Below are 69846 nucleotides of genomic sequence, written 5' to 3' on the forward strand. Positions count from 1 at the left end.
GACCGATAATGCGGGTGCTAATGATGAGAGCGATAGAAACCCAACTAACTCGAGCTCCCTCCGATTGACGATATCACCGTTTGCGGCAGCGTTGCACGGTTCGGGATCCGCTCAGATGCTCGCTGATTGGTATCAGCGTCCTCTGCCGGGAGAGGTATCTGGTATCAGCGTCATCTACCGGATACCCTGAGAGCCATCTCCCTCATCAGCGAAATCAGCCGAACCGGACTGCCCGCCAGCTGGCGGCATTTCCACCGCTACCGCCCACTGCTCTCTGCGCCCACACATCTGACAGCAAAACTAGTGATGTTCCGGGGCCGCATGAGCTCAGATAATGTCGCCGAGATTTCTTATAAGACTACCATTCATCATGCATGTAATTGATTATTGATGGCGTCGATTGATTACGTCAACATTCCCACCGATTGACACCAATCCAGAGAAGCAGTCAGCTAAGTTAGATGAATGATTGATGAGCTCTTAGGTCGCCAGCTGTCAGCTCGTTGTGTGGGTGGCAGTTATGACATAAGCAAGAGGATAATGTGGCAGAAGTGGGATGACATCATAGTTGACACGGACCCATCCTAGGAGAGTAGTGGATGAGTTGCTTTAGACAGTTGTTCAGGTGCTATGTATCTGGCGTTTCTTAGCATTCTTACGCTTTGTGAGCGCATGTTTACTGCGCCTAAAAAACCGATTCAACGTCGCTGGTTGATGATGATAATGATGATTCTTGATAATAGGGATTCCAAGAAAATCGAAAATTCACAGTAATCCGTCGGCCGTGGGTGCCATACGCTGGTTGAGTTTTGTCTATTTATTATTTCTTTGAAGCACCCTATGACTTCAATCACAACAGGCGAAAGACTACCTGCGGGGATTCACAATAGACTGTGACAACTGTCGGTGTTTTGAGCGGGGAATGCTACAGCGACGGGCGGCGGCACTTCTATCAGTACATTACATTAAAAATTCGCGTCGTGGCGTATGGCGGCACTTCTGTCAAAGTCAATAACATCAAAAACCATGGCGGCGGACGGTGGTAGTGTTGTCAAAGACGGGTACAGCAACAATGGCTTGTAAGCTCACATTTCCATCAAAGTTAGATCATGTTATTACGTGAACTCACGCCATCGTCACACGTAACTTACAATGAACGGAACTTGAGGAATACCTACAATCCATGCTTTACGCTATCGTGTCACTGTAACAGCGTCTCAGTGCCACCAATAAAGCTTGATTGCCATTCCATGAGTTAATTCAAAGCTGTGTATGAGCACTCAAAGCAAGTGATGGGTATCGATAACGTTTAAAGTCCCCGTATCGCATGACAGCCGTCGAAGATACAACGGCAGGAATGACGGCAAAACAGAAAAGATAAGGAAAGCGGGGAACACCGCGCATTGGGAAGACCCTCGAATTTTCGTCTGTAGACACAGCACGGATACACGATGAAAATTCCCCTTTGTGGTGGTTTATTTGTGCATGTGCATGTCAGCGGCGCTCCTTCGCTCCTCGATAATCGTGTCTTTGCATTGGTATTGAAAAGGTTATACAGGCACAACAAAAAATATAGTTAGGGCTTCTATCCAAGATACCTAAGATTGTATATAGGCAAAAAAAGATTCAAGCACTGATTTTGAATTTGATGTTAACCCACGCCCTGCTGGGGGTCCTGGATTTCCACGCCCTGCTCGGGGGGGGGGGGGGGTGATCATCCCCCCTAACTCGGCTCCTGGGCCACGTAGCGATATGCGATAGGCGGCGTTTGAGAGAGCACCAAAAATAATAAAGAACACACTCCGTCAAATTTTTAGTCAGATCAAAGGTCAGGTCACCAGAGGTCATTAAAAGTAAAATTTCGCCGATTTTTAGACCGAATGTGGATGATTACCCAGAAGCCAACGCATAACTCGGTAACCAGTAGATCTACAGCGCCGCGGCAAAGCGCATTCGATAGCCCTATTAACGTTCTTTCTGAGTATTGTTCTCATATTTGACCTAGCCTCAACGGTTTTACCGGCAGGAGCCAAAAACTGCCAAAAAACGATTTTTTTGGAAACGGCTCTTCTGCAATAACTTTTGGCTCAAGCCTTGCACGAGCTTGCTTTTACCGGCATCGTGTTCCTCTTGTCAAGACGCATTTGATGAACTATAATTTGACCTTGAAAGGTCAACTTGAAAATTTGACCTCAGGCCAGGGTCATGACCTGACCAGAAAGGGTCATGTTGCATATCAGTCGATCCGTATCGCCAAACTGAACACATCCAAGGCGTTTCCATCCCTCTGGCGTGCCTCTATCAAAAGTTATTCGCAAAAAAAACGGTTAGATACCACTTGTGACACGAAAGATGACCTCAGGGGCATAAACAAGGGTCTCGGGTACCATTTTCATGTTCAGTGTGTCAAAGTTACTTGTATTTGAGTGTTTGAGAGCGTTTATAACGGCTTTCGTCCAAAAAAGGCGCCTTTCAATTTTCTCCTATTGACCTTGCTGTGAGATTCCGCGCCGGCCGGGGGGGGGGGGTGTGTCTGAACACCCCCCTTCTAACCTGGCTCCTGAGCCACGTAGCGACACGCGGTAGGCGGCAATCGAAAGAACGTCCAAAATAAGGACGAAAACACTTCAGTCATTTTTTGGGTCAGGTCAAGCGTCAGGTCACCAGAGGTCACCAAAGGTAAAATGTTGACTATTTCAACATTTTGGAAACTGCCGACGGCTATCTCGGGAACCGATAGAGCTACAGCGCCGCGGAAAAGCGCATTCGATAGCCCTTTTACATACCTTTCTTAATATTGCTCTCGGATTTGACATCAGGTCAACGGTTTAGCCTCCATAGGGCAAAAACTTACAAAATAGCCGTTTTTACGAAAAGCGTTTTTTTCGGCAATAACTTTTGGCTCAAAAGAGCCATGACATTACCTGTGCCAGCATCGTGTTCCTCTCGTCGATACGCGTCGAATGAACTATAATTTGACCTTGAAAGGTCAACTTGAAAGTTTGACCTCAGGTCAAGGTCATGACCTGACCGGAAAAGGTCATGTTGCATATCAGTCGATCCGCAACGTCGAGTCGAACACATTTAAGGCGTTTTCAGCGCTCTAGCACGCCTCTATCAGAAGTTATTAGCGAAAAACTGTTAGATTCTGTTCGTGACCTGAGATGACCTCGGGGACATAACGAGGGGTCACAATTGCCATTTTCCGGTTCAGTGTGTCAATCTTACCTACATCTCGATGTTTGAGAGTGTCTAGAATAGCGTTCGTGCAAAACAGACGCTTTTCAATTTTCTCCCATTGACTTATAAATGGAGAGGCCGCAAAATTGACCTGACCTTAGGTCACCGATATCAAAATTCCGAGATGACCATTTTATAGATAATGTTGTTCTTATCAATCGCTGAATGTTTCAAGTCAATCAATCAATCGGTGTAGCTATGACGAGCATTCTTATTTTTTTCTGAGGTGAGGTCACTTGGCGTGACCTGGTGACCTGACCTAGGGCGACCTGGGCCTGAAATGTTCACAACATGTGCGGAAAAGATGCACGAACGGGTGTGCCAGCGCTCCGCGCCGCCGTTTATGAGATATCTGCGAAAAACCGCAGGAGGGGGGGGGGTGGTGTTCAAACAGTTCCTCTGGTTTCCTCAGAAGGTATGCCAATTTTGGAGGCGCGGAGGGGGTTGCATCAACCCCCCCCGGCCCGGCGAGGGTTAACCCGCGCCCAGATGGGGTCTGCCGAGCAACGCGGTCTGATGGGGGGGGGGCCATTTTGGCCCCCCCCCCCTCAGATCTCGAGAACCACGCAACATAGCGACAAGCGGTAAACGGTGTTGGATAGCCCCAACGGGGAACTACCTTGTGACCCAATTTCATTGACCTCGGTCAAACCGATGACGTCACAGGTCAGGTCAAAGGTCGAATTTTCACCGTTTACAGGCATTTCAAGAAATGCGTTGTAAAATCGTGTAAAATGCATTTCATTGAAAATCATCGATGGGGAAATGTTCTTCAAACACATATTTTGCTATTTGAGGTCACTGATACCAGGTCAGGTCACAAAGGTCAGGTCACTGGGGGGTCACAATATGAAAGTGTCGTGTGATACATGTTTTATGGTCCATTTTACATGACAAATGCGATTATGTGGGTCAGACAGCCTTTGGGGCCAGCTTAGGTCACGTTTTGGTCCAGGTCAGGTCAAGGTCAGGTCAAGGTCAGGTCAAATTAGGTCAAATTTCAAAGTTGATATTTTTGCATAAAATGGGTATCGATTCGATGCAGCTCGTCACGGGGAGTTCAACGGTGGCCTCCGTTTCGCGCTACGAGGTCTAGAATTGCTAAAAATTGAGTTCAAAAATTTGACGTCATTAATTTTTAACAGTTTTTCCGCTATAACTTAGCCAAAAAAAAGAGGTATCGATCTAAAATTTGGTATGTATATGGAAGAGCGCAGGGACTATCACATATATTCCGGTTTTTTCGAAATTCGAAAAAAATTGGAAATTTTTTGAGTTTTTCTAAAAACAATCATTTTTTTATTTTTGGGGATCAAAATCCAAAAATTTCGAAAATCCGAGATAGCAGTTTTGTAGCGCCGTCTTTCCTCTACACAACCACATAAAGAACTTTAAAATTGCTTGTTAACTGTAGAATTGGTGAGCGTTTCAAGATGTCATGTTTTTTGCTCATTTTTACTCGAACATGACCTCAGTTTGACCTCAATAACTCCTGACCTGAGGTGACCTGTGACTTGAAATTTTGTGTGAAGGTGTCAAATTGATGCCCGGTAAGGTACCCAAAATTTGGCGGCGCTGCGCGCCGCCGTTTTCTCGCTATTTAAGAAAAACCACAGGGGGGGGGGGCAAAATGGCCCCCCCCCCATCAGGGCGCGGGTTAACCTTTGGGCCCTGGCGGGGCGTTTTTGGTCACATTCTCCAGGTGTGTTGCGTATGTAAGGAAAACCGCGGCGCTGCGCTCCACGAAGCTTGGTCAGCTTATCGAAGTGACATCAATTTTAAATCGTTTACAAAAATGTTGAGCCAGGTCACCTCGGGTAAGGTCACCAGTTCAAATTAACCATGCTATAAAAGTGCCATTCTATCATTCCTATGCCATTCTTACAAGCTATTGCCTGGGAGCTTGAAACGCGGTGTACTGCAGAAGAGCATCAGTACTCACAGCCCGAATTCCTCGGATTTTTATATCTGTGACCTGGGGTCAGGTCAGATTTGTGACCTTAGCATTTTAAAACAATGGGGGCACATTTTTTACATAAATTTAGTCCGAACCTTTTAAATGGAAGCATTCACAAGGACAGAGCCCCCGCTAAGCGGAACTTGTTGTGTTGGCCCTGCCCTCTACCCCTCGATCGCGCAATTCCTGGTCTATGACAGAATCCGGAGTCCGAAATTTAGCATACGCACATAGCCGCGCACGGCCGGTCGCCTCACTAACTTCGCCTTGCAACGGCCTGTCACCAACCGCAACCATACTTGTCAGGAGGCCCATAACCGTCAAGCGCCCGTCGTGCTTCGAACCCGGACTGTTTTAACCGGGACGCATGCTCTCACGGGACGTGAGTCCAACGCTCTACCGCCTGAGCTACGCGACCAGCATATGGCTCCTGCTTTGACCAAACACGTCAAAATTGCAAGATATTCTCAAAATCATGACGTATCTACTCATATGCAATGGAGAGGGTGCATGAAATGACCAGCGGTCACTCGAATGGTCATGTTCGGCCACAGCAGGTCATTACTATTAGCGGCTTTTCCACAAAAGCTTTTCATAGAGACATGGTAGAACGGTGAAAGCACCTGAAATATGTTCATCGCAACAATACAAATCTACTAGTATGCAGCAGCCAGCATGACCTCTTTGGTCAGGTACTTACCTTGATTTGACCGGTCAAGTTTTCAAACAGACTTTTTATGGTCAAAGTATAACTCATTTAACGCGTCTCGACTAGGAAATCGCCAATCAATGACAAATTGTCAAAATCGGGACACTTTGCGGGAGGCTGTTACCTTTGATGGCCTCCACTAGCCTCACCGTTGGATTTAGCGGAAAATTATCTCTTTCCTTCAGATGGAACTTATAGAGAGCTATTGATTGTTTTTCCGCTTCTTTCTGGCTTTCTTAGTTCATCTCTTTATAGATAATCGGGAGTGGGCAAAATGATTTCCCAATATGGCGAAATTGGCTGAGACCCACACCCGGGCACGGGAAAAGTATTATACGTGATAAAGATTACATACCGCGCATCCGTACCTATATCTTTTATCATACACTCTATGCCATGCTAAAAGATACGTTCAGGCAATGTTAAGAATCATCTTGAAACAATAGCGTTCATAGAACTGATATATTATGTGGGAATGCAGGGGGCCATGTCTGGTGGCACAAGTTCCACCACAAAGAGCAAAGCGGAAGAGAAAAAATGCCCGCAAAAACGCCCTCACTGGAAGTGAATTCCTCGACCGAAAAAAAATATTACAATTTTTTTTTTTCATAATCTCAATCCATGTTTGACAGAGAATACACAGCATTCGATGGATCATTGAAGATGAACGCGATGATCTGGAATGCAATTTTCCGTTATCATTTTGGATAAAATAAAACCGAGTCGAGAGAAGTGAACACAATAGCTTGATCCCTTCCTAAAAATGCGATGCTGGAATAAAGGCTTTGAAAAACATTGAAAAAATGCAGCCATCAAATAGGAATAACTGGTGGGACATTCCTCGGTAAGGCAGTTCAAAGTAACATGTTATGAATATTTTGTGACCGATATTTTCAAGCGGCCGTCGTTTTCTAGCACCGCCTACCCTGACCTATGACCATCCCCTTGACAGCTGATTGGTCGAGATCGGTGTGTCGGCCGTGTCCCGGCGGGGGCGGGGCGGGGGCGGGGGCGGGGGCGGTCGGTCGCGATGTCACCGGCGGCTCGTCGACCCACCAGTGTCGGCGACGACTCGAGCAGCGATGGACGCGTCTCGCACGGTGGTGATGTGGCGGCTCGTGCTGTCAGCGTGCTGGGTGACAGGAGCTCTCACAGCGCCTCCTCGGCACACAGCACACCCGGCCTCGGCAGACGTTAGAAGACTGGCACAGGTGAGACCGAGAGTGGCGCCAGAGAACGAGGCAAGCTAGTGTGCTGCAATTACGCTGGTGTTTATGCTGACAAGTGGACAAATACGTACGTGATCAGTGTCACCATGAGGTCGATGGCGAGGCTTTGCGATACATTATGTTGTGACGCTGCTTTCTACATTGGGAAGAATATGTCGGCCTTTACTACAAAAGAAAACTCATTTGAGGATGTCAAAATATGTCTGAACACAAAAACCAACGCTAAGACATATTTTTTTCATATCTCGTCATCTCGTCTCATTTCTTTCAGCTGGCTCATTTAAGTGACTTATCGATCGATTGGACTCTTGGAATTTCAGAAACCCTTCATTCTTTGTGAGAAATATTGAGGCTCTGTGACTGCGGCTGTGCCTCTTCATTGCTCAAACAAAGTCCTAATTTTATAAATTCTTCAATGATGATACGTTTCATTTAATTACCATTTCATGATAAATTTAATCGGCTAATCGGTCACTGTCATCAATAGTAGTTGACGTTGCGATGCGTGCGATGCCGCTCAGCGTTTTCGCTGGACAATACGCATCTGTCAGGTATTATTTTAGCAATCAAGCACATAAGCATGCTCATTCACTACATATTTTATCCTCAGGACCAACCAGCTTATCCTCTTAGTTGTGAACTATTTCCGGTTCCCGGGGCTGACGGTCGCTCCACCAAGGCAGCCTAGGGAGGCCGATTTCAATATGAACATGTCCCTCCAGGGGGACCATTTGAGTGGCCGGATGACCTGTCTCACTGCAGCCGAGAATATCTATTAGACATAATTGTCTAACCTACCGGACGGGCTCAGTCCCAACGGCGAACAAGCCGGTGGTCGAGCCAGATCATTTTTTTTTATACTTTGTTCGTATGTTTCTGAAGTGGTTCAATAAAGGGTTTATCCTAATACATCAAGCCAAGCATTCATTTGTTCGAGGACAGAAAAGGCCTATTGGTTAGGTAGTTAGCGGATTGGTCTAAATTTGGTTGAACGGATACAATTTCTGACATGGGTGGGAACATGTTGATTTCAAATACCTAATCTGATTGTTAAATTGATATATTTTGATGCGTCAGCGCCAGCCGTTTTACGCCTAGCATATTATTGCGTGAAGATTGAAAAAAGCACAGAACGCCAACGTCTTGGTTTTGGACTCTGACTGCACACCTACCACCAACTCATACGAACATCTCCTCGTTTGTGAAGGTAGACCATGGGACAACCCCTACCTTTCAATTGTCAATGGGAGTGATATGTCATGCTTGCATTAAACTTTCCATGACAGTCCTTTTACAGATCCTATTTTGTTCCCATAAATCATCAATGCATTTACGAAGTGCAATTTCGACTAACTTTGCGTCGGACTGAATTCCACTAATTAAAACCCACGAGGGCTTTCCCGACAGCCAAACAGCGGACTCGGTTCAGACAATTTTGATAGATGCATCGGCTCTTGTCACACATGTCGATAAGGACGACACGAGTGAGTCGGTCAGAGTGATTTGTTGTCCTGACATTTTTACGCTTTGTCCAGTTATCAAACCAGCCACAAGGCACGCTTTGCGGTTTGGCGACATGTATTTTATTGCCGTAAATGGATCTACGTGGACTGCCCAGCTGCTTTCGGGGTTTCCGACAAATGGGTTCTTCAAGTGAACAGCGATGGCGGCGGTCGACAGCGGTGCCTGCCCACCGCCAGTCATGTCTAAAGCACTATTACAGCTGTTACAGCTTACAAATTGCTGAAAACTACCTACAGCTAAGAGCGTAAGGACAGCACCGTTTATTAACAAAGCAAGGTAGGAGCTGTATTAAAACAAGGTAATTAATGAAGGGCAAAAATGTGTTGATGAGACTGTATGGCATGAAAAACGGAACACTAACTCCCTTATTGAAGTAAGATACATCGGCACAACAAATTATTCACATAGTGAACATAACACCTATCTTCTAAGATCAAACTTCGCAGCTTTATCCATATACCACTGCTTATTTGTGTTATTCGTGTGACACCCATACCCTATTTTTCCCCAGGCTCTGGGCTTCCCTGAAGAGGTCGAGTTCAGCCACCGGCGGCCGCCGCCGCCTCCGGCGCTCATGGTTGACCTTTATAACAGCGTGGCCGACGGCCGAGGACGGTGGAGGGGGCCGACGCCCTATGACGCCAACGTGGTGCGCAGTCTCAGAGAGGCAGGTGAGGATTGCAAGTTAGATACTGATCACATTTGTACATACCTATATGGTGAGCAGTTTGAGGGAAACAAGTGAGAATGAGATAACTTGGCGTAAACGCTCCGCCAGACGTTTGCTCACCGGTTCACGAGCAAGGGAACGGAAGCAGATGAGTGGAACGTAAGGCCTGCTGCAAGTCGCTGTTTTTAGTGTCATAACTAAATTATTATAATAGTTATTAAAGTTATTATAAATTTCACACACAATGTTAGGAATTGAAACGGGATCGTTCCAAAGAAACTCGTCTCCGGTACGCCAGTTGCAAAATTGTTATTCTTAAAAAATAATCAACGCTGTTCGAATCTGTAAACTGCATATGCCGTGGTATAGAGCTGTGATAGATGTGGACGTTATCTAATGTCGCTCCCATCTATCTGATTCCAGAGCCCATCTCGGCCGACTTTCTGCAGTTCGACGTGGCGCCGTTTCCGGCGGAGGATCTCCTGGAGGCCGAGCTGCACGTGTACGTGTCGCACGTGTCACACGCGGCGCCCGTGCGCCGTGTGCGTGTGTCGGCGGGTGGCGGCCGGACGCTGGACACGGCGCTGCTTCCCGGCGCCGCCGGCTGGGCCGTGCTGCGAGTGCGGCCGGCGGTGACGGGGCAGGGGACGGCGGACAGACGGCCGCTGGCGCTGAGTCTGACTGAGGAGACGGCCGACGGTTGGTGGCAGAGGCTGAACGTGTCGCGGCGCGGCCACCACCACAACCGGCAGCCGCTGCTGGTGCTCTACAGCCGCGACAACCGCACGGCGCACCACCAGACTCTGAACGGTGAGTCAAGTGAGCGGGTACGGCCCAGCACCACCAGACTCTCAACGGTGAGTGACAACCGCACGGCGCACCACCAGACTAAACGGTGAGTAGACAACTGCACGGCCCACCACCAGACTCTCAACGGTGAGTAACAACCGCACGGCGCACCACCAGATCCTGAACGGTGAGTGATAGCCTCGCGGGGCAGCACCAGACCTTGAACGATGAGTGGACAACTGCACGGCGCACCGCCAGACTCTGAACAGTGAGTGATCAGCGGGGAGATTCTTAACGGTGAGTGGACAGTGGGAACATGCCTACAGGTCAGCACCACCAGACTCTGAACGGTGAGTACTAAACGGGCACGGATCTCCGCCACCAAACTATCAACGATGAGTGGACAACCGCACGGCACACCACCAGACTCTGAACGGTAAGTGGTCGGCGGGCACGGATCAACATCACCAGGCTCTCACAAAGACATGAGCCTCAACTTCACCATCAAACAGCAAACGGTCAGCGAGTCACCGGCAATGACTCTCCCTCTATATTGTCATCGGTTAATTGACACGGCGCCACTCCCTTACACCACCGGGCGATGAATGGACAGGCCGAGTGGGCGCCGCGCCTGTCTGGGGAGACCCCGACCTCCCCAAATCGGAGACCTATTGTCCACGGTAGCTGGACAAGCGATGACAAGACACGAAAGGAAAGCCGACAGCGTACAAAGGCCTGACATCTTGGAGAAAATCGCACTTGTTTTCTGTACCACACCTGGTTATACAACATGTATTGCATGTCATGGGCTCGTGTTTTTGACGTGTAGGAGGGTTATGTCTCGCAGTAGTCACGTAGTGTCTACGCTTCTTCGTCTACAACTGCTGATTTGGTTCAGTCGGGACAGCGCATGTCCAGCAGCCAGATACGATCAGTCGTACAATCAACCGATTACCTATCATATGGTATTGGACAGGCACATTCAATTGCAATGCAGCCCTTTGCATGTTCGCCATTCTTGTGTGCTTGCATACATGGGTACTTAGTACAACTACGTTATGCGCTTCCGTCTGTCGTCTCACTTCAGGTCTGTCATCTTTACCGGTACGACTACGTACCGTTCCGTGCCACCCCGTACCGTGTCGTTAGTCCCACTGACTCCTCCCCCTCTCTCCCGACAGAGGAGCTGGTGCGTCACGCCCGCTCTGCATCCACCGGCCGGCGGCGGAGAGACGCCGACCTCACCGAGATCCCCTCCGGCTGTCAGCGCCGCGAGCTCTACATCGACTTCCAGGAGATCGGCTGGTCTTCGTTCGTGGTGGCGCCCAGCGGCTACGACGCCTACCACTGCCTGGGGAGGTGCGAGTTTCCGCTGACGCAGGAGCAGCGGCCCACCAATCACGCTACAGTGCAGAGTCTGGTGGAGCACATGGGCCTGGGAGGCGCCGAGCAGATGGTACAGAGGCCCTCCTGCGTGCCCAGCGCGCTCAGCAGTCTGCACGTGCTCTTCCTGCCTGATGACAACATGGTGGTGCTAAAGAAGTACATGGACATGGTGGCAGAGGAGTGCGGCTGTCAGTGACGGGTCGGGTGGGACGGGGTGGACTGGACGGGGGCCCGGCGCCGGCGGGGTCGCGGGCGAAGCGGAGGCTGGTGAGATTCAGCTCCAGCCCATCGCCGCCGCCGGTGCCAGGAGTGTTTCTATCGAGCAAGCCTGATGTTATGGCTTCTCCAATAGCGGGAGGCGTCCGCGGTCCCCGTAAGCCTCATTCATTCAGCACGGATTGTAGCAATTCCGTGACCCTGCTGGGAGTCTGGGACAGGGCTGCAAGAGCGCCGTTCTTGGGTCGTCTTTGTTGTCACCTGTATGCGTTAGTGATGTGATAGTACGTCTGCCGCCTGGACCACAGTTGTGCCTTTTGAACAGCAGCACGTAACGCGCGGACTTGCTCGGCTGTAAACGCGTCAAACACGTGTTCGTTGAGAGCCTGAGTTGCAGCTATGTACGATGAGGGAAGGGAAGAGGGTAAGTTATATATCGTAACTGTCAGTGTGTCTGTGCATTGTCGGGGCTGCCTGATGCTCCCATCGTGCTATCGAAGCGTCCAGAAAGCTAATGCCGAAATGTCATCTATATCGAGTAATACATGCAAACATTATTTAAGCCCCCGTCTTTCTCTGTGTCATACTTTCGTTAGATCTGTATATTTTGACGCACATTTGCTCTGCTATTTTAAGGGGAAGATGGTTATAACTCCATCCACCCCAACTCCGTTATCAAAGCTCTTTGGGTATATGTCATAGAGGGAAAAGCTACAACCATTCGAAATTGGCTCACAAAGCTATTTATAACACAACCTGCATTGATGTTCAAATCTCATCAGTATTTATTAAAATGTAAATGCTTACAAATGCATACACAGCCAGCCCCTTAAAGGCTACACATTCACGGTTAAAAACAGTCCGAATATTGTCGATGTTCCTGGCAGAGCAGACAATACCACCCAATCAAAATGTAATACTGCGACAGAGCCAACCTTACAAAAAAAAAACCTGACGCACCTATCATTCAGATTTATAACCATTAGCAACGAATACTACAAACGTTGGAAGGCTCAACAGCTTGAAGAGTTCTACGGTTCTGAACTTCGCAGAGTAAGCCAAATACCCGAAAACTACAGGAAAGTGTTCCTAAAGCCAGCAGCAAAACTAGGCTGAACATTTTCTTTTTTCGGGTCCACCATCGGTCGCAATCTCGATCATACCACTCCAAATTCCGCCAACAAATTATACACATATACCCACCTACCCACCCCCGCACCCACCCCCGCACGCACTCACACACACACGCACACACGCACGCACCTGTTCGGTACACTCACCCGGGCGTCTGTTTCCTTCCCCTGGTCGGCCGACGACTGCGTTTGGCGGCCGGAGGCGCCGCGGCGGGGCTCTGCTGCGCCCGTTTCCTCTGCGACAGACAGGTGAGCCAGTCGGGCTGCGGCTCTCGGCGGGGCCGCGAAGGCAGAGGACGGTGCGGCGAGCGACCATCCACCACGAAATTCGGCAGGTCGGCCGTCGGAGATCGGTACTGGTCGGCCGGCCGCCGTCGGCCCGTCTCCGGGGTGAGGCAGGCGGCGCCGCGAGCCGCCGGACTGCCCGAGAACAGAACCTTGGCCGGCGTCTTCCGCGGCGAGCGGCGGGCTGGCGTGTGAGGGGACCGGGACAGACTCCCGGCAGGGTCTGGAGAGGGAGTGACGGCTGCCTTCGAGGGCGACCAGCGCAGCGCCGCAGGGGTCGGGGTCACCACGCGCTCGTCATTCACGTCCCCAAGCACGGAGCGTCTAGGGGAGCCGGCCGTCGAGGAGGCTCCCAGACTCTCTGTCGGTGTGCCCGCTCGGCCACTCTTGGAAGGCGACAGTCTCAGAGAGCGTCGAGTGGGACTCCAGCTCGAGCAGCCGGGACTGGTCCCAGTGGGCGAGACCGCTCCCGCGGTGGAGGTGCCCGCTTTGGAGGGACTCAGCGTCACCGCGAATCTCTTGAACGGACTTTTAACAGGCGTCGACTGACCACTCCTGGACGTACTTCCCGGAGAAAAGCACATCTTGGACGGGCTCAATGCCAGCGACAAATGCCCTCTGCTGCTCGGCCTGTCCTCTGTTCCTTCCTCTTCCACCTGGCGTTTTCTCGGAGAGGTTCTCGTGGCTGTCGGTTCAGGTGTCTCCTTCTGAGCTGACACCCAGCTGGAGAGGACCGACGACCTCGCGGCGGCGGAGGAGGCCTGAGTCCTCCTCCCACCCTGCCGGACCGAGGCGGCGGCGCCGGGCGACCCGTACAACACTCGGAGCGGCGCCGGTCGCCACCGTATGCCCGTCTCGCGGCAGAGGGGGTACAGCGGCAGCGGTGAAGTCGCCCCGGGCGAGGGACCGCAGCTGCCGCACTCGCTACACGCGGGCGGCTCCAGGCGCTCCATGGTGAGGACGGATGTGTCCTCCCTCGTGTCAGTGTCTCCAGGACAGGGGTCGGTGCGCCACAGGCGCAGGTGCTGGTCGTCAGACACTGTCGCCAGCTGAAACCGGGTACAGTGGATGTTATTCGGAGACCGAGAACGAAACTGGGCTTATAGATACACCTGTAGTCCCTAGAACAATACCTGACGCAGTGGAAATTATTCAAACCACACGGTAACAGTGATGAAAGTTAACTACACAAAATCACCACCATTGCCAGCGACTCTATAAAATCATACAAATGCGTATGCATATGACGTCTCACAATTTGAACGCCTTATAAAACTGGCGACAAACCCGACACCAACTGAGCCCGTGACACTGTACAGTCTACACCCCTCTCCCCCGGCCTCACCTACTACCTCCCCTTACTTTCCAGTCGACTCCCTTCTCCCTTTCATTTTATATCCAATGCATCCGTTTTCTCTTCCCTCATGTGTTTTTATTGAAAGATATTCCCTTCCTCTCTCCTCCTTTTAATACGATCAGTCTTTCCTCCTAAGTACTTCCTTGCTCTCTTCTCCTCTTTTCTCATCTACACTCCCTTCCTTTCCTTTCGTTTAATTCCCAACCTCTCCTTTTCCGCTCCTCTTGTTACATTTAATTTCCTTTTCTCTCCGACCACTTCACATCACTGACGTCCCTTCTCTTTACTCTTCAGTTCTTAAACTTTACTTCCATTCCTCTCCGCCCTTCTCCTCTCTTCCCCTCCCCTCCCAGTTCTCACCGTGTTGGAGTCGGAGCTCCAGGCCACGCAGGTGACCTCGTCTGTGTGACCGCCGAGTCTGCCGACGGGCGGCCCCGCTGTCCGCGTGGACCACAGTCGAGCCGAGTGGTCCGAGCCGCCGGCCGCCAGCCAGCCGCCGTTCGGCGACACGGAGCAGCGCACGAAAAACGAGCCGCACTGCGCCCCCGTAAAGGTGCCCGCTGCCGGAGACAGGGGAGCCGTCAGTAAGTTACGGGTTAGTGATGTTTTAGTGAAGATACTAGAAGGCAGGCGTCAGAAGAAGGGTGTCAGCGGTCAGGTGTTCAAGAGATCAGGAGAGCAAAGGGATTTGCCAAAACGCTACTGGTTGCAACGATATCTTCAAAATCAAACGAGGAAAGCCAATGCTTCGGTTTATCAAGAAATAACACATAAACTCCATAAAACAGAAAATAAGGTAGGTAATCCGCTACACATCTGTGTGACTCTCCACTATTAAATGCACACTGAGCACACGCAAATATTAAAGCTTAATTACATACATAAAATGTTATAGCAAGAGCCTGCCACCCAAAAGCAGTGCCAGAACCCAACCGTGCCATCCTCCCCCCCCCCCCCGAAAAAACCTGACCCCTGGACTGTCCCTTGGCCCCTCCGCTCACCGGGGTCAGCCGTCCAGCTGGTCATACTGTATCGCTGGATGACGTCATTGATGCGGCTGACGTACAGCTGGCCCTGCTCTCGGTCGGTTGTCATGGAAACCACGCCGCGGCCGGGCTCAGCTCCATCCAGGCGGTAGACGGGTGGCGACTGACGCTGTGCTATCGAGTAGAGTTTCCGCAGGTCCCATACGCTCACAGCGCTGAGAAAGGAGGGGAGAAAGACGGGGGGAAGGGAGAGAGAGGGGGAGGTCAGATTGAGCCAACAGAGCGGGAAAATATTGCCATTCGATAAAAAAATTGACACATCTAGTAAGCTAGACCTATGACCCTAGTAACCTGACCAACAAAACGACCATAGACGTCCTGAAGAGATGAGGTGTAGTGCCCCTTGCCCACTGATATTTCCTGATGACCTACCGTGCTCAGACCTCAGCTGCAACCCATTCTAGGAATCAGAAAAAAACAAAACAGTAACATGAATTAGCAGCTCCTTCACAGGACCAAGTCATCAGACCCAGAAAGAAAATAAACCTAAGAAACTAGTAACCCACCCAGTGACCTACTTTGCAGCAAGTGTGCCAGTGACCTGCCTGTGACCCGCCCCCAGCAGGACTCTGCCACGTACCTGGCCCCGCTGGCCGCCGACAGGAGGTAAGTGCCGTCCCGGAACGCCAGTGAACTAATAGTGTCGGTAGACTCCGCGGGGCGAGCCGCAGACGCGCCGCGCAAACGAGAGTCTGCAGTGGAACAGCACCGTCAGAGCACTGATGACGGAGACACTGGACAGTAAAGACTGACAATGGATCGTGCAGGCTGAATTCTCACTTCTTACACCTTTAGTGCGTCTTCAAATATCTCATGGCTTCGGGGCAATGGACTGTAGAAAGGATGACAACTTAAGAGTATGACATAAACGTCATAAACACTAGAGACATAATCAGAGGCACAATATGACATAATCACTAGAGAGAGACATGTCATCATTAGAGCAAGAGTTAAGATTATGCTGAACCTGACGCCACACACGGTGACGAGTCAGGGTGCTGAAGGTGCTCACCTGGGTCGAGCCTTTTCGGCCGGATCTCGTGGCTGACCTGTTTGGTGACCCGCACATCCCAGACAACGATAGCACCGTCCCGGCCTCCCGAGGCAAACACACCTGAAACGGCAGAGCAGACGTCAGACTGATAGATACCAAGTCATCGTTCTTTGTATTCAGTGCTTCAGATGGCAAATATCTAATGACTTGTCATAGAAACGAAGTCACCAGCATTCATTCAGATCGATTATTGCCAAAGAGCATGGTATTATTCCTTATCCTGCCATATCCAGCCACAAATTAACTACGACTATCACATCGAGTTTATTATATGTACACTGCTCTACCCACCTACCTCCCCCCCCCTTCCCCCCCCCACCCCGCGCCTCCACTCACAGGGATCCTCCTGCAGGAAGGTGACAGTCTTCACGGTTCGCGAGTGACGTGAGAACACGGCCAGTTGGGTCAGCTGCACCTCTCCAACGTCCCACAGTTTGACGGTGCGGTCTCCGGCGGCGGAGAGCAGGTGTCGACCGTCGTGAGACCAGTCCAGCTCGTAGATGGCGTTAGTGTGCGCCGCCTCGGCTGTAAATGTGACGGAGGGTGGTATGAAAGAGGTTGTGCAGGTGACCGGCGCAGACAACCAATAATACACAAATGAAGTGACCGGCGCAGACAACAAATAATGCACAAACGAAGTATATTTCTTTCTTAGCAGATAATTAGATAAAAGATTATGTACATGATGAAAAAGCAAAGCCGTTAGAACACACCAGTGTAATAATTTGCTAACATTCCAACTAATACTCCCAGTACCTACCAAATTAAATCAGCAATGACTTCTAAAAAAGGAAATTCCATTATATTTCACCCACAAGAGATATTCGTAGCACGAATCTCCCCCTCCCCTTCCCGCCTCGTCCCACTGACCATGGATGACGCGCTGAAGGGCGGTCGGCCGCGAGTCCCACAGTTTAATCGCCCCGTCTTCATCGGCGGAGACGAGCACGTGCCGACTGCCGGGCCGCGGGCAGAAGCGGCAACAGTACGAGTCGGGCTGGCTGGCCATCGGCTCGTCGCCCTCCAGCGTCGAGAACACGTCCTGGGGACGGCAGCGCAGCAGCGCCAGCGGACCCGGCGGCACCGGCATCGTCCTGACGGCAGAAACGAGGAGCAGGCGTGAGGGACGGCACAGACATGACAGGGCAAGGGCCCGCATTGAGCAACACCGCTCGAGTCGGACAGTACGGACACAGAAGACCAAAAGGAGCAGACTGCTTGTAAAGAGCCACATCTTTTACAAGAGACTACAGAGTGCAGACCGTGCAGCCAAAAAGGTGCAGTGTAAATTTACTGGGAGGGGGAGAGGGGTGCTGAATTATGTAGAGTGGGGCAGACTCTTAATGGAACTATGTTGAACTGCTATACTGGAATAGCATTGTGAAAGATTAAGCATGGGAAACACAATGGAGTCAGCCAGGGAAATATTAACCGTTTATGGCAGTTTGGAATTAGGTATCGTAAGTGCAGGCTTCACGTAGGTAGGTAGGTGCCAGACTGGAAAACATCCTTACACTACGCCGGACGCCCGTGAGACCCTCATGCGCTGAAATTCAGCGCAAGCGATTTTGCGCTAAAATTCAGCGAGGGTCGGGCAGCGGAGCAGCACGTGCTCACATCAGCCTTTTCTCGTCACACGGCGCAAAGCACTGCGAGGCACCGCTTGTCCGGGCACTGCTGGCACGCCGCGGAGCGGAGACGGCCGATTCGGTGCACTTACTGGAGCGAGCGGACCCAGTAACCCGCCCTCATCAGGTGCCCCGAAACGGCGGCGTCCTCTCGGTCCTCTCCGGGGATGGGGAGTGGCAGCGGGCTAGCTAAGAGTGGCTTGAATGGTAACTCGGACCAGTTGTCGCGCCATTTGACGCGAGGCCGCACAATGAACCGCCCGGGTCAGCAAGCGGGCGTCCGAGGGCAGGGCGGCCCCTTGTTTCGCCAAGTCGTCAGCGCTCTCATTTCCCTCGATCCCGCAGTGGGCACGAACTTGGGCAGGAACCCACTGCAGGGGATTACTTCACGATGCTCGGTGATGTTCAACAAGGTCACCTATCTCCGCGCCGAGGGCGGAGGCCTCACCGGCCACCGGGACGGCTGCTCCATTGAGTAGACGGTATTAGTGTAGCAGACGTCACACGGAGGTTTTCCAACCAAGGAGAGGCGCCATACCCGGAGGTGCTTCTTTCTAGGAAAACAACAAACCTAACCTAACCTGACCTAACCTAACCTAACCTACAAGTTACAACCTACAACCTACAAACCTACAAACTAAAAACCTACAACCTTCAAACCTACAAACCTACCCTACAACCTACAAACCTACAGCGCCTCTCCTTGGTTGGAAAACCTTCGTGTGACGTCTGCTCTACTAATGCCGAGTCGACTCAGGGCAGCTCGCGAGTCGGAGCACAAGACGACCGGGGCGGGGAACTTCTCGTCCTGAGCCTCTCCAGAGCTGCCGCAGAGCGAATCTGCTGCTAGATTGACCAGCGTGCCAAAAAAATGGTGACTGCCATACACCAAAAAATTGTGACCGCGCCCTGCACCAAAAAAATCAATGGCCACCATGCACTGAATTCAGTGCAAATGAAGTTACACCAAAAGTGCGGCAAAATTTTTGGCGCAATCCTGCGGGCCGCCACTACACCAGACATATTTGGCATAACGTGTATTTTTTCAGTCTGGCATTCCAGCCTTGTTTAAAAGGTTGGTGCAGTTTTTTAACTTGGACTGGTGCGCTCGTTGACCCATGAACAATATTTTGCAGTGTGGTCATTGATGGAATTAGCCACATTTTGTACCCGGGCAAGAGAGTAGCATATAAACAATTTTCAACTAATCCAACCGCTGTATCACGTAAGTAGGTACCTTAGGTTAGATTCAGTTGAACTAAAGCGAGCACTTTGGGATCCTTTTTCAACAACTTCAAGTGTACATGTGATTAAATATTAAGTATTAGCATTAAGTATGCACAAAAAATGTCCACTCCCGTCATAAATGAAATGCCCCATCATCCAGGACGACGGTGAAAACAGGGCGCCTGGGGCGATTTGATCAAGGTTCGTCAAATTTACACGTGACGTTTGGCATATAGAAGGCCCATAAAGCGGGAGAAGTTCCAAATGTCACGTGACTAATATGCCCTCCAGCGCCCTGTTTTCACCGGCGTCCATCATCCACTGGAACTTTTGTGTGTTTAGAGCGCATTCGGCACATTTGACATAAACCGCCAAAATGCTTAACTATTGATAGAGAAATAAGAAATGACATCATAGTTTTTCTGCTAGTCGCCCTAACTTATTGTTCATTTGTGTATTATTGGGGTTGTATTACCCTTATTTCACAAATCAATACGTAAAAACTGCAGGTGAGCTAAATCGGAACATTTAGAAGATATTTTAAGGAAAAAAAGATAACATTTTTGATTTAAAGTTCACAAAACCTATGATGTCATCAAAATAAATCAAATCTTAGAAAGTATTAAACTATTACTTTTGCGTTATGTTTGTCTTCAGTGCTCCAAAATATAGAACTTAGGCGATAAAATTTTTGGATAAAATAACGCTAATTAAGTGCAAATGGAAGCTTATCAGTAACTTTTTATGCGGTCAGCCGTCGCTTCTGAGTTTCGCTGTGTTTGGTATCGACTTTGGTGAGTAAGTCGGTGAGTCGATGGGTGAATTACTTGGTAGCTCAAGCTTGAGCTATACACCAAGGCCCTAATGCCTACATACCCTAAATACCAATACCGCTATGCAGATGCACACAAAATGCACACCATGGGTCCGCGTGATTTGAGATGGTCTGAGTGTAGGCCAGGCCGGAGATTACCACCAGCACATCTGCCCCTCCTGAGGCCTCAGCCTGTTGTTGGGTGCATTACATGTCCAAAATCATTCAAGTGGCATCACTCTAAGCATTATAAGGACAAAGTTTACTTTACTGGAACTTGTGGGTTTAACCTGACTTAATTTTGATTTGATCACCTGTTTCCATTGTCTCCAGCTGATATCTCATCTGCAGCCTCCTTTCACTTTTTAGGGACCAGATCCGCCTGTAGGGCCCTCTGCCTGACGTGATGCCAGACCAGACGCTGAAGGAGCTGGACAGAACCGTGCGCCGGCTGGTGCGCGGCGAGGGTGGTTTCATGCTGGACCAACTCAGCGAGGCCATGGCAGAGATCCTGATAGATGAGACTACACTTGCTGTTTGCTTTGATGTAAGCACCTTCTATTTGTGTGTTTGAGCTAAGTGTGTCAGTGTGATTCCTGAGTGCTCCCCTTGACTGGCGACAAAAATGTATCATGAGGTGCAAATACCTGTGACTTGTGAGTGCAATCTAGCAGCGCAATGTGTCAAGAATGATGTTTGGCATGACCTTTTGAATGTTTTAAACCCATTACGAAGATATACAGAAGCCTTGCAGGTCACTTACTTGTAAAGCTTTACTACCAAAATATAAATTTTGCTATTCCTTACACTTAACAGTTAGAAATTGCAGTGAAAACTTGCTTCTCTCCTTCAAGCTGTGCAGACCCCCCCCCCATCCTGACCCCTCCCCCACCCTATCCAGGTGCACCGGGCGGCCAAGACAGGTGAGATGGAGGCGGAGGGGATGGACGGCAATGAACAGGACGAGTTCCGGCTGCTCGACCCGCCGGCGCCCGGCCTGGACGTGCTCGGACAGCCGGAGCTGATGAAGCGGCCGCCGGACGCCAAGTGCCCCGTCTGCGCGCGCAGCATCGCCTGCACCCGCTTCGCGCCGCACCTGGAGAAGTGCGTCGGACTGGGCCGCAACTCGTCCCGGCTGGCGAGCAAGAGGATCGCCAACAACCAGCGCGAGACCAACTACGGCCTGAGCGAGGACGAGGAGGAGGAGGAGTGGACCGGAGAGAGGAAGAAGAAAAAGAGGGATAAACTGTCGCCGCGCAGGAATAAGGTGAGGGGTGGTGGTGACGCGCCTTGGAGGGGTGCTAGGTTTTCGTTGTTCGATGAATACGTAGGACAATGACTTTTGGTATTGTTTTTGGTCGTGGAATGGCATTTATTTTATTGTAGGCAGCTGGACACTTTTCACTCGTCGGTAATTACATAAAGTACTCAAAAGCCGACGAAATACTGTATTTGCCGACTTTTTCGAAAAGCTTGTCTTTTTCTTAATTGTTCCGATCCTTGCTAGTGTCGTTGCAGTTTTGGGCTTTTTGTACCAAACCAGATCATAAGCTTTGTTGATCTCACCAGCAGAGAATTGTGTCTGTTCACCCAGCTCATGTCTCATTTAACTAACATTTCTCACTGCCTCCCTCTGAGCAGAACCGGAAGAACGGCGGCGGCGACAAGGACTCCGACACCAAGTCGAACCCGTCCAACCCGTCCTCATCGCCGTCGACGCCCGAGCAGGCGATCCAGTTCGAGCAGCTCACCGAGGAGGAGCGTAAGGTGCTCTTCAGTCAGGTGAGTCGCACGGCTACGCTGAGGGGTGTTCAACTTGTGTCGTGGATTCTGCTGGAGATGATCAGAGAAAATTGTTGTGCTGGAGATATTGTGTTGTGCTTGTGCCTTGCTTCGGCGATTTTATGTTGTGCTTTTTTTGTTGGATAATACCAGTTTTCCTTTGCAATTTTTTGCTATTATTTATTTTTATTTTTCAGTGAGACCATTACATAAAAGTGTCACCCCCACTTTCCCGTTTGACCTCCCCATTCTCTGCCACCAGGTATGCGGCGTGATTTCCGAGAGCACCCGCCACATGTGCACCCACTCGGTGCGCTGTCAGAAGCACAGCGACACCCAGCGTCGTACCGTACGCACAGCGCTCTTCGGCGACGGCTGCGAACTCGCCACCCACTCCGGCGAACGGCTGGAGGAGGGCGCCCTCAAGGACAGCCTCAGCAAGCTGTGGGAGAAGGCGTCGCGCGCCTCCTCGCCGGCAGATTCAACCTCCACGGTAGCTTCTGCAGGATCGACTCGCAAGGTTAAGGGAAAGCGCGGGAAGCCGAAGCGAGTCAAGGTGCACGTTTCGCAGCCGAGTAGTGTGTGAGAGGGAGAGGGAGAGAGTAGGGAGAGGAGCTGGTGGAAGGAGTGGTGAGAGGAGGAGCGGCGATGACCGCTGAGATGTGGGAAAGCAGGGTACGTGGTGCGGCTCTGTTGGTCCGGTCGTCGAGAGCACGCCGATTCTCCGCGGTCCTCAAGGACTGAAGACGCGGTGCCGAGATGAAGAGATGTTGGTGCGATCCTGGTGGTTGGGTAGACGGTGTGATACGGTTGCGCTGTGGTACCGTGCTTCAAGGGTCAACCTGGCGCTCTGTTGATGCTCCGCACCAGGACAGGTGCTGGCGAGTGGTGTTGAGCAGGCCGGCTGGTGCCGCGCGACCAGAGGAACGGGTGGTGCTGGTACACCAAGTTAGTGTCCCGGCGAAGTAAGAATCACCGGTGTCCGGCTCTCACTGACTGAGCTTATACCGCGACTCGAGTAGGAGCACTGAGCTGGTGAGTTGGTCTGAGTTTCCGATGAGCCGGTCTCAACACTGGCGGTGCGATGAGCCGGCGCTCGGAGTGCAGAGTTAACGTTGGGTACAGAGATAGTCGTTTGGTGTCCAGAGCTGCAGTCATTGTGTGTGCTGACTGGCTCGGTAGCCACTGAGCCGAGCCGGCTCTTGGTCTACCTAGCGGAGACCTACTTCCCCTTGCCTCGGTCAGCAAAGACGGGGAGGCACCTGGCGGTGTGTTGGGCGCTGAGCTGGAAGGAGGCTCGTCTCCCATCTAGCTCCGATGTGTTAAATGTGATACCATCCTTGCTTAATCTTGTGTTCACACTGACAAGTCTGTCATTTTGAAGTGATTTATTTTCTTGCAGTAGTTAACTGCAGACTGGCAGCAGTGCTGAAGATCAGGAACTCTTCTTTACGCTTAGAGTGCAGATGCATTACCACGTTTCGTTTCCCATGTTTAGCCTATGTAGAGCATGTGGCGCCCTCTTCCCAGATGTGATAGGGGTGGCGCCGGCGGGCTAGCAGAGCCCTTGCGCGGGTCAGTTTTTCGTGATTGGGTCTATCATGAGCCCAGAGAGATCTTGTTACTGGCATGGCTTGTGGCCCCCATAAGTCGGTCATGATAACTTTGACTTGAGTTGGTCGCGGGATGCTGTGAGCTGCGTCTTGTGATCGGAAAGGACCGGTAAATATGCGTCACGTGTGGGTAGAAGTGCAAACCACCGAGATTATCTTACGTAACGCTGAGCTAAGTTTACAGGTAAAGTGTCCTGTGAATACATTTTTTTTTCGTCTTCACTTTGGTTTGTTGCTATTCATGGGTAGCGGTGGCAAACTACGATTGGTCCTTACGAGTACAGCTATTGGCACTGTATGTACACTGGTGTACTTTCCGTCTCGAGGCTGTACTACTGCATTGCTCTTTAGACTCAATGCGTGCCTGAGACTCGCCGAGTTGTTGCTGTTTTTTAGCGTAAAATATTAAACTGAGCATTTCACTGAGCGACAGCCAAGTCCTGCCGCTTAGACGGTCACCCCGGAGAGGATGTAGTTCAAAAGGGAGCCTACCCTCACCGCCGATGGTCATAGGCGGCGGAACGGGGAGGGCACCGTGCCCCCCTTTGATTTTGGCATTTTAACATTAGCCCTATGGGCGTTACATGGAAAGAATGGGACCAAAAGTCGGCAGTACCCCCCCCCCCCCCCCCTTAATTGAAGACGTTCCGCCGCTACTGCCGATGGTCTGATGGCGGTGACCGACGGCTCGGAAAGAGAAGCGCGAGGCCGAGGGGGATGCGTATGGGTTTGTCCTGAGGGAAGTCAGGACAGATGATGCTGGTTACGTTGCGACGTACTCGATGAGGCAGTAGATGTAGGTATGAGGCACTTGCATTGATATTTCCAAATTCAGCTGGTCTTCACCCTTGAATTTCCACAGCAATGCCAGTTACCGGGCACCGACGTAAGACCAGCCCTTGCTGCCATCTAGCGGCTGGTAGCAAAGCTATAAACTCCTGCCACTAGATGTCGCTAGTAATATACGCCTGCGGTTATGCTGTGCCGCATTGCACGATGCTGCGCGGCCAAACTCGCAGTATTGGTGGCGGTCGACCTCGAATCGATATCGAATGCATTGATCAAATGCATTAACGGAGGCGAGTGAAGAGTCCCTCCATGTCAATACTTAGGTACCCGTGCACGTTTTATCAATGCCTATGGTTTGAGGAATTTCCAACGGCACGTGATGCAATGGTGCATCGTACCTAATTCGTAGGCATTTGGATTCAAGGCGTACTTTGTGTCCACATAAAGCTTTTTTTGAACTGCTTTGGTTGTTTTCGTGTTTGATTAGCACTTAAATACCATGATGATAATAGCATTGAGTACCACCTAAAAGTACCATGATAGGTACTTTTATGGGGAACAAATTACTGACAAATATATGTACATAGTCTTCAGCATAAGGCAGTAAGCAGTTCGAATAATAAAAAGCTGGAAATAGAATGGACGGTGGTGGAGACTATTTTGATTATGATTTACTGGCTCTGCTGAGTGCTGACGCCCAAGCACGTTTTGTGGTTTTTCTTTTCATCTGTCTTCCATCCAGCATACAACTGTCCTCAGCCATCTTCTCTGCGTTTTACTGTCTCTGTCTCTCCGAAGCCAGAGGAATGATTTCGTGGTAGCGCATTTCCTGATTGGAAATTTATTCGGCAACGGGGGTGAAATTTATGCTAAGTCCCGCGCACTTTGGTCGTGCGCCAGCGGCGGGCTCGGCCTGCGAACTCGGGTATCTGGTGCGTGGGGCTTTGGAGCGTGGCTGCCGGAATCCGCGCCGATCTATCCGTCATATTCCGGATTGGGAGACTATAAAGGCATACCGTAGCAGTAGGTTCCCAGCATCCCACTATGCGTTTTGGGTATGTTTGATAAATATTGAAGTTTTGTCATGGTATTTTGTAAAGTACCTCAGCTCTACACTTCCTCGATGTGAGCTGTCTATTCGTATTAGCCGTTTTCACGACGGGCTATCCGGCGAATGCACCTGATTTGACCAAATCTGCACCTAATTTCTTTTACAGCAAATATCTTCATTTTATTCCCTGAGATCTCGGAAATTTACCGGCCGATTTTCAAAATTCAAACGGCGTTCGATAGCCCCACCGGGGAACTACCTTGTGACCAAATTTCATTGACCTAGGTCAAACCGATGACGTCACAGGTCAGGTCAAAGGTTAGATTTTCACCGTTTCAAGAAATGTGTTGTGAAATCGAGTAAATTGGTAAGTTATTGAAAACCATCGATGCTACATTGTTCGTCAAACACATACTTCGCTATCTGAGGTCACTGATACCAGGTCAGGTCACAGAGGTCAGGTCACTAGGGGTCACAATATGAAAGTGTCTTGTGATACATGTTTTATGGTCCATTTTACATGACAAATGCGATTATGTGGGTCAAGCAGCCTTTGGGATCAGTTTAGATTATGTTCCGGTGAAGGTCAGGTCAAGGTCAGGTCAAATTAGGTCAAATTTCAAAGTTGATGTTTTTGCACAAAATGGGTATCCATTCGATGCAGCTCGTCATGGGAAGTCCAATGGTGGTCTTTGTTTTGCCCTACGTGGTCTAGAATTGCCAAAAATTGAGTTTGAAAATTTGACGTCATCATTTTTGAACAGTTTTTTCGCTATAACTTGGCCAGAAAAGGAGATATCGATCTGAAATTTGGTATGTAGATAGAAGACGGTAGGTAATATCACGTTTATACCGGTTTTTTCGAAACTCAAAAAACTTTTGGATTTTTGCCTTAAATATAAAAAAATGCATTTTTGATTTTTAGGGGTCAAAATTCATAAATTTCAAAAATCCGAGATAGCAGTTTTGTAGCCCTGTCAATTCTACACCTTTTATGTATTGATCATTTTTCTGTATCTTCAAAGCTGTAGGCCTGACAGCTCTTCTCGCGAAGGTCTTTTTTGGGTCGAAAATGGCAGAACATGACGTCATTCTGACGTCATTTGTGGCCAACCTATCATAGCCTTTGAAAAAAAATTTTGTCACAATGTGTAAAATTGATGTCCGGAGGGGTCCTGAAAATTTGGTGGCGCTATCTTCAGCCGTTTAGGAGATGTCGACGGAAAAGGACAGGGGGGCCGTTTCGGCCCCCCTACGGGGCGCGGGTTAATCGATGATCCTCTCTAATAATATGACAAAGCAGGCATATAAGCAATTAGTGCACCCCTAGCTGATAGCTGCTAAGAGACACACTGAACCTGATTTGACCAAATCTGCACCTAATCTGTACCAGATGTGCACCAAATTTGTACCAGATGGCAGTCGTGAAAACGGCTATTGTCTCCCAGTCTGTCACAGGCAGACCAAGCTACACCCGTGGCGGTCCCACCTTTTTGGCAGCTCCCAGATGCGGCTGAATCGGCTGAATTAGAAATGACTCAGCTCTCCGGCCACCCACCGGCCGAATCAATGTCGGTGGCAGAGGCGGACAATAAAAACGGCCCACCGCCGCGACGTTTTTCCTCCGCCATCTCCGGTGCAACAGGGACAAGTGATTGAAGTCGCTTCAAAGCGCTCCGCCGGCGCCGAGAGTCATTAATCATCCCCGGGGAAGGTCGCCTGACGCCCGCTCTCTTCTTCTCTCGGCGGTATTCGCGAGTTTCTTCAGTTGGCGCCGCTGTTGAGCCCCGGCCCGCCCGAGCAACACAGATGTCTCCGATAATCCTGGCCCGCGGCCGTTTCCCGACAAAGGCATTATGCAAAGTGTCCTGATTTGGTTGGCACGGGGCGCCGCCGGCAGCTCGCCGGCGCTGATTGTGCCAGAATTATAACATTTCCAATCTGCCGAAGCGCCGTCGCTGCCGGGACGATGCATTTCGCACGCTCGAGGCGCGAGGAAGACGAGGCGCGACCCGCATTCGATTGGGGAGCAGAGCGGCACTCCGGCGGGCGGCGGCACGAGATGTGCGCCGGATATGTTCCCGACGCACCGCCACCGCCGCCGGGCGGGTGGTGCTCCAGCCGCCCGTGACAGCGCCTGTCGGGTCGACTGATTCGATCTGTCTGCCTCGAGCCGAGTGGTCGAGAAACTCGGCAACGGTACCGAGCGCCCGAGTCGCAGAATCTCAGAGCAGAGCGGTGTCTTAGTGGTGCATAGTGGTGCAATTCATAGTTGGCTCTAAACGTGCTACCTCATGACTACGTTAGCTAATGGAGCAAATTGTTTTACGTTTATAAATAGCTGAGGTTCACTCATCGAAAGGGTCACACCGAGATGTGACCGTAACCATGGTAACCGCTTGTTTTGGACCTGAGAGGGTTTTGTGCTAAATTGAATCAGTTGCTTGCCTCCCTGCATTGAATAAACACATGAACTAATGAAGTGTTTGACAAATGCTGCTCAGCTATGCAGGGAGGCAAGACGAGCTCAACTAACCAAGGCCAAAACTCATTGTAACGTATCATTTGGCATGATAATTGTGTCTGAATTATCATCGCACCTTTAAACATGCCCGACAGCAAGCTTCAGTGTCCATGGCCTGATTGCCGATACAAGAAGCCCTGTCTAGAAGGACAAGTTGCCATCCAGCTGCTCCAAATGCACCAGGGAGCCGTTCACACGGTCGCCAACCCACCTACCCAGGATCGGAAACCACACGCTAAACTACCCCACCTGGAGGTGAGCGCTGATGGCACCGTCACTGAGGCTGCACTGGGTATTTTCAAGCAACAGCTGGCATCGTACAAGCGACTCGCAGGGATAACATCGGACGATCCAGACATCGTGCTACAATCCCTACCTCCAGTGGCCTACAACCTGATGTTTGCCCGACATGGCAGTAACCTCACCGCTCAAACAGAAAACCAGCTTGTCTCCAATTTAGAAGCGCTCTTGGTCCGGCCAGAGAACAAGTTGGCTCACGTGGTCAAGCTACAGAAAATGAGGCAGGAAAATGGCCAGTCGGTTGCCCATTTCTCAGCCAACGTTCGGGCCGCTGCTAGACAGTGTCAGTTTCAAATAACTTGCGACTGCACCAAACAAGTCAGCTATGAGGAGCACATGGTGCTTTACCAGCTCCTCTCAGGCCTTGAAGACATGGATGTTCAGACAGACCTCCTCGCCCAGTCAGACCTCACTCTGCAAAGAGCTGAAAAATATGCTACTGACCGAGAGATGGCAAAGAGAAGTCAGGCGACAGTTCAAGAAAGTGGAGAAGTCGGTCGAATAAGATCCACATACAAGAAACAAAGATCGCCCCAGACCGACGTCAAATCCTTCGCAGCATCGTGCAAGCACTGCGGTGAGCACGCACACCAGAACAGGCGTCTGGAGTGTCCCGCCTTCAACCACCTCTGCACGTGCGGTCGACGCGGCCACCTCCCCAAGGTTTGCTTCAACAAAGGTAAGCCGCGAAGTGCCCCATCTGAAAAACAGGAGGCCATCTCAGGAGGCAGCCTATACGAGCTGGCCACCAGATACGCCATCGCTCCCGAGCGCGGGTACATTGACGGCATCATGCGGCCACGCGGCAACCGTCTACCCGTCACTGTCTCCGTGGACGTCCCTAACGTGCCAGGGCTCCGGGACAAACACACCACCCCCACCGAGCACGTGACGTCTTGCACGGCAGTGGCCGATACTGGTGCCACAGTCACCTGCGGTGGGCCCGACATTCTCGCCACCCTCGGCGTCCAGCGGCGTGATCTTCTCCCGACAGACATACGCCTGTTCGCGGCCAACAAGTCCCGCCTGCAGGTGTGGGGTGTGCTCCCTGTCACGATCTCTCTGACCTCAGACGACCGCCATCAACAACTCCCGGAGATGCTGTACATTGTGAAAGATCTGTCAGGGATGTACCTCTCCAAGGACATACTGATAACCCTGGGATCCATCCCACCATCCTTCCCCTACCCTTCATCACCTCGTCTCGAAAACACGCCAACTGCAGACGTCCATTCAGTGACGACCTCGAAAACTGACCCTGGTGACACCGAACTGGCCCCCTGCGGCTGCCCTGTTCGCACGGTCGCACCTGACCCACCACCATTTCCTGAAGGGACGTCGGAAGCTGACGTCCCTCAGCTCAGGGAGCGCCTGCTTGCCCACTACGCTTCATCTACTTTTAACACATGCAGCCATCAGCCTCTCCCACTCATGCATGGCCCTCCTCTGGAGTTCGCTCTGAAGCCCAGTGCTGTCCCTAAGGCAGTTTACACTCCATCTGTCGTCCCGCGTCACTGGGAAGAGAAAATAAAGCGTGACTTGGACCGTGATGTCGAAATGGGGGTTCTGGAAAAGGTAGATGTCAATGACCCAGTGACATGGTGTTCTAGGATGGTTGTCACACGCAAACACAATGGCGAACCAAGAAGAACGATTGATCTCCAGACACTGAACGAAGCCAGTCTTCGACAGACCCACCCAACCATGCCCCCGTTCCAGAAGGCCATGTCAATTCCACCCGAGCAGTGGAAGTCGACCACAGACGCCTTCAATGGCTATCATTCCGTGGCGATTCGCGAGTCAGACCGGCACCTCACCACCTTCTTAACTCCCTGGGGTCGATATCGGTACAGAACTACACCACAGGGGTACAAGGCTTCTGGAGACGCCTACACTCATCGTTTTGATAAGATAACCGTCGACGTACAGGACTGTGACAGAGTCATAGACGACAGCATTTTGTACAAACCGACCATCAAAGACATGTTCCAGCACGTCGCGGAATATCTCACTTTATGCGGTCGGAACGGCATCATCCAAAACCCAGACAAGTTTGTATTCTGTCAAAAAACAGTGAACTGGGCTGGGTTCCAGCTGGGACCAGACGGGGTTCGTCCTCTGCCATCCCACGCCGAGGCGATCCGCTCCTTTCCGACCCCCAGCAATACCACGGACATCCGGTCCTTCATGGCACTCGTCAACCAGGTCTCGGCATTCTACGCAACGCAGGCACTCTTGCTGCCTTTCAGAGATCTGCTGAAGAAAGACACGCCGTTCTACTGGGACGAAACACTTGCTCGGCTGTTCGCTGAGACTAAAACGCATATCGCTACAGAAGTTGACAAGGGCATCATGTCCTTCAGCCTAACCAAACCCACCTGTCTTCTCACAGACTGGTCAAAAACAGGGCTCGGCTACCTCATGCTTCAAAAGCACTGCACCTGTTCTGACCTGCGACCTACCTGCTGCCCTTCCGGATGGAAAGTGTGTGGCGTCGGCTCTAGGTTCACGTCCGCTGCGGAAAGCCGGTACTCACCCTCAGAAGGAGAAGCTCTGGCTGTGGTTAACGCACTGGAGAAAACAAAATACTTCACACTCGGGTGCAACAACCTCACAATCGGGACCGACCACAAGCCACTGCTAGGCTTGTTCAAAGACCGCTCCCTAGATGGGATAGACAATCCCCGTCTTCGTCGTCTGAAGGAGAAAACCTTCGGCTGGTCATTCGCCATGTTTCATATTCCCGGTCGGCTACACGGGGGACCAGACGCACTGTCTCGCTATGGTCTCCAATCAGCTCCCACCGATGTACAGCCGGAGGACGAACTCGAGCGCCACCACCTGACTGCCCTACTGGCGGCACCGCTAGGCTCTGATGACGACGCAGACTCGGCACTTCTCATGTCAGTCTCCGCATCCCTGCAGCCGGTCGACATGTCTACTGTCACAGTCGCATCCAAGGAGGACTCCACGATTCGCGCTGTAGTGCATCTGGTGAATACATCGTTTCCCGCGTCTCCTGACGAGCTCGAGCCATCAGTGCGGAAATTCTGGAGCATCCGGCGTGACCTGTCCACATCTGGTCATGTCCTGCTGTACAAGGGTCGGCTCGTTATACCAGCTTCGCTTAGGAGCCGCGTTCTGGCCGCATTACATTCAGCCCATCAGGGAGTAACGGGAATGCGTCTCAGAGCAGAGAGGTCATTCTTCTGGCCTCACATGTCTCAAGACATTGAATCGACCCGTCAATCCTGCTCATCGTGCAACCGACACGCACCATCACAGAGTGAAATGCCTCCCATACCACCGGTGGTCCCCGAGTACCCATTTCAGCACGTCGCTGCCGACTTCTTCAGCTATATGGGGAACAACTACGGCATTGTGGTGGACCGGTTCAGTAACTGGTTTCAAATATGGGAAGGGCATAGCCTCACCCTAGTGAAAGTGTTCACACACCTCTGTCGCGACTTTGGTGTGCCAGAAACCCTTACTACCGACGGTGGTCCGCAGTTCGTATCCGGATCTGTGCAGGAATTCTTGCGACAACACAGCATCCATCACCTCTTGACTTCAGTGGCATTTCCGCACGCCAACTGCCGAGCTGAGGTAGCTGTTAAGACCGCAAAACGGCTTATTCACGACAACGTACAAGGGGACGGTCGCCTGGATTCCGTGCGTCTCACTCGCGCTCTTCTGCAATATCGCAACACTCCAGACAGAGCGTCGGGAATGTCTCCGGCAGAGCTCTTGCTTGGTCGCCAGCTACGGGATTTTCTGCCAGGCGCCGCTCTGACACCACCTCTGCGCACCTTCAACGACTTACGGCGCACGTGGCAAGACGTCGCCCAATGGAGAGAAAAGGCACTGTGCCGTCGAGCCACGGCTGATCATGAGCGCCTTCAGGTGCGCACTTCGGACCTACCTCCTCTGCGCGCTGGCCAAACAGTGCTGGTACAAAACCAAACAGGAAACCATCCGCTCCAGTGGGACCGCCGCGGAGTTATTGTGGAAGTGCTGCCATTCCGTCAGTACAAAGTCATGCTGGACGGCTCACGACAGCTCACTCTCCGCAACCGCAAATTCCTTCGAGCGTTCACTCCAGTCTCCCCTGCCCCCCTGCCGGCATCCCGCACAGCTCCATCGCCACAGACAACACCGCAGCGGATGACCTCGCCAGTGGCTCTGGAGGCATCCGACAGACCTGCTCTGCGAGAGCGCGCTCCACCGACGCCCTCACCATCGTCACAGATGACCACCCCTCCGCTGAGGCGTTCGGCACGAGTGGCCAGGGCAGCGGGTTCGCGTTAGTGTTGTATGATCTAGCCCTCATTAGGGGTGTACGCATGAACATGCCTGCTGTCTGTACTCGCATTTTGTAGTCAGCATCGTATTATGACCCCCGTTGTTTCATGACATATGGCTGTATTTCGATTCATGTACTCATTGGCAGCTACCGCAACATGACACGGACTACCGTCCTCTGGGAGGGGGCATAGCTGAGGTTCACTTATCGAAAGGGTCACACCGAGATGTGACCGTAACCATGGTAACCGCTTGTTTTGGACCTGAGAGGGTTTTGTGCTAAATTGAATCAGTTGCTTGCCTCCCTGCATTGAATAAACACATGACTAATGAAGTGTTTGACAAATGCTGCTCAGCTAATAAATACAGTAAGATCGTCAAAGGTTAATGCAATTTTTAGATGTTTTCATATTAGGAGTATTTGCATGCTGTAGCTGCTATTTTTTATCTTTTATAATCTTATATGTTCCAAAATATTTCATTATCACGTTCACATGCGAATTTTTAGCATTGAGCTCGTTTGCTCTAACATCTTATATTTGACGTTCCGAATCATTTCATTTTATTCCTGCTTCTAAGGATTACACCGGGTGCCATTCTATCACATCGACAAGATCAAAGGCACAGACCATTGAGACGTGGCATTATGTTCCTACACCCCGTTTTATGTGCGCTATCGGTAGTTGTCTGATTGGAATGGCTCAATGCAGGTCTGCGGGATGTCATATTCCATCAGTCGAACACTGACGCATGTGTTCTGCTCCAGTTCTTATGAAAAGAGTCTCTCAGCACACTGCCAGGAGCAGTGGCGGCGAATCGCTCGCTCGAGCTACGTCTGTTCTTTGTTGCGCGAGATGGTATCTTAGTTTACTGCAAAAATAGCTAGCAGGGAAAATGGATGAATGCATTTATCACCCATAAAACGCATTCACAGTCCCCACTGATGAACCATTGCCATAAAATCGGTCTCCGATAAAATAATCAATTGAGTTTTCGTCAAATTTACGAGCCATATACGAAACTTGGCATTGTGCTGCTTAAAATAAAGCATGTTTTACGGTAGTTTTACGCCGGTGGCGGAGACGCCGGCCGGCTGCTCAGTGCTCGCACTGACACCAGGCGGAGGGTGTTTGGCCGTCTGTGCGTGACACTAATGTCCGGTCGGACCGCGCGCAACTGAGGGGGCGGCGCCCACAGACGGCCATCACTGGGAAATGTCACTGGCTAGGAGCGGCGGAATGATTGTTTAGTGATTGAAAATGAAAACTTGTAACGGTGTTTTCGAAATTCAGCAGCTTACATGCACGGGTGCATACCAAAATATAAATACACACCAAAATAGAAATAAATACATACACACAAAAATATAATACATACCAAAATAGTTACCCAATTTATGCGGCTCCATTCTGTGGCATTCGTACCTAACAACTTTGACAATTAATATGAATGTTGTGCTCACATAGTTTGCAGCATAAAGCAATATATTAATGGTATGAAACATTTATCTACATCCCATACCATCAAAAAGGAAGGCCTTTTATTTCCTTTGTCAGCGCTCTGCCGTAGCGAGTGGACGACCACCAAAGGTGCCTGGCCCCGTCCGGGACACGCTGGTCTGTTGGTCACCACTCCACCCCTCACCCCGTGCCCCGCGACGGCTTAGCGGCGGCGGACAATCAGTCTGGCGAGCCCAATTGAATGGCCACACTCGAGCATCGAGGAGGCTCTCGGCCGACCGGCGGGCCTCTTTACGAGCTCGTCTCGCCGCCGTTTGGTTCCAAATCAACGATATGGCGGGATTCCTCCTCGTGGCCAGCTCTCAGTGCGGCCAAATTAAGCCGGTTTTGCCAGATAGAAGGAGACAAGAGCAGGACCAATCGCCAGTTACTGTTATTGGCCGGTGGGATGGCCGCCATTAGTGGCTGGCTGAGCGCAGCGACTGATCCCCGGCCAGTCCGAGGTAAAATAAAAACACGGCCACCGTCAGAATAACCGAACCGCCATCAGACGGAGAAAAACCGCGCCCGGAATTTATCTAACCTTCGGTCTGATTGAACGACCACAAAACTGCTACAAAAAGGACACTAAAATACTAACATAGAAAAGCTGACGATACTAATTTAGCCAACGGTCTCAGAGCAACTGCAGTAGAGTGATTGCCCTTTACAAATTTACAACATATAATACAGTCGCGGCGACGGAGAGCGCTAGCCGATGTTCTGTAGAAGTCACCCGGTGTTACTCGAAAACGTATGTCCTTATTATATACGTCTCCGTATTTTCAGCTGGTAACCTGATTTTTCCAACCTGTCACCGAGACCGCTCCTGAAGCCCAGCGACGTCATCAGGTCGTCCGTCTCCGTAGCGCCGTCCATTGTCACCGCCAAGAAGACAGACGCGGCGCACCACATCAGCGCCGTCCCTGGTGGGCCACCAGTCACCGGTGACGCCAAATGAAGAGCTCTCGCTGTCAGCAGCGCTGTGATTCTGAACACTGGAGTGAGACGCACGTGAAGACGTAAGATGGTGATGGAGGTATGGAGAGTGGTTGGTGAAAGTAGCGAGGAGGCTCTCTTCCTATCTGAGTTCATGAAATAATAAAGTAAAGAAAAAGATACTGGTAAAACAGTTCATCTTTTTGTTTGGGCATTTCGGTCATAAAATTATTGAACTATAAAATAACATAATCGCAAAGCGGGCAGCCTCACACCGTGGTTGCCATAAATAGCATATACATACAGCAGTGGTCGGCAGGTCATTCGGGGTCGTGCCCCCTTTTTGGGCGCCAGGCAGGGCCATTACCCCCACCTACCAGACCCCATTGCTGACACAACCAAGTTAACTGAAATTCCATACCGTCCTGGAACTCTTTGGGTATTTGTGCATTTCCAATGCATCAAATTTAAAACATGACACTTCCTCCACAAAACATTTAATACCTATATCCCAGTAGCGGCGGAACACCTTCAATTAAGGGGGAGGGGGGGGGGGGCACTGCCGACTTTTGGTCCCATTCTTTCCATGCAACGCCCATAGGGCTAATGTTAAAATGCAAAAATCAAAGGGTGCACGGTGCCCCGGTGCCCTCCCCGTTCCGCCGCCTATGCTATATCCCATTTAACCCTTGTACGGGGACCCGCAGTTGCTACTGTACAGCGACCCTGAGTAAATTGTCTCAGCACCCTCACAGTGAACAAAGATAAGCTGTCAGAGGGCACGCACAGAAAACCTCAGCTGCTCTTGTATAGGGACCGGCAGTCGATATCAATGTTATCGGTTGTTACTGGACAGGACAGACGGCTAGAGTTGGGGTTCGTGTACAGTAGCAACTGCGGGTCCCCGTACGTATAGGGGCGGCGGGTGGTTTTCCGTTAAAAGCTCACGTAAAAGGCATTGGATCACGACCAAATTGTACCCTCGAGCCCATCATTTTTTTTTTTTTTTTACCAGCCCGGAATATATCATGACCTGAGACCAGTTTTACCAACAGAAAAATAACCGCCTGCCGGAATTTTTGCCTCAAGACCGCTTCACATACGGAGCGTAAACGCGATGGGCTCGTAAGCGGATAGGGCTTTACCGTTTACGCTCCATATGTTAAACGATCTTTAGGCAAAAATTCCGGCAGGCGGCTATTTTTCTGTTGGTAAAACTGGCCTCTGGACTAATGACCGTTGGCTTATGAGCTTTTTCTGGAGATCATCTTGAGCCATAAAATCTCACTTCAAGAAGTTATAGCGTGTCCCGATTTTCTCGACACTTGTCATTGCCCTCTTGAATGAGACGGAATGACCAAGGACCTTAAAAATGGGCAGCAGCGGCTTCCTATTGTCACGGGTAGCACGTTGGTCTTTTTTATGCACAGCTCCATATCAGAGTCCGAGAGGCCGCGGGGGTCCGATCGACTCCTCCCCCTTACGTTAGCGGCTGTTGAAACGCCAACAGACGGGCGACGGTTAAAAGTTGCAGCTGCTTTTGTACGACTGTACGGAGGGGTGAGATGGTGAGGCGAGCAGGTACGTGAAAATTGGTATCTAATCAATGTGTGCTGTGCCTTTGGCCTGGGCTTATCTTTGAACCCTGGGATGCAACAGTCACGATGGCTCCATCACTGGAGCTACAAACTCTAAAAAGATAGGCTTTCTCAGAATCCCTCATTACCCCCACCGAAAGGGCTCCATTACCCCCAAAGGGGGCATGCCCCACCATTTGCCGACCCCTGACATACAGAATACCACTAGGTTTCACTAAAGTCACTTACCTAGGTATACCACTAGGTAAGTGACTTTATATCGGTTTCTTATCACTTTCGTTGAATATTATTGCGATCATTCTGGGTTTCCGCAAATAATTAGAGCACTGACCACCATCTCTATTCAGCGTTAATCTTTATCGCTCCTTTATCTCCCCCACAGCTAATGCGTCGCCCCGGAGCGCCGTACCATTCACAAATCAAACAAAACCGCGCACGACCTCCTCTGAATAGGGCGGCGGGCGCCCCATGTCCACGGGGGTCAGCCATCCGACAGCCCCACAATCGCCACACCCTCCCCCACAATCCGGAATTAATTCGGAATCGGCGTCTATCGCAGCGTTTGCGGCGCCGTCGGTCGGCGCCTGCTGCCGATTTCCATTTGGATAATGTCGCGTGCCGGGACAGGCCGGGCAGCTTCGGTACAGGGGGCGGTCGGCGACGGACCTTGGCGATATTGTGGCCCGGCCCCGGCGGCACGTGACTGGAGCTCGCCCAGAGGGCACCCGCACACATCGTGTCCCACATTGGGTGCACGATTTGTTAGCAAATAATACCAGACGCCGGCCACAGACACTGACAGCGGGCAAAATGATTCATCGGCGCTTCCCGTCGGCGAGAAATGAAAACGCGGCAAAGCCGAAATACAGACAGACCGGATCTAAGACCGCCGGACCTGATGAATGACGTTTGATAAATGGACAGTCAGAGCAGAAAGTAAATGGAAACAGGGATGAAGCATTAAGTGCTTTGATGATGTGGTGGGAGGTGATGGCATCATTGCGTTTGGTGATAAATGAAACTAAGGTAAATAATGTTCGAAGCCGTACAATGAAAAAGGTACCTACTTCTGAATTATAATTGGAAAACAATGGGAACGTTTTTGGGTTATATTACTTTAAGTTGGCTACACAATGTGTTTCGATATAAATCTTTTTATAGCCATAAAGACAAAGTCACTGTAAATAATTCGCCTAAAATCAGTGACATCAGTGAGTGACATTTACAGTGACTTTGTCTTTAGGTATGGCTTTAAAAAGATTTATATCGAACCACATTGTGTAGCCAACTTAAAGTAATATAACCCAAAAACGTTCCCATTGTTTTCTAATTATAATTCAATTTGTCTATCTATATCAAGTACCTACTTCTCTTTATTGATAAGAGTACTGATAAGAGAGTTACTGATCTTTTTTTAGTTTTAACAAAGTAATGTTAAGAACTGATTTTTGTATTTGCCTACGCAAAAATAATTATTAGCTCTCTCTCATCTATCTCGCCATTACTCTCTTTATCTCTCTCTCTCTCTCTCTCTCTCTCTCTCTCTCTCTCTCTCTCTCTCTCTCTCTCTCTCTCTCTCTCTCCCTCTCTCTCCCTCTCTCTCTCTCTCTCTCTCTCTCTCTCTCTCTCTCTCTCTCTCTCTCTCTCTCTCTCCGTGCCGTTCATCTCACTGCACCCTCCACCTCCGCCGCCTCTGTCGACCTGGGCTGTCTTCGGAAATTTAAGCTCTCGATTGGTACCGGCCATAATTTGTCCTTGCCGGATGGCGGGCGCGCTTGATTTCGACATTTAATGCCGGCTCTGTCGGGATTGCCCACCGGTAAACAAAGGGTCTCGAGCGATAAATTCAACCGATGTCGACCGGTCGAAATCGGCGGCCACCCTGCTGTCGACCCCTTCCCCTCCCCCCCCCTCCTGAGCCGTGCCGTGGCACAAATTACCCGTCCAGATTCCCAAGGCGCGCTCACCAAGAGCGCGGCCAAATCACCGCCCCGCTGCGGCCCGGTGGTAAAGCAGAAACAAATTATCAGCCCGAGACTGAGCGGCGGGGCTTAGAGGGATGCGCGCTGCCGCGCTGGACAGGTTGAGGCAGTTACAATTATGTAACTAAGCATGTGATGCTTACATGTTCATCGATAATCGTAGCCATATACTTATGGTGACTGTTTATCAATCAGTTGACTAGTTCGTGGGCCTGCGAGATCACACATAAACTAGTATCGCGTACCATAAGCCAAACCGAATTCGAGAGGACGTTTTACGTACAATCCAATATCATTTGCCTCTATGGAGGCAGCGAGAACAACCATTTATCATTTTGATATGAAATAAGAGCACTTCTGCAAGCATCCATCCTCCGAGGCATCTGATTCCGACTCCGTATTCGCCTGCGATGCGTCACAAGTGTCACACGGGTCTGGCAGCACTCCAGCGGCGCGCCTCCCTTTATTATCAGATAAAACGTCTCCGGAGCGTGGCACCGCGCCGTATCTGACGCCTTTACGACGCCTGTCAGATGTCAAAGAGCGGCAGACATCAAATCTGAATAACAGGCCACACGAGGCGCGACGCGCTGTAAGCGGAACCGATCCGCCCGTCGGCCTCCCATTACGGGAGTCAGCAGGTGCTCCCCGTAATGCGTAGGGGAGAAACGAATAAAATGATGAGTCTAAGGGGTGGTCTGTATTGGCAGAGATGTTTGATGAGGATTTGGAAGTGCGGCTGGCTTTAGAATGCAGTGTAACAGTCGCATAAACCGAGCCGAGGGGTGGGGGGATGCTTGCATGTAGCCATAGCAGTGAAGCCTAATTTATAGAACAGCAGAGCATGACGACAGAAATGTGTCATAAATAAATATGTTTTATAAAATAAATTCATCATTGATTTCTGACATGCCGAATTGTACACTAAAGTATAATTGGGTTTTCACATGCCTCGATCGGGTCTGTCTGTTCACCGCTGCTACGAAAAGTCGCACTCGCGTCCCTCCGGGCTCCCGACTCGCCGGCCGGCCGGCCGGGCGGGCGCGTGCCTCCGCGTCCGTGCGCCCGTAATTGAAAGCCGTCCGCTCGGCCGCTGGCCGGCGCGCTCCACTGAATGGTAAGGCGCCGCCGCCGAAATGTTTCGAAGGCCTCCTAGATTAGCCGGGCTACTGACGGCCGCGCGGCGCTCCAATCCGCCCTGTCTGTTCGGCCTCTGTCCTGCCTTGGCTCGCGTGCTGCCGCGTTGAACAGAGCGGTTCGATGGGTCACAAATGAAATGGCAGCTCGCCCGCCGTCGACTTTTGGCCGGTCGGCGCCCATAAAACGGGCAGTAATCGCCACTGCGTGCCTCACTGCCGGCCATATTGGTCGGCTTTGGTTACAGGGAGGGACGGTGGGACGGACGGGGCAATCGAAAACAGTCAGAAAGTGGTGATTATTGTGGAAAATATTGATGACAAAACACTGTAGTATATTGCCGGCTGAACATTGAGCTTATATATCGGCCATTCTAAATCGCATTACGCATTTTGGGTCTTTCAAAGCAATAATTAAACAGTTTCAAATAAGCATGGTTATGAAACGTATTTCAAATTATAACTAAACCTTTTTAAGTGTCTTTATGAAACCAGCTTACTCGGAAATGCCCAGGCATGATAAATTTTCCCACAATATTCAGCACACAAATATACAATGTTCCTCATTAGTATCTAATGGATAACTAGTGTTCGAGCCCCAGTCCCACTAATCTCTCAATCGATATAGCCATCCATCCAACCAAACTCAATCCGTTTCCTGGCTCATCCCGTTGCCGCATTATCACAGCGGCGGCATCCGCCGACTGTCTGTCGGAGAAAGCCGAGACCATCCTGTCCGCAAACGGTCAGTCGGACAGCTCGACCCGATCCCCTGCAGCCGGCCGTGGCACGGAAAGCCGAGCAGCAGAGAAATGGGCCGCATTGGCGAACAAATACGGGCCGGAGTCGCTCCGGCGACGGCCGTGAGCCGTTCACGCGACGGCCGCTGAAATAAATGAGCTACCGACAAGATTCAAGAGGGAGGCGGAATGGTAAGGAGGTGTGAAGAAAGGGTATGGATAACAGGATTTGCTAAAGCACACAGGCAGAAATCCTGCAATAGCACACTAAACTTTCTACGTACACAATTTTAATTAAGACCTACGTTGCACAAATTTTCACCTGTTTAAAATCGATCGATATTTTGCAGGGCTGTTACGACCTCACTTATTCTCTTAATAAGTTTCAAACGTTTTTTCAAGCGGTTTAGTTATTTCGTACATCTTCATAAGCAAAGTGAAACATCTTCGCATCGGGAACCCAATTCATCGAGAAGCGTTGAGAAGTTGAGAATTGGAAGTCGGCAGTCCAATTAACTTTTAGAGAGTGCTCAACACCGACACGCCCCTGCCGCTTCGTCGCCCCATAGCGAGCCTCCTGATTAATTCTCCCATCAGCGTGATGGCGCGGGTGGCTGCGGACGCGGCCGGGTATCTGGGTCGGCGTCAGGGCAGCGCTCGCCGCGGCGGGGACGGCCCGTTAGGCGAGACCTCACTTTATCGCCGCCGGGCTCTCGGGCCGGCTATAAAGTCTGGCCGCGTCAGCAGGGCACTGATTAACTGGAGGCGGCCGCGTCAGCCCCCACCCCCTCCCCTCCCCCCCCCCTCGAGCGCTGGTCTAGCGGAGTGGAGGAACGACGGCGTCCTGGGCTTTTAGTGAACCGGGGGAGAGTTTACTACGGCGGGGGACCACTGACCGATTTTCTCATCTGGCTGGGCGGGTTTAATGTGAAGTGTGTCGGCAGAGGAACGTTCCGCTTTATCGTGCGGTTCCCTCAGCGCGTATCTGATGAGGTAAGGCACTTCTTGGCGACCAAAGGTATTTCCAAATAATAAATTGGTGTGTATACGTAATATACTCACCAAATATCAATAGAATGTATAGGTATTACGTTTGATGGAAAGCTTGATAATTGATATAACCACGTTGGCTACATCTGAAGTCTGAACACCAGGTAAGTACGATGCTTCATTTGTCGTTTGCAATTTATTTACTCTTACATTTTACCTAGCACGCATAACTTTTGTACGAAATAACGGCAGAAAACTTGTTTCATTGTAAATCCAGCTACTTTGCAACAACTGTGCCATGTGGCACAACAGCAGTGCATCCTACTTCGATCACAATCCTCATTTGATAATATTTTTGATTAACATAAACCAACTCAGTTCAAAAGGTTTTAGGATTCATTAGGTACAATTCAGTCGTGCAATAGCTACTCGCATGATCACTCAATATGTACACTATTGCCGTTTTGCTCTCGGATGCTTTCCCGACAACGTGCCAAACTAATTCTTTTCCATCCGATTAGTTCCTACCATTCATCAATTTAGCACGCCAATTTTCCTGATGATAGTTTCTGACACTCCTTGTCGATTCCTCCCGATAGAAACATACAAAGAACACCAGCGGAAATGACGGCCCGTCTACCGACGGCACTTAATGGACGCTTCAGTGCACCATTAATCGTCTCCCGTGGAGATCACGACAGCTCTCCTCTCCTACCCTCCCCAAACTGTAGTTCTCCCCTCTAATACCGGTCCAGGCCCCAGTCCTGCCACCATACCCTCACACATTCTGTCAAAGTCTCACTGAAGTGGCAAACCCAACCAACACCAGTTTCGGCATCGGGCCCTCTCTGTCAACTTCGTTTTCCATCATATCCTAGACCAGAATAATAGACGCAGATTTACACCAGTTTCGGCTCCGAGCCTTCCAGCAGTGTCATCTCAGTCCCAGTCCTGGTCCTGCCGACACCTCGTCTAGTAATGTCCTTCCCTCTCGTCGACACTGGCCCTTATCCCCCACCCGACCCCATCCGGACCCGCTCCAGGCCGTCGCTGAGTGATGACCGTGCCCTGATTGGCCAGCGGCGACCCTCTGTGTCGCCGGTCACGCCCCGTGATCCCACGCCGCCGGGTCATTTGTACAGACTCCGCCGGTCGGCGAGCGTCATTGTCTCACATTACGCCGGGAGCGAGACACGGTGCAGGCCTGTCTCGTGGCGCTGAGGCACGCCGCACGACACAGGGAAATCTCCCAGGAATGAGACGTGACACATATTTGTCTCCTGCAGTTGAGAAAGGGCACAGGCTGTCCTACCAATAAGACATAACATAAGCCTGTCCCCCAGCAATGAGTTATGACAAAACGCATCCTTTTAGTACTGATACACCAGTGACCCCGAGCCTCACGTTCATATACTATAACACCATCTTCCCTTCAATACCCCCGAGTGTACCGCCCAGTGAATACTGAACACCCGGGTCCCATTTACATCGCCGCTATCTGCGTCTGTCAGGGCGGCGCCCGACGAGCCGACGTGCTCCGCCAGCCCGGATGAAGACATCCAATTGAGACGAGAGTTTGTGGCGCGGCCGTTCACGGCCCGTTGAGCGCGGACGTAATCCGGTAATACGCAGCCGATCGGGGCTGGTGGCGCGCCTCTCCATTCCGCTGCGCGAGGCATAGGTGCCGCAGACTCTGTCTCTGTCTCTGTCTCTGTGTCTGTCTCTGTGTCTGTCTCTCCCTGTCTCTCTCTGTCTCTCTGTCTCTCTGTCTCTGTCTCTGTCTCTGTCTCTGTCTCTGTCTCCCTCTCTCTCTCTCTCTCTCTCTCTGTCTCTTTCTGTCTGTCTGTCTGTCTGTCTGTCTGTCTCTCTCTCTCTCTCTCTCTCTCTCTCTCTCTCTCTCTCTCTCTCTCTCTCTCTCTCTCTCTCTCTCTCTCTCTCTCTCTCTCTCTCTCTTTCTCTCTCTCACCGTTTTCAATACAAAAAGATACATCAATGAACACCACCCAATTCTAGTTTGCTCACGATTGCGAATTTCACAAGTCAATATTTGCGTTACATTGTTTCCTTTTGATCCATTCATGAGCAATGACGTTTTACATTAGACCAAATATTATAAATATCTACGTTTTACGACGAATAAAATGATCAGACATCAGTAACTTTACTATCACTGATTTCCCCTAAGAAAATTCCCTTTTAAGTCAGCATTTGACGGGAAAATAGGTACATTCAGGCATCTCAATTCCAGGAGACGCAATTTCTCTAGCTATTTGAATTTAGCCCGTCTGTTCGGCCCAGCGGCAATAGAGCGGCGGTTTATCTATATTGCAGCAGAAAGCTCGTATGTTGATCGAAGCCATCAAACCTCCCAGCAGCCCACAGTGTATTGACAATGATATTTGGCCAAGGAGATTGAGGTAGCGAGTTTATTTGATTATGGAAATTCAGCCGCATTTCAAATCGACTGGAAGACCTGCTGAGATCTTGTTCAATAATGTCAACAACTGCCTTTCGAGTCATCTTTTTGAAAGCAGGACTTGTTTATTTTCTATTAAATATTCTGATGGAGATGTCAGGCGGGACGATTGGGAAACATTGTCGGTCAAAAATATCGAGACTGCAATCATTTAAGCTGAGATGCAGGGTTATTTCGAAGGTGTATCTTATATCAGTGTTCGTTGTGCATCATGTGAACAATTGTATAATACCTACCAATGAATGCATTACTATTCAAATCATATAGCTACATAGCGACAATAAATAATAAGTGGGATGAGCGCATTGCAGATAATATTATAAAGATTATAATGGTGTGGAAAGTGACGTCAGCCATAAAACAACTAGCCCTAACACATGAGGCAACTATGTCTACATAGAATAGCAGCTAACTCTTCAACACAATGTCATAAAACTATACTGCCGAAGTTAAAATCTGACAATGTAATTGAATATTTCGGCAGATAACAGACAAGACCACCTTTTTGATTGGATGAGATGTGTACGCTGGATTGGATACCCCTGTGCATAGTTTCATGTCACCAGCACGAACATTCAACATTTACAAACGCATATTGGCCTAGCGAGAAGTCAACAGCACAAATGCTTGCCGCACGCATTTCGAGTTTTCCTCTGATGTTGCGTGACTGTTTTAAATTGGTTCTGAATTGCTCAGAAAATTGCCTGCCGTCACCACTGCTCGCGCTGAAGACGAATATCGAGGCACGTGGTATACCTGAACCGAACCGGGCTTATATTTCGACTTCCGAATTAGAACTGTCATAGACGGACTCTGCTCACATCACTAATAACAAAGGAAGTCAATAAAACTGCTAAGAAACTGGAGCAAAGTCGACTTGCGCAGGCAGTTTTGACAGAGTCGGTATGAGCTCGATGCATTGGTCATTCGATAATGGGTCTGTTTACCTCGCGCTGGAGTCGTCAAACGTCGATTGCCAATGCTATTGCTTCTTGCCAGGTTTGGCGTGTGTGTGACCACCCGCAAAAGACAAACTGGGAGCAAAATATAGCATTTTCAATACATTGATGGTATGTAACACATCGTAATTCATAACATCACCAACATATCATGGGCTTGCAGTGAGCACTGGACATTCGTCCTTCAAATCCCCACTGCACTGGGTTGCCCCGTCACGCCCGACTGCCTCCCCCGATCGGCCGCCTGGGCAGCCGACTGTGCCGCCAAGCACAGCTGCGCTGCGGCACAGCATGCTCGGAGACGTGCAGGCGGCGGCTGCGCCTCAGACGGTGTATACGATGCGTAGGCGATAGCCGGCGATCAAACGTTCTTCAAAGCAATGGAAAATGGATATCTGTCCATTTCCAAAATTATAACACTAAAGTAGTCAGCGTGAACATATTTGCATTAGAATGGCCTTTGCATATAGCCATACAATTTCTACTAACAACTATAATACAAGTGACTAATATCTGTGCGATAGATTCAAAATGACCTAAACGGACCCAACGCGCTCCAGATAATGAGCTCTGATTGACTCCATTATTTGCATGGTATGTCTTGATGAGTTACTGTTCTACAACTATCGTCCCTCCCACGCCTAAATCACGGAGCGATGATACGACCGCGATCATTCGCTGCCATTCACCTGTCACACGAACACAATCCGGCGCGTGGCGTGTCCTATCTATTTCTGCGCTCGGCAACTCAGCCGGGTTTGGGAACACACGTGCCGCTGGCAGCGACACATCCACCGTGGCAGCCAGCAGCTGCTCAATAGTCGTCATTGGTCGCCCGAGCCAGGTATTGAGCGACGGACGGAGTTTTTTGTCGTCGTCCCTGACACGGAGCCGGCTCCGGTGACGTCCAGAAAAGAGGTGCCCGAGTGACATGTCGCTGCCTCGTAGCGCATTATTCGAGTACCGTTGCACGGATGTGACGTAAGTCGATAAGCGCACGGTGTAAAAAGCCGCCGCAATCGCTGTATTCAGGTGGGACGTTCTGTTGTTCCCTGATGTTCCGCTACACGGGCGATTCTATTCACAAACGCTGTAAATACCTCGCAAACAGCGGGAGCCCGTACGTCAGCAGTTGCAGTGATACTGGAGCGATGCGGCTGCGGCTTGTGCAGTCAAATGAACGGCATTCTGCACTGTTGCATAACTTGTCCACTTTCCATTGAAGATGAACTTTATCCTCGACAAATGTAATAGTAAAGTCAGTGTTGGCGAAAATAATTCATTGAAGTATTTTTGATAAAATAATGATACGGAGCCCACGCGTTGCTTTGGATTGCATAAGCCATTATGCATGTCAATAGTTGTTACAATATCCCTAGCACGTTGGCAGACTTTTAAACGATTTGAGCGATTTAAACTTCCTTCATCTCTTCTATTTTTCTCATTCTCCTGTCCGCATTTTGCTGTTCTCTCGGTCGCAGCCTGCGTCTCCTGCCGAAACATTTCTGTCCGCCGGTTTTGTGAGGTCCGCCTTTGATCACCGACGGCATGTGTCGGCAGGTTCCCGGAACGAAACCGGTTCTAATGAGCGCTGCGAGGTCACGGGGAGCGGCAGTCTCGGGTGTCACCAGACGTCACAGGGACATGTGGGATGGGAGAGAGAGAGAGAGAGAACGAGGAAGGGAGGGAGGGAGGGAGGGAGAGGCGTCGCACTGGCGTGTGTCGGTGGAAGAGCGTGCCCATGTTTTGATTAGGCTAGTTTGTGCTCGATTCCGTAGAGAAGCTGTACTCATGCGGAGAAATAAACCTCATTAATGGTTTCAGCGTTACATTTGTTTGCTTTCTGTGTATTTCTTAGCGCTTAGTGACAACCTTAAAGTTTGTTTTATCTTCTTGTACGGATTGACAAAGACGGTGCATCATAAACAAGTTTTTCATTCATTGCGGTTCCTTGCATGCATCAATAATGCATGCATACTAATTGCAATTGATATGCATCATTTTGTTATATAAAATAGTTGGATGCATGCTATATGAATAATCGTGATAATAGTTACTGGCATTATCCTTCAAATCATGGCTCCACTAAAAAAGTGCGGATATTCGATTGAGACCCCACAAGCTCACTGTCACACGCGCTGCATTGTCACCTAACCTCCCGCCGGCACCTGTGTCGGACTCCGCACACAGCTCCGGTGACGTCAGCTCTCAGGTGCGCCCCGCTACCCCCCCCCCCCCTTACCCCTCCTCCCCCCAGGGATCGGTGGCATCTGGTGACGTCACCACACGCGCGCCCTGAGCGCCGTCACCTTACCGGTAATTACAGCCCCGGCCGTGGGCAGCGGCGGCAGCAGGCGAGGTCAGACGCCGCAGCCTGGCAACCGATGACGCATTGACATGGTGCATAGGCGATTCCGAGTAGCTATTAATGCCAGAGAGGTCAAGAAACTCAAGCAGAGGATATATGAGTGATGAGATAGGCGCGTGGAGAGTGGGATGAGTGGTATAAGTTTGTTGGTTAGTCTGTGTAAGACGCATATACATTGACAGGTAATGAATATCATGCCATAAAAGTTGTTGTGAAGAAAGCTTCGATTAGGATTGATATTGGTATATGCAAATGTATATTGCACATTTGAGTCGGTAATTGAATCGGAATTAGAATCATTCAAATTTCATTTCATATGAAATAACTTGAGTGATTTTTTTTCAGTCGTGTCTTCAATTGCCGCCAAGGAGGCAAGCTATGCACACACAAAAAGTTATAGCTATTACGGTCACCGTCTAGAAAGCAGTTATAATCGCACCAGTTTATATATTTCAAGTAGTTGTCACAGTCCCATTAAATACGCATGTCTCCCATTAGCTGCTACTGGTGCATTCGCAATGCTTCATTTTTCACAGTTATGTGCAAAAGAAAAGAAACAACGTTCCCTGAACTTACCTTTTCTTGATGAGTCATTAACATCCCACTTGCTTTGACAACAGACAAAAAAAAATATGTTACCACACATGTCAAAAGCTTCAGGAAGTAACCCATTCTGAGCGCTGAAGCTGCTCAATTCGTGTACCGGAACTGCCTAATAATCTGAAACTTGTCTCCTATCACCGTCCATTGCTCTCCCCGCCCCACCTCCGTGCCCCACTCCCCTCCCCTGCTCCCTTGTCGCGGTGGCCCGCCCACACCCCTCTGCTCCTCAGCGTTGCAGCCGCTCCGGCTGGCACACGTGTGCGTGTCGCCATTTTGTCGGCGGCCCGGCGGCCCGGTGGGCTGACCTTGCAGAGTGTTGACCCCGCGGTCGGCCGACTGCCGCCGAGCCGAGCCCAGCCGAGCCGCGGCCATGTTGATCAGCCCACTGCAGCCTGCAACCGGCAGACAGGTGTCCCCGGGAGGGGAGGGCAACAAAATGGGGGAGGGTGGGGCGCACTGGGGAGTGTCCTGTGTCCATGGGAGTGAATGAGTCACCTCTTTGTTGCATGCAGGAGCAGAAATGGTCTTGCTTTGTGACGGATCTTGCAACGCGGCTTTCAATGCATCAGAAAGCATTAATACAATATATCGGCGAGATTTCCTTCTCATTGACAATGGTTTGTGTCATGATGGATGTCAATTGATCTAATATCAGCAATTAATGTGACATGATCTATCATATTGCACGACAGCCACATGGAAATACGAATGAAGGCTGGTTGTCAACGCCTTCCCGGTAGGCATAATGGACTTTGTATTTATGGAACAGTAACAAATGCATTTTGAACACAACAGGAACAGGTGCATTATCTAGCGTGTGAATTTTCAGCTTTTTCATCAGTCTTTGCAATATTTCTAAGTAGCATAATAATGTCATACATTGTTCTCGCCTTTGAATCGGTTTCTTTTTTCCTAGGGAATCTCAGACAACTCACTTTTTCAACGCAATCAGTTGGGGGTATCCGACGCTGAAAACCGTGAGTGACCAGAGGCTGCAGCTTTGCCAAAGAATGAGGCAGCAATGTAAAATCACTCGACACGTTCTTTGCGTGCTTATAAGCGGACTGCAGACGATTAAAAGTGGGTTTAAAACGTATCATTTTTTTTTCAATTTGCATGTGCTGTTGATTGAAACAGCTCATGCATTTATGGAACACTATTCTAACCTAAAAGCTATTTCTTGCATCTAGGTGTGAAGGACCAAGACGTTTCTGTTGTGAACTCTAAATTGTGTTATGTTCTGGCGATAAAAGTCATAGTTCTCTGAATTTATTATAAGCAAGTGATCAGCAGCAAACCACTTGATTGACAATATAATGACTATACGCCCCAAAAGTCCTTAGAGTACCCCGTTCAATTATAGATTCTTCTATTATCGAATTTTTACGGTGGCCCTAAGAGGAAAGAAAGGCGAAAATGGTGAAAAGGAATATGTGATAATATTGGTTTTATTTGGCTGAAAATTGTATTGTTCATGCAGCTCTGTCCGCCATTTTCCATCGCTCTGATCAGTTCCTGGTACTGCCGAGTGCGTGCGGCCGCTGGCCGCCATTTTGCGCGTGTGGAGCTGTGCAGCGCGTGTGTCATCGCTGGGTGTGCGGCGCGTGGCCTGCGGCGGGGTCAGCGTCCGTCGGCCACGCGCCGCGCTCAGGTGGCCGCCGCTCGTGGCGCCGATAGGGCCCAGAGTCGCCGGCGACGGCGGCCGAGTGACTACCGGGCGCCGGCGGCAGCACGGCCTCAGTCCCGCCGACCAGCCCGAGCTGACAACACGCCTACCGGCCGAGCGGACCGACCGACCGACGGACACACCGGGCCATCGGTCAGCCAGCTGAGTCAGAGAGTCCGAGTCAGAGCCGAGTCAGCCGAGTCATGTCGCTGTCAACGCTGCTAGTGGCGGGCGCAGTGCCATTCGCGGGTCGCGGCGGCGGCCTGCAGGAGCCGCAGTTGGTGCGCGACCAGCTGGTGTCGCAGCTGGGCCGGGAGATCGTCTCCGCCTTCCGGATGGTGTCTGGAGGGTCGCCGGGGTCCTCCGCCGCCAGCAGCCGGCGCTCCTCCACCGGTAGGTGGGGGCAGAACGGGACTCAATGGCACGGATAGTTTGTTATAAAATATAATGTTTTGGTACAGCGCTTCAATACTTCAATACAATTCATACTTTGAATGTGATTTGTCAACATGCAATACCAATTCTTTTGATGTGATATTAGTAGCTTTGAGTGATGCCACGACAGCTTCGTTATACTGACTGATGAAGTGTAACAAGACATGACACTTTTTATCTGGGACAACGCACAGCATGCATATGCACTGACCCATTGGTCGTTATTTAGCTGCATATTCGAATCGGTTTACGATATCATAAATTTTCCTTTCAAGACCAACAGGGGACGGCTATTGCAAACAAAACATCGCCCCTAAATAGCACAATGGTCGGAAAACTTGTGAATATGTTCGAACATAGACTCATATATATCATACGCTGCCCATCGCTAGCTCCCCCCCCCCCCCTCCCCACATACACACGCCACCGCCCAGTCGTGACCCCTCGGCTGACCATGACCTCTCCCTTCTTCACAGACGCCTCGGTACAGGTGGACGACGAGCCCAGCCAGTGCGGCCGTCCCCTGCCCGACATCATCCGCAGCAGCCTCCCCACCGACAGCGCTCCCATGTCGGCCCGACAGTCGGCCGACAGGCCGTGCGGCCGCTGCCGGGGCCGGCCGACAGCCGCCCCGGCCCCCGGCGCGGCCCCCGGCTCCGACCGCGGCCCCGGCGCCGGGCTGGCCCCGCCGGCCGGCCCGGCGCCGGTCCCGGCGGCCGGCGCGGAGGACCAGGCGCGGCCGCGAGCCTACACGGACAGCGCGGCCGTGCGCAGCGTGTGCCACTGTCTGCGGAACAAGGTGCACCAGGTGTCGGAGGAGTTCGAGGCGCTGCTGCTGAAGCGGCTGGCCGAGCTGGAGGGCCGCGAGGACCGCCAGCAGGACGTGCTCCGCCAGACAGGCGCGCTGCTGCGACAGATCGCCGACGACCTGCAGCACAAACTCAGCCAGGTGAGAGCACATTATAATTCTGGACACCATATATAGATATTTAACAGTCTTACTCAGAGCTATAGAGAATAGTTGACATTTCCACTGTTTGGAAAAAATGTCCATTTTCCAAGGACGCTACTGAACCACACTTACGATTTACACCTAGCTATCAAAAGCTAACTTTCAGGGTCGATTCCTTGTCACCCGACATCAAATTAGATGAGCCTTTGAATTTCAGCCGTGTTGAAATTGGGTCGTAGTTGCATAGGCCTGATCATCGGAGCGGAAATCAATGTGACGTTTCCGGCTGCTTAGCATTCCAACGGAGAAACGCGGGCGCCTCCGACATTTCCCTAATTTAGAACGTCTCAACCGGATTATCTGAACTATGATGATGAAATTTGTGGAGTTATGCGAGCGCCGCCTGGGAGCTCAAGCAAATAATTAGACGGAGAGCAGCTCTGTATTGACCAAGGCGCTCCCGGCGCGCTACGCTTTCTATGAAATCAAGGTAACTGTAATTATGAGCATGATCCGCCAAGTTCCTGGTCGGAAACTTGCTCAAAGCTTGTCTACCGGGTGTGTGCCAAGTTAATTTTCATCATCTGTTTTATAAGAAAACTTCTGGAGCGGAAAATGCGATAAAGAAACTTTCCGAGCAGGCGAGTGATACTGGAGTGGACGCTTCCGACCAGCCCCACTCCAAACATGAGTCGTGGTCGGAGAGTTGATAACAGAGAGTAAGAAAAGGGTGGAATATTTCTGAAGCTGATGTTCTAGTCATGTAACTGCTTTCAAATCAATCAATGCCTTTTTGCGCAAACTGCATATTCAAAGCAATAAAACTGAAAGGCATATAACACATCCCGAGCCTTCTAAGTTGCACCAGTTGATGTATGCAGCTAAAAACAAATTACCACAGAAACAAAATATTTTGTGAGATTTCAAGCAGTCTTTTTCAAAATGTAGCTAATGAAGTACCCTCCTGGCGTTTTACTACTTCTTCACGACAATCGTAACATGCAAAGTGCTCACACTATCAGTGACATTTATGGCGTCTGCTACATTTATGGCGCGCACCTGGCGGCGGCGGCGCGTGGCGTAGTGCGGCGTCTGCACGCGCCATTAGCGTCGCTGCTGTCAGCGGCACTTTTTGTCAGCGCCGTCCGCTGATTACGAACAGACAGCGAAATCGATGGCGGAAACCACTGCCTCAGCGCGGCGCGTGCGGCCACCGGTCGTGTGGCGACCGCCGCGAGCCCTCTGACCGAGCTCTGGGTCAGTCGGTGGAATCGATGGTGCTCACTGGTCCGAGCGCACGGTACAATCGATCAGTCCCGGGTGAAAATAGATCAGGTGGCCAGGTTCGAGCAGCTCCGGTGGTGATTGATGGCGCTGTAGGATGATGAATGGATGCTGTACTGGAGTGGAGGCTGACGGGTGGTCTCTGTTGTTTCAGGAGAGGAAGGAGCCGACCGGCGCTGCTGAGGCCCCGGTGGCGGCCGCCCTGGAGCGGCTGACCGGTCAGGTCACCCTGGAGAGCTGCCTGTGGACCGGCATCGCCGTCCACATCTGCGTCACCCTGGCGCAGAAACTGCCGTAAGGTGTCCCCAAGGAGAATCCTGCAGGAGTTGGAACACCCGACACCGGGAGGATACCTGCTGTGCCAACCTACCCTGGCACCTCAGCGGGGATTGCATGTCACTTGAATGACAGCAGTGACAGTCTGACAGCTGGCATTGAGCGAGCTGTCACCTCCTGTCACGAATGACAGTCGCTGTCGCCGGCCTTTGCCGATCGCGGAGGACTGACTGAATGTTCGTCTTGCCAAGACAACTAATGAAACTGCCATCAAGTCTCAAGCTGGTGCCACCTCAACAAATTGAAGTTCTAAGTGGAAGAAAACCACTAAGTATCCACCATCGGCAAGCCGAATTCATCAGCAGTCATCAAGAGAACCAGCAATACGAGACAAAAATCACGGCCACAAACTAAAATGGCCAGATCATGACCAGCTAATCGGACTGCCAAGTCTTTCAGGGTGCGGCGTTTCAGCTGCACTCTCAGAACTTTAAGTGACATTGGTGTTCTCATTGCTAGAGACAGTGAGACGCATAAGTGTACCTTCATTTATGGAGTGTACACTGTGACCTCGCGCATGAGATTTGGGAATGCGGCCTAACATTGAAGTGGCATGTTTTGATACCTGATGTAGCGAGCGGCAGCGTAAAGCTGCGCACATATTTGTAAGCTTGCTCGTAGCTTTTTGAGAGTCGATAAGCGTATTTTTGTGAGTATCGAGCAAATGGATAGGCTTGATGTATCATTACTTCATATTCGCTGGGAATGTCTAGTCTTCACGTAGAATTGTAGATTGTAATAAGAGTCGACGACTGCGGTCGTGTGGTGTGGAAGAAAGGGGCTGGATTTGTAGATTGTCACGTCCTTTAGACATCACATATTTATTATTTATATATTTATTGTTTTGTGTACACATGCAGAGCAGGGTACCGAGAGTCCTTCCATTCCTAGTCATATTTTATTTAATTACAGTCATAAGTGATCTCATTTCGTGTGAATGAAGATTGGTTGTGATGTCATAGTCTGCCAGAGTTTTTGTCTCAGTTACAATTGAAAACAGCAGCAGCAGAGCTCATCATTTTCAAACAGAATGTCTTGACAGACATGTCAAAACACAATGTCTTTCAGTCACCAGTATTAGTCCGCAGGCGTCTATGCTGACTGGTGTGAGACTGGATATCAAAACTGTAGTTTGAGCGGTGTGCCACTGAATGTTGCTGTGATTGCTATCCATAGCGATAAGGCTGACGTCGACCCGCGCTCGGCGGTCACATAATAAGCTCTTCACTCTGCTGTGATACCGTACAATGCGAGACGGAGAGCGTCAGCGTCTAGGGACGTTCCTTTGCGTGTCGTCCCGTAGTTTTCGGACGTAGCGGCGTGTCGCCTCTGTAGCTGCTCGCTCGTTGGGTGTGTGGGTCCTGCGGCAGTGTGTCGCCCCAGGATATGACTGCAGTCTCACGGTGTCTTTCGGTGTAAGCCCGCTCTGCACTGCACTAGGAGGGTGGCCTGTGTGGTAGCTCCCTCTTCCCGTGTACGCGAGTGTGACGACGGCATTCATAAATACAATGTCGCTTTGATGTCACTAGACATGAATGTTTTTCTATGGAGGATCTTAACCGCAAAGAGAGAAGTGACTGTGAGAAGATCTGATCATATCGTTCATGAATCAAAAGAATGAATCTCTAAAAGATTGCTACTGCTAGTAACCACTTTTGCCAGTAGTTTCATTAAAATAAATGTTTATTTTTTACGAATAAGCCAGTCAGTTCTCTACTTTTTTATAATTCGGAAAAAGTCAGGTAATACAAACGTTGAATGACAATAAAATTGTGCGGAAAAAGAACGACACGATAAAGCCGATTTATTATGATGCTAGGTATACGAAGCCACACGGTATACATACATAAACATGATGCTTTAGTCATTCAGAAAAAAATACTACATAAAAGGGATTCAAGGTCTTGTAGGTGTTTAAAATGCTGGCATCAATACATAATTACAATATCACAGCCAACATCTCCTCATAGTATCACTTATTGCAAATCCATCTCTAGGTCCTAGGTTGAGTTCATTTAGCCTTTGGACACGTTTCTGCGTGTACCCGATCAATATCCCTGCAATGTCGCGCGCTGCGCCGGGACTGCAGGGCCTCTCTGACGCAGGAGCGCCGCCCGCCGCGCGGCCGCTCCGTCTAATGTCATTAACAGGACCTCCTTGCGTATGCAGAACGGAGGGACGCGCCGCCTGCAGTGGAGTTCACAGAGGATCCGCGGACGGAAGCCGCGCAAAGTCGGGCCAGAGAGAGAGAGGGAGAGAGAGAGAGAGAGAGAGAGAGAGAGAGAGAGAGAGAGAGAAAGAGAGAGAGAGAGAGAGAGAGAGAGAGAGAGAGAGAGAGAGAGAGAGAGAGAGAGAGAGAGAGAGAGAGAGAGAGAATGGCGGGAAGGGAAACGAATTTCATAGACAAGGCAAAAGGCTGCATGGTGCACATTGATGTAGTGCGTTCAAGCAATATTTATGAATCATTTTGTTATATTAGCAATGGACATTGAACATGAACGAAATTCTAGCTGATAGTTAAAGGGGCTATCCCACCTTCAAAAAAGTACCATTTAGGATTCGGAAATGTTACTCATGATATTGTGACGAATTCTGCAAGTTTTTACGCGTTTTCATTGTATACTTTTTGAGATATTGCGACTTTTATATTTCATCGTGACGTCATTTAGATCGGATCTGTGACGTAATGAAGGATTTACTTCATGTCAATGTGGGGAAAATTTGGCAGCAAATATAGGTATTTGCTCTCAAATATGACGCGGCTCATACAATAACTAGTGTCTCTGATTAGCTTATTCGTAAATCAAGTGAAACTTCACATGCGTGACAGGCGTTCAAAATGCAAATGACGTCATCAAATGGCCGTTAATAGTTAAAGGAAACAGTCCACTTTCCTGAAATCAGTATTTTGCTATTGATTTATGATTTTTTATGCTCAAAATAATCATGAAATAAAATAAAACCTTTTTGTAAAAACAATTATTTTCTTTATTTTAATATAGGGCGAACTATATTCTATGTAAAATAATGTTTGACGCGGAAGCTTATTACGCATTGACCAATCATATTGCGTAGCTCAAACCTACGAATACTGCATTGGCTGTAAGCAGCACGCTGATTGGCTGACGATGACGTGGCTGCATTGCTGTGCAAGGCACGCATTCCTCTACAAGGCACTCTTTTCGGAACGAGAAATGGAATTTCTTCGTCTAGGGTGATCGTTGAGCCGTAAAAGCTCCTGATTTGTGCTAGTCTCAGCTCAAGCTACGAAACTGCTATTCCAGCTCAAAACCCCATGTTAAAAGTGAACTATTTCCTTTAAGAGATAGGGCCTTGGCTAAGGCCCACTTTTCAAATGAAGGGAACGAATTTCTTTAACACCCCGCGAAACTGAGGATATTGCGACCAGGATATATAGTGGTTTCTGAACCTGGCCGCCAACTTGGCTATCTCAACTCAGAACTAATGCAAAGGTGGGACAGTCCCTTTAACTGAGCTCGTGCTCAAGAAGCCTAGTAGGTAATCGCATATAAAGCAAAGAACACAAAATGAATGAAAATAAGAAATGTTTGTTTTGATGTGAGTTAGTTCACGTAGAAACAGTGTCCTTATTCTCGCCTTTTGTCTCGCTTTATCTTACACAGCCAAGTCCAACATGTGAAAACTAAAATATGCGAGAGACTGTTTTAGCCCCGGCCAGAAAGATTTCGTGCCATTCTGCCCGTAATTCTGCAGGGGTAGACAAATAAACCGAACCGACAATCGTTTGAAACTTCCAAGTAGCTACAAATGACCTCCTAAATATCTGGCGAGCACCACCACTTTAACTGTTGCCGGATCGCAGAATCAGGAGTCCAATATCAGTCCTGCATCTGTTGAGACACAAATGCCACTTTATCCCCGGGCCTACACTATTATCTACGGTCATTTGATACGGTTGTATATTTTTAGCGCACTATAAAGAGTCGTCTTGGAGCGTCTCCCTCCTCCGCCATTAGCCGCTGCTGCTGTCCGGCTCTCCCCGATCGGCCGTCCAGGGGTCCGCGAGGGACGCCAGCACGCGATAAATAGGCCGATTCGGGCCGTAGCAGACCGCAATCGGCATCGCGCGCGGTCCCATTCGGCACGGCTCGTTCGCTTTTACGGCAATTGTCGGCGGTTGCGCGCTGACCACCGGGAGTGATTCTCATCTCCGGGGGCCGCTCAGACGCGGCGCAGGCCGTCCCGCGCGCCGCAAACGTCTTCCCCTCTCGGTCGGCCGCGCCGTGAACGTCTCCCCGGCGGGGGGCCGGTGGCGGCGCACCGAATGGCTCGGAAGGGCCGGCCGGTCGAGCCGCGGCCTGGCACCGCCCGCGACGATCCAGTGATTCGTCATTGTCGACAGCGGCTTGGACAATGGTGGCGACCGTATTTATGTCGTCCGGTGATAGCTCCTGGGCTCCCGGGCCGGGCCGAGCGCCGGCAGAGCGAACGTCCGCACCCGGTGGAGTTCTTATCGGCCGGGCCGCTCCCCGGATGTCCGTAGTCCGAGCGAGACGCTTTGTCGAGAAACGCGAAACCCGCGCGGAGACCCTCGCGAAAAAGCTGAGTGAGGTCCGGCTCTGGCCAAATGGTCCGCGGTGACCTTCGGAATACAAAAGGTGTTTTGGGAGACGATACCGACCGGGCGGCGCTGCATTATGGATGAAATGATGACTGACCTTGGCGGCCACTGCTGGTGCAGCGTTTCTCCTCTGCTTTGTAACCGTTTCCAGAACATTTTCCTCCAATGTTCCCTCCTGCCACCGTTTGCCTACGAACGAAGCCGGGTATCTATCAGGTTCCACATCGTCGACCATTGAGATTCAGAACGCACGTCAAAGCATTACTGAAAACGGCATGCTGAAAGCTCTTCCATGTAAATGCTGTCGAAAATGGTCTACAAAGTCGGACATAAACCGCGGCTGGCGGTGTGAAACGGCACGGCTGCCGACGGAGTGACGGACGAACGGTCAATACGGGGCTGTCAGCCGGAGATATGACGGTGACGGAAAGGTATAGGTAAGGTGAGATATATGTATATGGTGGGAGCAACGGAATGGTACGGTGAGCTCCTTATGGTGGCAGTGACGGAATGGCATGTGTGGGATTCGTATAGTGGGAGTGACGGAATGGTGTGGTGGGAGTCGTATAGTGGGAGTAACGGAATGGTAACTGTGAGCTCTTCACGGCGAAATATTCCAAAGTTTGAATAGTCAAGCAGACATGCGCATGGATCCGAGTGATGGATCTATGATCTCAGTGGATCTCAAAGCAAACTGCAGGCTCGGATCTATGATCCCACCGGATCCGGCGTGAAAAATGTATCCTGGATCTATGATCTCTCAGGATCTGATGATAAACCAAGAACATGGATCTATGATCTGAGTGGATCCCACCATGCACAACATTTTAAACCAAGTTTGCAAGTGTTTCTATGTCAATAAGTGCCATAAAACTATGGCTTATGATGTGCTATCACATAAATCACTAAATAAGAACGTTTGTGAGTTGCAACGAGCGATTTTTTTGGGATTTCTGTGTTGACAATAAATAAATGAGGATCTATGATCTCAATGGATCTCAAGCAAAAATATAAGACTCGGATCTATGATCCCTACGGATCTGTCGATAAATTTAAGAACTGGATCTATGATCCCGACGGATCCGAGATCAGGATCCGTGGGAGCAGATCCCAGATCCATTTTTTCGGATCCACGCACATGTCTGTAGTCAAGTACTTAACAGTACACTACAAAATAGGAAGGCTTTTTAGTGAATCTGTAACATAAATAATTGCTGGCCTTACCTGGACTTCTCGGCTGTCAGCTGCAAAGAGAACGAGCTCTAGAATCAGTTAAATCATAATGGATTTGGGTGCAAAATGGAAAAGATCGCCTAACAATGAAAAAAATGATAAATAAACTTTTAGCTCATTGCAAATGTCGAAACATACCGACATTATCGGCTCCATCTGACACGAATCCCTAAAACCCCTGCCAGTCCCCAATGAGCCATATCCGACCATTGAATACATCACATCAGAAACACACACGGCCGAATCCCATGATCCTGTCGGCTGTCACAACATTCGCGGAAAGTCCACACGACTGGCACGTGACTGGCCACGGGTGCCGGGAGCGGGTCAATAGGGCACGCGCTCTGACATTTACATACAAATGAGACACCGCCCACTCGGCGACTCGGCCGGCGCCGTCGACAAAAGAAGCCGAACTAAATGCGAGCCGGCCGCAGCGACAATAGTAAATTGAATCTAAATTGGCCGCCTTTGAGAGCTGCGTCGCAGTCGTCACAGGGCGGCGCTGATCGCCGCAGATAGCGTCCCACTCGGCGCCTCTAATTCCGCCTCAGGCAAATATACAGGAGCTGGTGGGACAAACCCAAACACCGTGCTCCGTCGGCGCCGACGACTGTACAGTCGGCGTCGACAGCTGTGTGGCTGGGTTTTTGCCGGACGTAGGTGGGTCCCGAGCTGACAGGAGACAGCCTGTGACAGTAAGTGTCACCCCAGGTGTCGGTATAGCCCCCAAGCCGACAGCGGTGCTGGCAAAAACGCTGATGAAGGTCGCACGCCATCTAATAACCAGTTCGCCTGGTATTTCTGCGGTTTTTCATGTTGATAGGCGGGGAGATTGCAATACTGTGCTGAAGACGTGATGGGTTCGAAACGTTCAGCGATTGGCAAGAAAGGCTGTAAATTTTTGTAACTTTTTTATATCAAGTTATTTACCTGATGCTAACACGCTGATGCTCCGATATCTCGCTCTGCAAGACGCCCGCCATCATTCCGACGTTATTCTGACATTAAACTGTCACCAACCCAATATCAGCGCAGAGCACCACTCCTCTGACACTCTGCCGACACTCACTGACACTCAGCCGCCGCCGGTGACACTCAGTGTGACACTCGGCCGACCCGGTGACACAGTGTGCGCCGCCAGCGCCCCGGGACGGGTCGTGTTTATTCACTGGAAACGGCGCCCGTTCGTCCCATTTGCCCCCGACTAACAACTTCATTAAATCGCGGCTGATAATTCAGGCGTGCCGAGCGGGGACTCTGCAGCGTCGAATTGACCGGAGTCGGCAGATTCAGAGCTGGGAGTGGCAGACGCATTGGCGGTGCAGGAGTGGAATGAATGCGGAATAGTTAGACAGTAGGATATTAATAATTCGCAATGCATTTTATAAATTTGTTTGAGTGGAAACACGTAGGAGTAACACATCAGCTTTGCAAGCAACATTACTATTCGGCTACTGGCTGTGTCCTAGCGTCAAATGATATTAATTGGCAGGCTGGCTTAAATTACGGCTTCCTCAAAACTTCAAAAGCAACACAAACTTTTTAATAACTAACACCAAACTTTTTTTCTTGTTTCATAACTTTGTATTCATAACTTCAGTGTAAATGTTGACACAACTACAAGTTTGTTCTTCAGTCGTGTGGAGTGACAATGGAACTTGGCAAGTTAGTTTGCAATTTAACCACACGTTTAGGCAAAGCCTCAGCTCTATGTAAATCATTTTCTTTTTTCTCTCCACAATTGCTTAATAATGGGGATTCCTTTTCTGTTGTGCGCTAACCACGTTAAACAATTTGATCGCCTTTTAGTGAACGTTGTATTTCTCCAATCCAGCTCGCCACAAAATGAGCTCCGTGCACGCCGCACATTAATCACGTATGGCGCCCATTAATCGCGCCCCCGATTAGGTCCACCTTGTGACCGTCGGAGCCCCGCAGAAACACAGGGGCCGGTCGATGCAGAGATGTCCTTCACCAGAGCATAAATCATCGCGCCATTATGAAGACAGATTGGACGGAGACGGCGGCGGCGGCGGCGGCGGCGGCGGACCTGGCTTTATTCCGCGGGCGGGGAAGCAAACCAACGCCTCGCCACCCCGCACCTCCACCCTCCCCGCTGCAGGGCTGACGGTAGGGCGCTGACATAAATGGAGAAATGATGCTATGGTAAAAACGGCGGGCTGCCGCCGACCGGTGACGGCGACTCTGCGTGAGGCAGAACCAGCGGCAGAACGGCATTCACCGAAACACAACGCGGCGACAATAGTGCCGTGCGTGCGGTACCGAAACAGTGGGCCGGGAGCGGGGCGGGTGCAACAGCAGCTCGGAGACAATAGACGGGCTGGCGTGTTGAGCACACCGCTCGTTCACTGATAAAACACGCACGGCAATCACGAGATAGCGTGCACTGGCGGTGCACCCACGTCACGCGTAGGAGTTGTATCGCAGTGAGTACCTCGTGATGCTTTTAGGAGCTGTGCGAGAGATTATTCGATATGACTGCACGCACTGCTCACATGGATCCGTTTGTACTACGAGCGAGAAACACATTCAAAGGCGTCTTAGCTTAGACGGTGAAATTTTGCTTTATTGAGGTCTCTTATAAAAAAGAGATCCAGAATCCCTCCCCGTTCTTGCTTTTTTGCATTGGCTTTCAAATGTTTATGTTTTATATCTTCATGATATATGCAATTTTATGTGATACCTATTAATATTGTATGAATATATCCAGGTGACTTATTAGACCAACAGGCTGGTTTGTGTGAAGTCCTTACATTTCTCAGCTGACCACCTAGGTTGGCACTGCTGCTATCCCACCTCCCTGCCCTGACCGCTCTCCTTCTACAGTAGGTACCTACTTTGACCCAGCTGCCAGACCATAGCCAGCGCCACTCGGCAGCTGCGGACCACCAATCCGCACTCAGCGGGCCCGTGCCGCGGCTCCACAGCAGAAATTAGCGCAGCACGAGCGGCAGCTGAGTGGAAATTAGCGCGCGGGCCGGTTCGTCTGTTAGCAGTGCAAACAGCGGCCCACAGACGGCTGCGCCGGCGGCGGGTCGCGCGACAAAAGAACGGAAATTGCCGCCGACGTGGCCGCCGCCTCGGTTGAGATTGAAACGCTGATTCAATGCCGGCTCGAGGCGCTGCAGGAAATGGGAAAATGTTGACCTTTCTCTCCAGCAATGCCTTGGTAATCATTCGCACGTGTTTTGGTGTGCAAGTTGTAGCATCAAGCATGCTTGTTCAGCTGATTAGTAGAGTGGTTTTATGTTAGCACCCGGATTCTCCGAAAGTGTTGGATCATTTCGGTGTGCCAATAGCACCAACTAAAACAGTTGCTGGTTTGACAAAAGCCCGTAGGCAGCCAATACTGCTGTTCGTTTACTGTGAACTGTTCAGCTTTTCCAGGAACGGCACTGTTATCGCAATATGGCCATTTCATTGGGCCTCCCTGAGGGAATGTAATCCCCGCTACCGTGCTGTTGGAAACATGCATGCTATTGGACCACATAAATATTTGGCTGAAACACACTCTGAGCCACATGCACTCAGAGCAGTTCAAGGTTTGAAGTTTTGAGGTAAAGTTACCTCTGTTAGCTACTAATGATTTATGGCATGATGACGTCTGGTAAAAGCCTCATTCTCATTGTACAAGAAAATGATTGGCTATAAAAGTAGATCAATACTGATAATGACCATATTACTTTACAATGTTTTAAGTTAACCCGCGCCCCACTGGGGGGGCTATTTATAGCCCCCCCTCCCGTTTTTCTGCAATAACTTCCAAACCGCTTGACGTATCGACGCCAAACTTTCAGTACCTTAGGCTGCATTAATTTGACACCTTGTGTCAAAATTTGAACTTCGTACCTACTATAGATCGGCCGGAAATGACGTCAGAGTGACGTCATGTTCGGCCGATTTCGACGCAAAACATTGAACCACGGCAATCGCTCCCAAGAGCTCAGTTTTTAAGCTAGATCCAATTTCTTTGCATGAGAGGACTCAGAATAGACGGCGCTATCAAACTGCTATCTCGGATTTTCGAAATTTTGAAAATTTTGAAAATTTTGATATAATATCTAAAATTTATATTTTCACGTTTTTTTCAAAAGTTTTGACTTTTCGAAAAAAAACGGAATACATGTGATAGAACGCATTATTATGACTAACTCTAGCAAGTTTTAGCTAAATATCATCAAAAATGGCGAAGTTTTACGCATTATTGCAAAAAATTCACAATTATTGATTTTTCAAATCAATTTTTCAGCACGTATTTGACATCGTACGCCAATACAAATAGCACCATCGTGTCCCTGAGCTCAAACTGCATCCAATAGACACCTTTTTTGTTGAAAAATTTTAACTTCAAAATTTGACCTTTTTTGACCTGAAAGTGACCTAACATAAGCTAAATTCGACTCAAAATGACTTCGAATGACACAGACGACATCAAATTCGAAATCTCTGACCTAAATGGACCATAAAACATGTGTCACGTGACCGACGCATGATATAATATTTTCGTGACCTGTGATGACCTGACCTTGACCTGAAAATCAAGTACAAGTTTGGTACCCTCAGGGTAATTAGAGCATCTGTTCCCGAGTGTATGATCCAAAAATGAGCCTGATCTGACTTGTAAGACGGCGGCCAGAGCCCAAAACGTGAACAAGCCAAAATGCTAATAATTTTTACTTTGGCCTGACCTGTGACGTCATCGGTGACCTCGAGGTCAATGAAATTAGGTTTCGTTCGACAGTTTTTCCGGGGCTATCAGACACCGTTTGAATTTTGACGATCGGCCCAGTAGTTTCGGAGTTAGGAGGGGGGGGGCTATGAATAGCCCCCCCCCCCCCAGTAGGGCGTGTTATACGCAGACCCCAGTGGGGCGCGGGTTAAGTTCTGCCACTCACAGTCAAAGATGCTCACCATCGTTAAAAATCGCATAGCTCTTAACAACGAGCAATGTTCGCACGGTGCCCTCGATTCTCACCCACCCACCACACACGCATGCTGAAGCACCTTGAAGTTTCCATCCCCGCCGCCTTGTTCGCGCCAGGGGCGTTCGGTTTTCAGCGGCGCCTTTCGACCGGAGTCGGCGCCGACGGGGGCTGTCGACGGCGACGGGGTCTAATTCGCACCTGTCTCGGCCAGCGACGCGCAGTCGGCGGCGGCGGCTCCAGGAAATGACTCGGCCGATAGCGGCGGGTGCCGATCGGATAGGCTGCTTCAGGCTTATACTGGCAAGTGGTGAGATTATGTTTATGCTTCAGAGTAATGCTGGGCCTCTTGATGAGTAATGCTGCTACGCTTGATGAGCTGATTGCTTACCAAAATAACTGCAGAAGTGACCCTCTTGCTGGAAAGTGACCCTCTTTCCCCTCCCTCTCTCTCTCCCTCTCTCCCTCTCTCTCTCTCTCTCTCTCTCTCTCTCTTCGCACTTTTTTGCGGACAAAATGTAGGCGGCAGTGTTAGCAGTTTCTTTCCTGAGTACTTATAAGTACCTACCATGATACCATATCACACTTCATTTTTGTCATGTCACCACTTACCGTGACCACTATCCGTCACCATACTGCTCACAGTTTTGTCATCTGCTCTATCATGTTTGTCACGTCTGTCATCTGCCCTAAGGTTTAGGCGGTGCCATTCGAGCTGACAGTACCGCGCCACACATTGCCACCGCCGCGTCTGGTCTGTCGCCACGGCCAGAGTAATCCTCCGTCCTAACGACGGCCACAATTCTCCATTTGGATGACAGGGCCCGCGCGTGACAGCGCGAGAACGTGACTGGGGGGGGGGGGGAGGGGAGTGAGAAACGAGCGTATGTACCGACCAGGGCGGGTGCACTGCTGGTGTGATTGTAGGCGGAAAAAAGAACCGTGCGTGAGAGACTGAGTGGAGTGAGCGGAAATGATTTTTAGGTACATCATGTGCCTACTGCACTGGTAGTTTGCCATTCCATTTGGTTGCTGTGAAAAATGTTTTTGAGCACCGTTTAGCTTGATGGTGCAGTGGTGTAGATATTTGTTTCATTTTTCCTTTGTTGTGTGTGCTGTGATATGAAAGTATGCTGACTAGAACTGCGCTTGAATATTCCTTATAATTTAGAAATCTAACAGCATACTATATACTCTATACTATAACTATATACTCTTGGGAAACATTTGAGCATTACATTCCTCAAATTTGCTTGCAGAACAGAGCGACCGACATTAACCCTCGCCCTGGCAGGGCATTTTCCATAACACGGCCTGGCAGGGGGGGGGGGGGGGTCGATGCGACCCCCCCCCCTCGCGATTGGCTCCTATGGTACCTAGAAACACCAAATTTGGTAGGTAGGTGGCCCCCCTGGAGTTCTCGCCCATGTGCAAATTTGGTTGCTCTAGGTCAATATTTAGGGGGTTTTTGGGGGGTATAAATGTAAAAATTTCGCTAAAAACAGGTCAAAAGTTTTTCGCTTATAACTTTTGATCTAACTAAGATAGAGCAAAAAGAAAAGCACCAGTGAACTCAGCACGTCAGGGCGCGTCGAAGAATATACTTTTTAGCTTGCTTAAGTGTACTTAAAGTTTTTCTTATTTTTTAAGTAAACTTTAATTAATCAATTAAGTTCAAGTTAACCAAATTGCATCATATCGCATATCATTCGATTCGGCTGATCACCAGGAACACAATGACATCATTTTTTAAGCTCTAGCGTCATTATGTGCCAAGTTATTGGCAAAAACGTCATTTGACCTCAGTTGACCTCATTTGACCTGACCCATGGATAAGTACACCAAGCAAAGAAGCACCAAGTGACCTGCTGTTAAGTACTGTGGTTTCAAAGCACAAAAGTGATAGAACGAAGCGGATATCTCCAGTATTTTCCGAATTTAGTATTTTCCCATAGGCTTAACATTACGACGTAATGACCTCTAACTGACCTCAGGTCAGTGACCTAAAAAAAACCCGAACCATATGTTATACAACTCGGTGAACTTAGCACATCCTGAAAGTTTGAAGGAAATCAGTGCAAAACTGTGAGTTGGACAGGTGCAAAAAGAAAATTGAAATTTGACCATGACCTTGTACCGGTTTTTCTGACCTGGTGACCTGACCCAAGGTCACCCGTACCTAAAATTTTCAGGTAATATGTAAAAAGGTTGACCCATAGGCTGTGCCAAATTTGGCGGCGCTGCGCGCCGCCATTTTTACGCTATCTTCGAAAAACCTTAGGGGGTCGCATCGACCCCCCCTGCCAGGGCGAGGGTTAATGCAGGAAAGACGCTGAGTAACTTTTTTTACATTTTGCATAAAAATACATTTACTAATATTATGCTGCAACCAATGCCAATGCCGCATTTTACGCTTTCCTTTAGCCTTTCCAACGTATCACCTAAAATTAGTCCTCATTACTATGAACATTTCCCGTCTCCCAGCCTCGTCTGCCGGAGAAGATACGCCTCACATTCATCTCATTTCTTAGAGAATAACCGCTCCGTCCGGATCAAATGCGAAGCGGTTATTGCAGTATCTTAATCCCGTTTATGGTCGGGAAGACAAACCGTCGGCGAGTGGCGAGTGGGCCGCCGGCGGCGCTCCGGCGTGCTCCAGTCCCACATGCCTCGTGCGGCGAAAATTAGCACGATAATTAAAGGCTGAAGTAGCGCCCGAGGCACCATTATCGCCGGGATTGGTGCGCCCTGGGACAGAGGAACGGGGTGTGGGGGGGAGTGTACGGGCAGCCTTGAGAGGTAGAGGAGGTGGAGGTGGGTACACGGACCGCTGAGACGGCGAAAAGGGGAGAGGAGAGAGGGGATTCGAGAGGAAAGAGGAGAGAGAAGAGAGAAGTGAGAAGAGAAAAGAGAGAAGAGAGAAGAGAGAAGAGAGAAGAGAGAAGAGAGAAGAGAGAAGAGAGAAGAGAGAAGAGAGAAGAGAGAAGAGAGAAGAGAGGAGAGAGAAGAGAGAAGAAAGAAGAGAGAAGAGAGAAGAGAGAAGAGAGAAGAGGGAAGAGGGAAGAGAGAAGAGAGAAGAGAGGAGAGGGGAGAAGAAGATGGTTAGGACAGAGATGATGGGAGAGAGAGAGAGAGAGAGAGAGAGAGAGAGAGAGAGAGAGAGAGAGAGAGAGGAAAGGAGCCAGGAGAGGGGAGAGGAGAGATGAGAGAGAGAGGGAAGAGGGGAGATTAAGACAGGTAGAGCAGCTATGATAGGAGCAGAAGAGAGCCAGAGTTGGAGAGGAGAGAGAGAGAAGGGAAAAAGGAGAGAGGGTTGGGAGCGAGCCACGCGCCCGGTGGATGGATATTGCAGAGGAGCACAAAAGTCGCCCAGATGACGACCAGCCACAATGGACCCCACCCGGCCTCAGCGAAATTGTGCCGCCACCAAATTGATTTTCCTTTTGAAAGCGTCGGCAGGAATGGTGGCCGACAGCGACCGGTGCAGTGGGTAGAGGAGAGGCAGAGGAGGGGAGGAGTGGCCCGAGAGAGATAAAATGGTAAGAGTTGTGTCTTCCCCGAAAGAAGAGCTGGAAGGGAGAATGAGAGAATGAACGGAGAGGACACGTGATGTTGAATGGAGAGATGACAACAGCGAGGAAAAGTCAGGAGGGAGAAAGAGAGAAAGAAAGGGATGGAGATAGAGAGAGATAGAGAGAGAAAGAAAGAGAGAGAGAGATAGAGAGAGAGAGAGAGAGAGAGAGAGAGAGAGAGAGAGAGAGAGAGAGAGAGAGAGAGAGAGAGAGAGAGGGTGGCCAACCCGCCGACCGCCGCACAATGCACATCTCCCGGAGGTATGCCCGGCTCGCCCGGCCCGCGGCGCCGGGCCCCGGCCGGTGTCCGCTGCCGTCCTCTCCGGGAGGTCCACCCTGGCCCGTGCCGCCGCCAACAGCGGCCGACTACGGCCAAATTCAGTGTCGCCGCGCCACCGCCGCCCATAAAGCTGACTTCGATTCTATCAACGCGAACGACATAGCACGGCGCTGGATGCCGGCCAAAACTGAAAGCAATAGACTGTTAAGTGGGCGCACGGGCCGCACGCGCCGCCGCCCGCAGAAAAAATGTGGGTCCCGAGAGCAGCGTCCGACACGGCGGCGGTCGCAACTCAGCACTGCTTGCGGGGGCTGGAAAGGCAAAGGCTTGGTGGTAACAGGAAAATGTTTGGATACAAAAAGCTCATTAATGGAAGGGTTAATGCTGTTTAGCCGATGAAAATGTTTATACTAAAATAGAAGTACCACACAAAAGGAATAGAATACACCTGTTGGCGACGCTTTCGTTCGAATCTCCTTTCATGGTGTGGACTGTATTTAATCGCGCATCGCACAGCATTTGGTTGTTTGGTGACCGAGATCCAGGAGGAAAATGGTTTAATTGGAAAATTGGGAAAATAAATGTTATAACCTATCACGTTAGCCTAGTTAAGATACAACTAAATATTGGATACAGGATAGAGCGCCGGATGCCGACGACTAAGGAACCTCCTTCTTAGGAAGTATATTTGGACCTAATAAAAGAGCGCCGGATACCGACGGCAAAGGAACCCCCTTCTTAGGGCGTATGTTAGGGCCTAAATAAGAGAGCGCCGGATACCGACGTCAAAGGAACCCCCTTCTTAGGGAGTATGTTAGGGCCTAAAATATGAGAGCGCCGGATACCGACGTCAAAGGAATTCCCCTCTCAGGGAGTATGTTAGGGCCTAAATATAGAGCGCCGGATGCCGACGACAAAGGAACCCCCTTCTTAGAGAGTTTTAGGAATGTTTTAGGATAAAAAAGGATAGTCAGTAGACCTGGTCACCGGAACCGATACGCCTGCCGCATCTCCGTCGAATATCTCATCTGTGTGTAGACCGCGCACTGTTTCACTTCTCACTCGGGCTTCTCACACACTTTGTCTTCTAGTTCACTATATTTGGCGGACAAGGCAGCGAAACGTACCGGGAAGAGAGCTAGGGGCAGCGCAGTGTCCCCGTCGAAGTCGAAAGGTGAAGTGAGGGCGGGGGGTGTTTACAACTAGTTTATATACAGCGACAGGGGGTGAAAACAAGACGCGTTGAGGACGGTCAGAGCACACAGAAAAGGCTAAAAATGGCCCGGGCGTCCAGCGCTCCACCCGGAAAACACACACGCTGGGCGCGCACGTGCGTGCCCCACACAATGGCCCGGACCTGGGCCGGTCCTACGCAAACAGGGAGCCGCCCTGCCGCGCCGGCCGGCCAGCCGGGTCAGAGGGGACGCCAGCGTCCCGCGACCGCGGACGGCGCTCGGCTCGGCGGCGCGGCGGCGGTTCGGCTCGGCAGCGCCGAGTCTCTCGCCCGTACCGCCTTGCATAGGTGCAATTTGTCGGCAACATCACTCCCCCCTGTGTTCGGCTTCACTACGAACGTCGAACACATACATTTGACCGACAAATTGAACAGCACAAACCAACAGTCAAGCAAGGTGATAACCGAAACGGGCGCGGGTAACGATCATTTCCAAGCTCCATGTAAGTAAAGACATGCTCAGCATACCAGAAAGGTGCGTAGCGAGATAAAGCGGGCCTAACACTCGCGCGCGGCTACGGCATCCTTTACACAGCCCTGAACTCAGACTCAGGTCCCTGTCAGGAAGGCACAAAAATACCAGAGCCGTCGCGAACGGTCAGTGGGCAGGGGGCGTCAAGTCACACGCACAATGGAAATGACGGACGACTTTTGGATATCTTCTCCGAGAAAACGCAGATGAGCACCGGCTATGGGGGACTGGACGGTTGGTATCTCGGGCATGGGACCGCAGCAGGCAGTGATCAGTTGTCCACGGGACGCAGCCATGAGCGCTGCGTGTTCAGCTTCTCCCGGGCAGCGCTCAGTTCGCGCACCACGGACAGCAGCTCCTGGTTGCGCGCCTGGAGCCCCTCTTTGTCCCGGAAGGTGACCAGACGCTGGGCGATCAGCCGTCCGACGGAGAAGGTGTCCAGCTCGAGCTCGTACCGGGGTGTGGCGACGAACCCGCCGCGCGCCTCCTCCACCTTCTTCAGCGGCACACAAAACTGCATTGCCAGGTCCGCTGTCTGGGCGGCCAGCCGATCCCTCTCGTGTTGTACGATACGCAGTCGCCGGCGGGCGCCGTCAGGCTTGGCGCGTGCTGTTTCCAGCTTCCGTAATGCCTCGTAATTGTTACCTGTGGGAGAGTCGATCGTCTGCACCGCCGCCTCATAATCCTTGCGCTGTCTCTGGATGGCCGGCGTCCACTTATCAATGTCCTTCAGGATCTGGTCGAGGCACAGTTTGAACTGCTTGCTCTCGGCCTCTGTGGCCGTCAGCTGCTCCTTGGCCTGACTGAACCCGGTGAAGATATGTGTGAGCGTCATGCCCTGCCGCAGGAGCCGGCTGACGGCGGCGGCGGACGGTGACGTGGCCTCCACCGCCTCGTCTGAAAGGCTACCTTTGCGGG

At 50.4% G+C, this 69846-nt stretch overlaps 6 protein-coding genes across 7 annotated transcripts in view; 4 read left to right on the top strand and 2 right to left on the bottom strand.

Moving 5' to 3' along the window:
• The first annotated feature begins 6969 nt into the window (after window positions 1–6969).
• On the top strand, window positions 6970–12282 carry LOC122385282 (bone morphogenetic protein 2-like). Its single transcript, XM_043373427.1, has 4 exons — window positions 6970–7117; window positions 9171–9330; window positions 9753–10139; window positions 11300–12282. The coding sequence occupies exons 1-4, from the start codon at window positions 6989–6991 to the stop codon at window positions 11698–11700; spliced, it is 1077 nt and encodes a 358-aa protein (XP_043229362.1). The 5' UTR covers window positions 6970–6988; the 3' UTR covers window positions 11701–12282.
• A 199-nt stretch (window positions 12283–12481) lies between these two features.
• Window positions 12482–19524, bottom strand: LOC122385283 (denticleless protein homolog). Its single transcript, XM_043373428.1, has 8 exons — window positions 19461–19524; window positions 17466–17689; window positions 16932–17120; window positions 16554–16655; window positions 16122–16233; window positions 15497–15696; window positions 14856–15055; window positions 12482–14187 (listed from the first exon to the last, which is right to left on the bottom strand). Exons 2-8 carry the CDS (start codon window positions 17683–17685, stop codon window positions 12997–12999), a joined length of 2214 nt encoding a protein of 737 aa, XP_043229363.1. The 5' UTR covers window positions 17686–17689; window positions 19461–19524; the 3' UTR covers window positions 12482–12996.
• Window positions 19525–20088: 564 nt separating this feature from the next.
• On the top strand, window positions 20089–23865 carry LOC122385273 (ataxin-7-like protein 3). Of its 2 annotated transcripts, none has more exons than XM_043373417.1 (5): window positions 20089–20244; window positions 20634–20811; window positions 21166–21531; window positions 21906–22046; window positions 22309–23865. In XM_043373417.1, the coding sequence occupies exons 2-5, from the start codon at window positions 20671–20673 to the stop codon at window positions 22630–22632; spliced, it is 972 nt and encodes a 323-aa protein (XP_043229352.1). In that variant the 5' UTR covers window positions 20089–20244; window positions 20634–20670; the 3' UTR covers window positions 22633–23865. The 2 variants fall into 2 exon arrangements, with proteins under 2 accessions (XP_043229352.1, XP_043229353.1); XM_043373418.1 differs by having other exon boundaries at window positions 20115–20256.
• Window positions 23866–49621: 25756 nt separating this feature from the next.
• LOC122385262 lies at window positions 49622–54118 on the top strand. Its single transcript, XM_043373403.1, has 3 exons — window positions 49622–49974; window positions 50493–50965; window positions 52407–54118. The coding sequence occupies exons 1-3, from the start codon at window positions 49785–49787 to the stop codon at window positions 52548–52550; spliced, it is 807 nt and encodes a 268-aa protein (XP_043229338.1). The 5' UTR covers window positions 49622–49784; the 3' UTR covers window positions 52551–54118.
• Window positions 54119–66468: 12350 nt separating this feature from the next.
• LOC122385265 (putative uncharacterized protein DDB_G0271982) lies at window positions 66469–67152 on the top strand (the record flags this gene model as incomplete). Its single annotated transcript, XM_043373406.1, has 2 exons — window positions 66469–66555; window positions 67090–67152. Coding segments are annotated over exons 1-2 (150 nt in total), but the record flags the coding sequence as incomplete, so codon positions are not given.
• Window positions 67153–67682: 530 nt separating this feature from the next.
• Window positions 67683–69846, bottom strand: part of LOC122385260 — a 6111-nt gene continuing 3947 nt past the window's right edge. The window contains exon 1 of the mRNA XM_043373401.1: window positions 67683–69846. This exon is cut by the window's right edge and continues 3947 nt beyond it. Coding sequence (XP_043229336.1) covers window positions 69200–69846 — 647 coding nt within the window. The 3' untranslated portion in view covers window positions 67683–69199.

Source organism: Amphibalanus amphitrite, unplaced genomic scaffold (assembly GCF_019059575.1).
Source record: "Amphibalanus amphitrite isolate SeventyFive unplaced genomic scaffold, NRLGWU_Aamphi_draft 000213F_arrow, whole genome shotgun sequence".
NCBI classification, from domain to species: domain Eukaryota; kingdom Metazoa; phylum Arthropoda; class Thecostraca; order Balanomorpha; family Balanidae; genus Amphibalanus; species Amphibalanus amphitrite.

What these genes read in the sequence shown, in the direction of transcription:
- LOC122385262 (XM_043373403.1), top strand. Translation starts at nt 49,785, where the DNA reads ATGTCGCTGTCAACGCTGCTAGTGGCGGGCGCAGTGCCATTCGCGGGT. An exon ending in CAGCCGGCGCTCCTCCACCG is followed by an intron (nt 49,975 to 50,492) that starts GTAGGTGGGGGC and finishes CCTTCTTCACAG; the next exon opens with ACGCCTCGGTACAGGTGGAC. An exon ending in TGCAGCACAAACTCAGCCAG is followed by an intron (nt 50,966 to 52,406) that starts GTGAGAGCACAT and finishes CTGTTGTTTCAG; the next exon opens with GAGAGGAAGGAGCCGACCGG.
- LOC122385273 (XM_043373417.1), top strand. Translation starts at nt 20,671, where the DNA reads ATGCCAGACCAGACGCTGAAGGAGCTGGACAGAACCGTGCGCCGGCTG. An exon ending in CACTTGCTGTTTGCTTTGAT is followed by an intron (nt 20,812 to 21,165) that starts GTAAGCACCTTC and finishes CACCCTATCCAG; the next exon opens with GTGCACCGGGCGGCCAAGAC. An exon ending in TGTCGCCGCGCAGGAATAAG is followed by an intron (nt 21,532 to 21,905) that starts GTGAGGGGTGGT and finishes CCCTCTGAGCAG; the next exon opens with AACCGGAAGAACGGCGGCGG.
- LOC122385282 (XM_043373427.1), top strand. Translation starts at nt 6,989, where the DNA reads ATGGACGCGTCTCGCACGGTGGTGATGTGGCGGCTCGTGCTGTCAGCG. An exon ending in GCGCAGTCTCAGAGAGGCAG is followed by an intron (nt 9,331 to 9,752) that starts GTGAGGATTGCA and finishes ATCTGATTCCAG; the next exon opens with AGCCCATCTCGGCCGACTTT. An exon ending in GCACCACCAGACTCTGAACG is followed by an intron (nt 10,140 to 11,299) that starts GTGAGTCAAGTG and finishes CTCTCCCGACAG; the next exon opens with AGGAGCTGGTGCGTCACGCC.
- LOC122385283 (XM_043373428.1), bottom strand. Translation starts at nt 17,685, where the DNA reads ATGCCGGTGCCGCCGGGTCCGCTGGCGCTGCTGCGCTGCCGTCCCCAG. An exon ending in CCTTCAGCGCGTCATCCATG is followed by an intron (nt 17,121 to 17,465) that starts GTCAGTGGGACG and finishes TCACATTTACAG; the next exon opens with CCGAGGCGGCGCACACTAAC. An exon ending in TCGGCGGCCAGCGGGGCCAG is followed by an intron (nt 15,697 to 16,121) that starts GTACGTGGCAGA and finishes CTCCTTTCTCAG; the next exon opens with CGCTGTGAGCGTATGGGACC.